This window comes from Cebus imitator, unplaced genomic scaffold (genome assembly GCF_001604975.1).
Source record: "Cebus imitator isolate Cc_AM_T3 unplaced genomic scaffold, Cebus_imitator-1.0 Scaffold313, whole genome shotgun sequence".
NCBI lineage: Eukaryota > Metazoa > Chordata > Mammalia > Primates > Cebidae > Cebus > Cebus imitator.
This window is the reverse complement of record NW_016107628.1, coordinates 2,035,014-2,107,102: the sequence shown is the minus strand read 5'-3', so window position 1 is coordinate 2,107,102 and position 72,089 is coordinate 2,035,014. Positions and strand designations below refer to the sequence as shown.

The following is a 72,089-nucleotide window of genomic DNA, read 5'->3' as shown; positions in this document are numbered from 1 at the left end:
GGTAATTGGATCATGGGGGCAGGGCTTTCCCATGCTATTCTCCTCATAGTCAATAAGTCTCATGAGATCCGATGAATTTACAAAGAGGAGTTCCCCTGCACAAGTCCTCCCTTGCCAGCCACCATGTAAGGAGTCCTTTTGCTTTTCCTTTATATTCCACCATGATTATGAGGCCTTCCCAGTCATGTGGAACTGTGAGTCCATTAAATCTCTTTTTCTTTATAAATTACCCAGTGTCAAGTGTGTCTTTATCAGCAGCATGAAAATAGACTAACACACAATCTAATCAAATGGCTGCCTGATCTACCATGACATCCACCATGTCAAACACCAAGCTCAGTGTTTCCCAACATGCATTGCAGTATCCTCTTTCCCCTGCAATGGAGTGCAATGTTTAGTGTCCATACTGTCCTAGCCAGATGTGGGTACCATGCCACTAGCAAGCCTTATTTGTTGTCCTATTTTTAGTCATTAGAGTCTACTGTTTCATTGTTTGATGTTTCCATTAACTTGCAAGTAAGAGTGCACATAATAAGCCCATTGCATTTTATGAGAGTGCACCCACAGTTGTGCTTGGGCAGTGAAAGATGTTTCTTGGTCAGAGTAAAGCCTCATATATTATCTATAAACATGACACAGTTTTTTTTTTCCCTCCAAAGGAGGCTATGGTATTTCTAACATCCACATTTTGGGCTGTAATAGTGATACCATAACCTGAATAGGTGTCAACAGTGGCGAGCCACCACTAGTGCTTGTGGCTAGCTAGGGGCCATGGATTTGATGTGGTCTATCTGTCAAATTCAGGCAGGTCCTAGTCTTTGGTTAATTTGTCCTTATTTTCCTCTTTGGATGATGTGGTTCAATTAGCAAGAGCCACCAAATTATATGGTGTCCTTATTTTCCAGAATCATCTCTTGAGTCTTATCCCATTTTTATATCTAAGATGGACTTCTATTTTCAGTCCATATAGGTAGTAGGCTGCCTATTGGCTGCAAGCTTCATCAGAAAGAGAATTAATTTATATTTTGTTTTAAAAGATCATTTGTTATATGAGTATACATATAAGTATCATATCATTTTTTTTCTCACAGGCAGAAAGATGCTGCCATAGTTCTTGTCCACACATAGGCATCTTTTAATAGCTCAGTCATTTGGTTGACTTTCTCCTGATCAGGTAGCTAAGTAGTTCTCTGCCTGGGATTCAAGACCCTTTGGAGCATCCTTTGAAATATAGCTGGAGGTAGCTATGTCCCCACAACTCTTGTATTCTGTGCAACTGAAAAATTAGCACCATTGGATGCTGCCAAGATTTATCACTTGTGCACTTTGGAGTAGTTGTCTGAGCCATACCTCCACACCTGGGCCCACTTGAGCCACACTGGATTGCCAAGGAACTCTGCTCAGGAGTGTAGAGAGCCTTGAAATTTTCTGCCCCCAAGGTCCTGGCATTCTGGGCCTGTAATGGCTGGACTAAAACACAATCTAATCAAATGGCTGCCTGACCTACCATGACAGAAAAAGCCCTGAAAAGCTCAGAAATGTCTTTGGGATCATTCTTCCATTGTCTTAATATCACCAGGCTTTTGCCCATTCATACTAGTCTCCTTATTATAAGGTTTCCTGGCCACACCCTTGGTGTCCTCTCCTGAACTCTTTTTTTCATTTTTGTAACATAGTCAGGCTAAGAATTTTTCTAATCTTTAATGTCTCCTTCTCTTTTGATTATACATTCTATCATTTTCCCCTTCTTTTTTCACATTTTACTGTAAGCAGCCAAGAGAAGCCCGAACACACCCCAACACCTTGCTTAGAGATTTATTCCACCAAATATCTTTTTTCATTGTTTATGAGTGCCTCCTTTCACATAACACTAGGGCATAAATAGACTTTAGCAAAGTTCTTTACCATTTTATAACAGGGATGGCTTTTTCTCCTGTTTCTAATCATATTTTCCTAATTTTGGTCTGAGATCTTATCAGAATAGCCTTTACTGTCCATATTTCTGCCAATATTCTTCTGATCACAATCACTTAGGTAATCTCTAAGAAGACTGAGGCTTTTTCTACACCTCTCCTATTCTGAGCTCTCACTGGAATCACCCTAATGCTCTGTTCATAGCAGTACAGGATTTTTCTAGCAATAACATCCAAACTCTTCCATTTTCTACTTACTACTTTGTTCCAAAGCTGTTTCCACAATTTTATGATGAGGAGATATCACCACCCATTCCACAGAAATACAAGCTACTATCAGAGATTACTACAAACAACTCTATGCACATAAACCAGTAAATCTTGAAGAAATGGATAAATTCCTGGACACTTACACCCTCCTACGACTAAACCAGGAAGAAGTTGAATTTCTGAATAAAGCAGTAACAAGGTCTGAAGCAGAGGCAGCAATTAATAGCCTACCAACCAAAAAAAGGCCCAGGTTCAGATGGGCTCACCACCAAATTCTACCAGATGTACAAAGAGGAACTGGTACCATTCCTTCTGAAATTATTTCAAACAATACAGAAAGAGGGAATCCTCCCTAACTTATTTTATGAGACCAACATCATTCTGATACCAAAACCTGGTAGAGATACAATTAAAAAAGAAAATTTCAGGCCAATATCCATAATGAACATCGATGCAAAAATCTTAAATAAAATACTGGGAAAATAAAATAAATAACATATTATTTATTTATTTATTTAAGATTTTATTTTAAATCTTAAATAAAATACTGGCAAACCAAATGCAACAGCACATCAAAAACATTTGTGTAAGTTTAACCAGCCTTATATCCCGGGGATGAAGCCTACATCATGATCCAGTAGGCTTCATCCCTGGGATACAAGGCTGGTTCAACGTATGCAAATCTATAAATGTAATCCAACACATAAACAAAACCAAAGACAAAAACCACATGATTATCTCAATAGATGCAAAGAAGGCCTTCAACAAAATTCAACAGCGCTTTATGCAAAATACTGTCAATAAACTAGGTATCAATGAACGTACCTCAAAATAATAAAAGCTATTTATAACAAACCTACAGCCAATATCATACTGAATGGGCAAAAAATGGAAGCATTCACTTTGAAATCTGGCACTAGACAAGGATGCCTTCCCTCACCATTCCTATTCAACATAGTGTTAGAAGTTCTAGCCAGAACAATCAGGCAAGAAAAAGAAACAAAGGTATTCAATTAGGAAAAGAGGAAGTCAAATTGTCTATATTTGCAGACAACATGCTTGTGTATTTAGAAGACCCCATTGTCTCAGCCCAAAATCTCCTTAAGGTGATAAGCAACATCAGAAAGCTTTATTTTCAGGATACAAAATCAATGTGCAAAAATCACAAGCATTCTTATACACCAATAACAGACAAACAGAGAGCCAAATCATGAGTGAACTCCCATTCACAATTGATACAAAGAGAATAAAATACGTAGGAATACAACTAACAAAGGACATGAAGGACCTCTTCAAGAAAAACTACAAACCACTGCTGAAAGAACTAAGAGAGCACACCAAACAAATGGAAAAACATTTCATTCTCATGGTTAGAAATACTGAGGAAAATGTGTTAATGCTCGACATGCCCTATAAGAAATGCTCCAGGGATTAAAGGCTATAATAAGTTGACAGAAAAAAAAATGCTCAAGGAAGTACTAAACCTGGAAGTGAAATGATGGCATTTATAATCATAAAAACACACAAAAGTATAAAACTCGCTGGTGAAGCAATCACACAAAAGAGGAAGAGAAAGGACTCAATGGTACCAGTATAGAAATTTACCAAACCACAATGACAAGATAAAAATAAAGAAATGAAGAATATACGAAACTCCAGTAAACAATTAATAATGTGATAGGAATGAAGCCTCACTGGTAACTTTGGATGTAAATAGATTAAATTCTCCACTTATGAAATATAGAATGGCTAAATGGATAAAATTACATAATCGAATTATATGCTGCTTACAAAAAACTCACCAGTAAATACACATAAAGATAGAAAATAAAAGAATGTAAAAAGATAATCCACACAAATGGAAACCAAATACTAGTAGGAGAAGGTAAACTTATATCCAATAAAACAAACTTTCAGTCAAGAGTGATTGAAAAAGACAAATAATATAATGATAAAGGATCAATCCAGCAAGAGGATAGAACAATTTTGAAAATATATGTACCCAACATTGAAGCAATATATTTTATATTTATTTATATAAAAATAAATATCATTTTTTATTGTATATATTAGATTCTTCTTTTTTATTAGTCTGGCTAGTGCTCTATCTGTTTTGTTTCTTTCCAAAAAACCAGCTCCTGTATTTATTGATTTTTTGAAAGTTTTTTTTTGTGTCTCTATCTCCTTCAGTTCTGCTCTGATCTTACTTATTTCTTGTCTTCTGCTAGCTTTTGAATTTGTTTGATCTTGCTTCTCTAGTTCTTCTAATTGTGACATTAGGGTGTCAATTTTAGATCTTTCCTCACTTCTCTGGTGGGCATTTAGTGCTATGAATTTCCCTCTAGACACTGCTTTAAATGTGTCCCAGAGATTCTGGTACATTGTGTCTTCATTCTCATTGGTTTTGAAGAACATCTTTATTTCTGCCTTCATTTCATTATTTATCCAGTACTCATTCAAGTGCAGGTTGTTCAGTTTCCATATAGTTGTGCAGCCTGTATTTTAATCCTAACTTTAAATATGTAGCCTGTATTTTAATCTTAACCTTAAATATTTTCAATATTTATTCTCTGATAAAGAGTATAGGAAATAAAAAATGGGGATTGTGCTTCATAACAGTCAATTTTGCCACCATTTGGTGATAGAAAAAATCATTTACCCAGATCCGTTACTAGTCAGCCCACTCAGAGGACAGCTTCAAAAAGTAGGCAAATGCTACTCAGGAGGCTGAGGCATGAGCACTGCTTGAACCTGGGAGTCAGAGATTGTAGTGAGCCAAGATTGCGCCACTGCACCCCATCCTGGATGGCAGAGTGAAACCCTGTCTCAAAAGAAAAAAAATGTAGACAAATATAAGCAGGTGCATATAATATTGCTTCAGGCTTTGGGACTGTGTATCTCACAGCTTAGATATTACTGTGAACCTTTAGCATTTGCTCTTGAATATCACACTAAGTTAAAGAGCTCCCTGATTTATTTCCCTGGAACATCTGTAGTATCTAGAGTGGAGCTGGGCAAGAGTGAATCACACATTTTGCAGTGACAGTCATCGTGTTAGGAGGAAACCAAGCATGACTGAGTTGCTAAGTGGAACACTGTCCCATGTAGGCAATCTGTTGACATGTAGTTGACATGTGGCAAAATAAGCACAACAAAAAGCTTGAACTTAATTTTATGTGCACTTGTGCCTTGTGTGATGCTTAGTACCTTACATGCATCATTGTATTTAATTCTTTCAGTGATCATCTCAGATTGGTACTTTGTCCCGTTATAGAACTGAGGAAATGAAGGTTCTGAAAGGATAAAAGAGATTACAATGAAAAAAAAATGGCAGAGTTAGGATAAGAATCCTGCCTGTCTAACTGAATAATTTGTTTGCTTAATAATCTAAGTATACAAATTATTTCATTCACTTTACATTTGGTAGAAAATGGTGACTCTAAGTCCAAAATTATCAGCTGAGGTGTTATTGTCTGGGGAAATCCCTGAAATTTCTTGTCTTCAAGGCATAATTACTCTATGTAGAGATTTTTAAAAGTCTAGACAAATCTTAACCAAAAACAACAAAAGGGATTTTCTTTATAACATACAGTTGGTTCTCTGTATCCATGATTTCTGCATTTTTGGATTCAACCAACTGCAAATAAAAAATGTTTGAAAAAATTGCATCTGTAATAAATAGGTACAGGTGTTTTTCTTATCATTATTCTTTAAACAGTTAGGTATAACCACTATTGATGTAGTATTAGATATTATAAGTAATCCAGGGATAATTTAAAGTATACAGGAGTATATACATAGGTTTTATGCAACTACTGTGCCATTTTTTATTAGGTACTTGAGAATCCATGAATTTTGGTATCTGTAAGAGGTTCTGGAACCAATCCCTGTGGATACCGAGGGATCTCTGTAATAGAAAAATATGTCATAAAGGATGTCAAATTCCCTTAGTTTCAAGGTACCGAATTAACTGTTGGGAGATAATTGTCTATGTGTCTCACTTTTCTGCTCACTGTGGGAGAACTCTGGCACCTTTGTTTCAGAATAGATTTTCCTTAGTGTTTCTGTGGTGACAGCCATAGAAGAGGCAGATATTAGATATTGCCTTTTTTTCTGAGGTATGCTTATTGTCCTTATAAAAGTTTCAACTCCCCTATGTCAAAGCTAATTTGTGCTAGACAATGTTAAATCATCAAGCAAAATTCTATTTAAGTGCATTTCAATAGAGAAGCAAGACCAAAACTTAGTATGAACTAAGCAACTACATCAAAACCAGAAGCAAGAAGGTTTTTAAAGGTTGAGGTAAGCTAGTAGAGAAGTACTGGAGGACAGTAGACCATCTATGATTACTAATCGGCTTCATCAAAAGGAAAAATACGCCTCTTATATCTTTATGACAGGAGGTAGTAGTTTTGTGACTTTAGTAAGGCACTCACTGAAGTTAGGCTGCTACTCTGCTACAGAAACTGTGAGATAAGGGGACTGTATTTTTTGATGATTACATTTCAAAGAGATGGCTCTCGGGTACTTAAGAAAAATATTCCTGGATTCTAAAATTCATAAAAGACTTTTAAAAAGATTTATATCACACAGGGGCAGATAAATAATTTACAAGTTTTCTAAAGTAAACATTTTAAGGAAAAGGAGGGCAGGTGCCCGCAGTCAGGAAAAAGCCTGTCTAAAGTTCAGTCAAGCCGAAGGGAACATTAAGGCTATCTTCGTCACTAAGCTCTGGGGTCCTCTCCTGTAATATACATCACTATATGTGCAGATGTTCCAGCCAGCTTCACATTTCTTTGTGGGAACTGATGCTCACCACAGATTTTGATAGTCTGGCTACTACTATTACTGTGAGTAATAAGCTGTCCTTTGTCTTGGACCTAGGAGTCTTCTGCTGGCATTCATGAAATTGAATTGACTAACTTTGTAGCTTGCAACAAGTGCAAAATCTCAGACTCTTTACAGTTCTGGAAATTCTGCTATGTAAGTAAAAGTGATAATTTTTGGAAGGCTTGTAGACAGTTCATGTATGTGAAGAAAGAACTCAGCAGCCACGCCTTGAGAAGGAAATGAACAACACCAGAATATCTTAGCTGTAGGATCTTGTTAGTCATCTATTTAGGGAATTATCATTGGATAATTTCCAGCCCTCTCTGTCTCTACTCAAGATTTTAAATCCTGGGTAAAAGAAAAGAGTTTGCTCTGCCGGGGTCATGAGCCCAAACTTGTGGTCAAAATTATAATTTCCTGTAATTTGTTTCCCCAGTTGGTTAACATGGAGTCAGGAAAAGAAAGTTCCCTGAAAGAGGGATGCTGACAAACGGAAAATAGTAATCTCCATTAGATTCCACTGCTGGGCTTTACAGCATGTGCACGTGTTTGAATACACAGACATATCCCTTCCTTTACATAGTTCCCAAAATGTCCATTTTTAATCTAATAAAATAGTATTAAATAACCACCTACTGTGTGTTAGCCACTTTTCTAGTAAAAAAAACACATTAGTGAACAAAACAAAGAATCCTCCCTTTAAGGAGTTTAAATTCTAGTACACAGAAAAAAAAACGGAATAAATTAGTAAATTATATATTAGAGGTAATATGTACTGTAGAAAAAAGTGGAGTGAGGTAAAAGAGTAGAGGTGTTAGGAATGATGATTTTATATAAGGTATTCAGGAAAGCTTCATGAACAATGGGACATTTAAGCCAAGACATGAAAGAGGTGAGCAAGTTAGCAGTTGTACACATAACTGGGAAGGAATAATCAGTTCAAAGGCTTCAAGCCTAGAGCATTCCTGGGGTTCTAGGGAGTCCAAGGAGACTGTGGCTCTAATGGAGAGATGGAGGGAGAGAGGAGGAGCAGATGGATTCAGAGGATTATCAGTGGGGATAAAGGTGGCAGCAGAGTGACCAGTTAGGAGGCAGTTGTGGTAATCTTGTTTACTTGTAGGTTAGGAAAATGATGGGAATAGAGAATGACTCTTGGATTAAGCATCATAAAGTAAAATGAAATGTATGTACTGATCCTAAAAGGAGAACACCTAAAGTCACAAATTAGTCATAGGAAGGACCTCTGGACGGTGATGTTAATGCACTTCAGTCCTGTCATAGTACCATCTCGGAATTATACAGTCTTTGGGCTAGGTGGTAAATTTAAGTACCACCATCACACTGTTAAATAAGATGAATTTTAGAAGAAAGTTTTAAAAGTTGGAAATACCATTAGGAGTTATAATCCTCAGTTCTTCCATGGATGATGGTGATATAATTGCTGTTTGTTTACTTATGCTTCATCCACTCATTTGCTCGAGCCATGTTTTTTTTTTTTTCTTCATTTAACTTAGTAATTGATTGGCATTTGATGCAAATCTTTACTCCAGACAAGTCAGACTCCTTGGAGAATTAATGAGATTGTGCGTGTCTTCTTTTATCTCTATGCAGGGTAGTACAGTAAGACCTGCATAAAGACTTTCAACATTCTGTCTCTTCTTCACATCTTTATAATATAATTGTAACCAAATTTCTCTCTGATGCTTAGATAAGCCACCCTAAGTGACACCATGCTCCTTTGTTTTCTTGGTCGTTCAATAGCTTGGGAAACCTGAAATGACCAATGGTCTCATTAATCCAATGACTATTTTTGAGGAAGTGCTCTTTCTTTAGGTTCCAAATTCTGTAGGCCAATAAGCAATTGGGTTAGCACAGACAGCAATGGTTGGGAAGAAAATATTTTGAGTAAAATTTGATGCTAACGGTTGAGAGTTGAACCGTCTACTTCGTTCCTAGGGTTCCCACAAGCCCACCATATATCAATTACTGTTTCATATTAAATGTTTCTTCCACAAGATGGCATACTTCTGTTTCAAGATATCTTACCGAAGCTAATATCATACTGAATTCTCAATAGGTTATTTCAGCAAATGTAAGACAGAGTTGCAACAAACTGAAAAAAAAAAAAACCCCACAAAATATCAGGGTTAATAAGTATTGTTGTCATCTAGCAATAAGCAGTAGCCCGGTGAGCTTTTATGCAGCTAAATCAATTTTGCTGAGTGTATAGATAGCTTTCCCCACTGCCAGCATAGTCCCTTTGTCCATCGTCCCATTTAATACACACTAGGTAGGTTGGGAAGAATGATGACTAATGATCTCAAAGTAGGTTACCACATCTACTGGATTGTTAAGATCATTTGTATTTTGGGGTTTTACTGATGAACATTTATGCAGATACAATTATATATTCAAGGATTGTCCTTAGAGGTTTTTCTATCTACTTATTCCCCCAAATATCCTTATTAGCAATGGTCTGACTTTTGTCCTAGGTCTGTCATAAAATGGCAAGACCAAAGCAACTTCCCAGGATTTGTTGTAAATTTCACCTCTGGATGTCTCTTCACCCAAATAAAGTGAGAAAACCTATGTTCTGCCTGGAGGGCTGCCTGATGATGGTTCAGGTCCATCTGAGTGATCACAGAGTCCACTTCTTCTTGGTATTGCTATATTGAGCAGAACTAGCGGGAAACCATGCTTGGAAGTGTTCATGCTGAGTCATATATTCATGGGAAACTCCCTTAAATGCCCATAGTTGCAGACTGAAAGAAGAGTAGGAGTATGGTTTTTTAAAAATATGCCTTCTGGGATTGTAAACTATACACACATATACTTGTGTATTTGAGCATTTCTAAAAAAGTCACATATATACTTCTTCCAATTCATGATTAAAAGTTGTTGATTATGCCCAGTTTTGTCGTTATACATGTCCAATATCTGATAGTGTTGCCTGGTCACTTAGCTTCTATCAAAGACCTGTAAGTACTATGCCAGAAACTTTTTAAAAAACATGCTTAAAATTTTTATTTCAGTCGTTTTTGGGAAACATGTGGTGCTTGGTTACATGACTAAGTTCTTTACTGGTGATTTCTAAACTTTTGATGCACCCATCACAGGGGTGGTGTACACTGTACCCAGTGTACAGTCTTTTATACCTCACCCTCCTCCCAACCTCTCCCTCGAATCTCCAGAGTCCACTGTATCATTATGCCTTTGTATCCTCATAGCTTAGCTCCTGCTTGAAAGTGAGAACATACGATGTTTGGTTTTCCATTCCTGAGTTACCCTGCTTAGAATAATGGTCTCCAACTCCATCCAGGTTACAGCAAATGCCATTATTTTGTTTCTTTTTATGGCTGAGTAGTATCAGGAGCTTTTTATTAAATAAATACTTTCTAAAAGGGCCAGTCTTAATCTGACATCAGGGTTGTAATATGAAAACTTTCTTCTTTATTATTGTTTTTTGTAGTTTCTTGATTAGTCACAAAATTAATTAGCTATCTCTACAATATGAAAGGGAATAATATTTTAAAAATAATAAGTAAATTTAGTTTTGAGATAATAAAAACTCAAAAGAACTATTTATATTTTAAATGTTTGTTAAAACAAACATACATTTATGATAAAATATTAATTATTTAACATTTATATTAATGTATGATTTTGGAAAAACAATTGACAAAAAAATAAAAAACCTTACAATCTCTTTTCTCGAGAAAGCTTTTTTTTCCTCCACGATAAAAATCTAATATTCACACATCATTACAAAGAGAAAGAAAACTACGACTTTCTCTTTTGAGACATGTAATAGGTATTTTCCTAGGTCACTTAATGGAGACAGTAAATAGAAGTTGTTCTCCTTAAAATTCATGCTCTAGTTAAATGTAACATTTTAGGGAACACTTCAAGTAATTTTCCTTTTCAAGCTTCTATTTTAATTGTATATTTTAATTCAGTAGAAAAGATAACAGCTGGTAGGGAATACACTGCTAGAGGAAGTATACTTCTGGTTCTGATCTCAAATATTTTTTCTCTAATTTTCCTATTTTTCCAGTGAGAAAATCACCTTCAAATCACCAGAATCAATTTTCATAGGCAGCTAGGTAGACACACTTGAAAAGGTATATAGAGGAGACCCTGAAGTTGCAAGAGTATATTTGCCTTAAGCGATTTGTCTCATTGTTTTAGAGAAAAAAGGGTACCTAGATCTTTCAGCGTTTTTCTTGTACACGTTTACTGGATACAGTGTGATGTTTTGATAAACGTACACATAACGTTATGATCAGATTGTTTTCTGAGTGTTTGAAAGGAGCAGCTCCTGTGTAGTAGACACGTATCCTCATAAAGCAAAGACTGACGGCAACTTAGGGTCTGAAATGCTTACACAACAGAACAAATTCTGACTCAGTTTACCTGAGGAAAGCTGGTGGTTCATACAGAATTGTGAATGGGAATTAAAGGGGGGCACAGTTAAAACCTGGAAAGTACAAGTGTGAGAGAGTTTTAATTTACCTGGGAGAAACAGATTAATATCCCTCAAAGAACCATGCCTGTTGGGAAGTCCATTGCGATGAGTGAACCAGCACTGCCTGTCAGTCATGTAGGAACAATCCTACTCCTGATATTGTGGCTGGCGGGAAGGACAGCAGCACATAGTGAACCAGCTGTCTCTTGTTTTCGGTATGGAAACCACTCTGATTCCCCTTTTAAATGTGTAAATCCCCAGGGTTTCTGAAAAATTCAGGATAGAATGCCTCAAGAAGGAAATAGTGAATTTCTTCCTAACAAGGCATGTCAGGGGTTGAGTGGTAACTTGGACAAACAAGAGTTGTCACTGCATCTGCCTCTTTCTTCAGTTGTAAAGCAGTTTATACAATCATATGGACTTAGTTTTAAAGGAAAAATAATAAACCATACACCCACAGCATGAGCACATTTCCCTTTGCTTGCGTGTTACATTTCTATTTTCATCTATAGAAAAATACTTTCTTACATAGTTAAAAAAAAAAAAAACAACAGAACCCTCACATCTGCCCAAAAGGGCCAGGTAATTGGTTGATTAATCCAAAGTCTGACAAAGTTGAAAATAAAAAAGATGACTCTTATATACTAAAATGTTTTAAGTCAAACCACTTAAAATACACATATTTATGAGTATATTCATGTAAGGATAAAACTTTTACTTTGAGTGTTGGACTACTTGACTAGAGTTCTTCAGAGTACCTCTAGCATAAGCCCACTCGCAATGCATTACCTTCATTTTGGTGAATTTAAATATGAGCAGCAACTTAGAGACACTTGCAAATCCAAATGAACAGGACTTCTAGAGTTTTGATTTTATATTCTTTCTCATATTTAGTCCTTCCAAAACACTCACCTGGCTGTATTAGAAACAAATGATTTTTTGCAATTATACTTTATTAGGTTACATAGTACAAAATTATATTTTATAAATAGAGTAAATAGAATGATAAATACAACTGTTAGAAGTGGTTTTGAACACAACCCCCAATCCCCACTACAATTTGTAAGGGCAGAAATGTGCAGGCACAATAGAAAGTGATCTGTTAAAGATGAGTGTTCCTTGTGCCATGGAAATCAGTCAGGGTGCTTTACAGAGGGACTAGAGCATGCTGGTTAATTTGTTATGTAAAAATATTTTTGGCCAGGGGCAGTGGCTCTTGCCTGTAATCCCAGCACTTTGGGAGGCTGAGGTGGGCAGATCTCTTGAGGTCAGGAGTTTGAAAACAGCCTGGCCAAACATGGTGAAAACCCATCTCTACAAAAAATACAATTAGCTGGGCATAGTGTCGGGTGCCTGTAATCCCAGCTACTCAGGAGGTTGAAACTCTAGAATAGCTTGAATCCTGGAGGCAGAGGCTGCAGTGAGCCAAGATTGCATCACTGCACTCCAGCCTGGGTGACGACAGTGAAACCTTGTCTCAAAAAAAAATTTATATGTAATTTTCATAGTCATACAAATAATGATATTTAAGCTTTTCATTTGTGAGATGTAACATAATTTTAACAAATGAGAAGGTTTTAATTCTAGCATGGATTTGGTCTCTGGGCAGAAAAAGAATCTAATTAACAGTAATTGACTCCGTCAGGTAGAAGACAAGCACTGTGAGAACGAGATAGTTCACATATTTACTCAAAAGGAAATCTTAGTTGTCCAGAAGAAAAAATTCAAAGCTTATCTGTTTCAATAGTTTTAAATAACATTTCTTAAATTATGTAGCTTGAAAATGATAGAGTTTAGATTTAAAATCAATTCTGATCAGTGTTTGTAATTCAAATTATATTATTATAATCAATAAAATGTTAGGTTCATATAAGTGTTACGCTATGATCATCACAGAGATTATGGCCATTTTTACCTCTTCAGAGCACTGTGTTCTATTTGATCAGCAAGCATGAGGATGTCATTATCGTGTATTTTTAGTCTATTACTAAATAAAATTACATCATCTGAAAGACTTAAACGTATCGCTATGTGAAAACAAAACAAAATCTATAAACAAAAATAAGGTTTAATTTACAATAAACAATAAAAATCTAGAATTATCAACAATTCTGACCATATTGACTAACATTTTTGTCACTGTAAAACCCAGTTTCTTCGTATTAATATCTTGTTCTTCATTTAAGGCCCAGTTCAAATTTTCTCTCCCTTCTTTTCATCCCACTTATTCTAAATGTTTTTCCCTTTCAGATGCAATAAATATTTATTTCTTTGATTCTCATAACCCTTTATTTATATTCTTTTAACTGATCTGATTATCTTGCATTATCATATTTTTTCAGTGTTCATCTTTCCAACCACCCAGTCCCAACCTCCATAAACTATATATTTGTTCATTTTAATTTTTACTCTTTGAATGGGACTTGGCACACAGATGAACGTATTATTAGATGAATGCCTGAGTCCTGGATAAAATGCTCCCAGTCACTCCAGACCCTGCTCTGTCTCTCCAACCGGAAAAGCAATTCTTGTCCTTATATTTGTTTTGGGTTGTGCCTTTCCTTGAAAACCTCTCATGCTTTTCTCTCTTTGTGAAGTGCAAATTCTTTTTTTTTTTTTAACCAGACATTGGACAATACAGTTTGTAGACTGACTTGCGTCTTTTTTTTGGAATAGGAGTAAATAAAAAGGCAACAAATAGTCTTAATCCTTGGAAGCACTGTCTGAGACATGCTTCAAAGGTCATAACATTTTATGCCTTTGATTTCTTCTGTGACTGTCCTAGTTAATTTTTCTTCTTCTTCTTATTTTTGTTAGCTTGTCTTGGTTATCACAGGCGTTCCAAGAACTCTTTTCAATGCAGCTTTTACCTCCTTGTTCCTCAGACTATAGACAAGAGGATTAAGTAAGGGAGTTACCACTGTGTAGGTCACTGCCACCAACTGATCCTCGTCTGAGGCAGACTTGGACTTGGGCCGCAGATAGACAATAGAGGCACAGCCATAGTGGACAAAGACCACAGTGAGGTGTGAGGCACAGGTGGCAAACGCCTTCCTCTTACCCTCAGCTGAGGGGATCTTCAGGATGGTATTAACTATGAAGCCATAGGATATGAGGATTAACAGAAAAGGCACCATAATCACCAGGATGCTGAGGCTAAATAAAGCCAGCTCTTTCACAAGGGTGTCGGTGCAGGCTAACTTGATAACAGGTGCCATGTCACAGAAGTAGTGATTAACCCTGTTGGGGCCACAAAAAGGCATGTCACAAATGAGGTTAGTGGCCACCAAAGCAATAGAGAATCCTGTGGCTCCTGAGAGAGAAATCAACCCCAACCCCAGCCTTTTGTTCATGATGAGTGTGTACCTCAGAGGATGACAAATTGCTACATAGCGATCGTACCCCATCATAGCAATGAGGAAGCAGTTGGTGCACGCAAAGCCAAGGAAGAAGAAGAGTTGGGTGGCACAGGCCACGAAGGAGATGGTCTTGGTGTCTGAGAGCAGGTGGACCAGCAGCTGAGGGATGATGACAAAGGTGTAGCAGGACTCAGAAAATGAAAGGATGAACAGAAAACCATACATGGGAGTGTGGAGAGTCCAGCTGAAGCGAATAACGGCCATGATGGTCACGTTGGCCACCAGGATTGTCACGTATAGGAGAAGGAAGATGATAAAAAGCAGCAGCTGGAGCTCCCCTAGGCTGGAGAAGCCCACCAGGATGAACCGTGTAACCACAGTGGTTTTGTTGAAACCTCGCATCTTAAGAACTTTCTTTGAAAATGTTTGAAAGAGGCAAAATGATAACTGTCATTGTAATAAGAACATTTTTGCAACGCCTCCACTTTAAGTATATTGTCAGATTCATAATATTAACATCTCTTTCTCTCAGTCTATCTATAGACAGCCCCTTTAATGATTTTTCCAATAAATCATTAATTTGAAATAACAGAGAAATGATTACCTACAGTATATAAATACCTAAAAGTTAAAAGGATCTAACTATTTGACAAAGTTGAGAAAACTGAGAAAATTTGAAAATATTTGACAAACTGAGAAAATTCTCTCAGTTTTAGAGGAACATTACCTTTAACACGGAATAGAAAATTTAACTTACTTTTCTTGTATTGTATGTATTTGGTCCTTGCATGTATAGTCTATCCTAGTATGTTGGTTTCTTTCCCTAATATCACTATCCATTTAATTAGCATTACTGTCAAGGCATTAAAGCACTTTGCCTCAGATCATGAACTCAGGAACTAGAATGCTAGAGTCTGAATCTTACCTTTGCCACTTAGAGATATGAATTTCAGTGTGAGACATAAATAATAATAGAACATATTATATAGGGTTGTTATAAGAATTAACTTAGATTGTGTAAGTAAGGTACTTGAAACAGCACTTAACACATAGTAACTCCAGTCTATGTGTCAGCTGCTTTTGCAGCTAAGGAGTTGAGAGGCAAATGTCTTGGTTTGATACTCAAACACTGGAAGAGCCTGGACCCTTAAATCAGGATAGGGTTTTCCTGCATTTGACTCATGTGTTCTTATCTTGAGATTCTTTTTTTTTAATTGAGCAAAAAATTTAAATATGCAGTTAAAGAACTGTCATTTTTACATTAAAATTATTTTCTTTTAAAATTTCACTTTTTGTTAGCAACTAATAATTGTTTCTATTTATGGGGCATGATGTGATGTTTGCATACGTGTATACATTGTGGAATGATCAAAGCGGGGTTCTTTAATAAATCTACCTTTTTAAATCTAAGGAGTCTATAGCCTTTGAATTCTCTTTCATGATTCTACGACACTTGTTCTATACGTTTATGGATTCCTGTGAAGGGACGCAAGTGTAAAACCTAGGTCACAAGGTTATGGTGTATCTGTCTATGAAACAAAATAGATTGATGATCGCCTGGGATAAGGGTGGAGCAGGAAGATTTAGGTTAAGATACAAGAAGAAAGAAGAGGAAATAACATGAATGCACCTTGGATCTCTTGCAAATAAAATAGCCAGAAAGTGATAAAGGCAAAAAGAAGAAATTATCTCAGGAACTTCCCATTATCTTATAGTCTAGGTTATTCCTTCTCCCAGAGCCCTAATCATGTTTCCTTTCAGAATCAGCTTCAGAGATTCAGGAGAACCAGATATAATATTTGCTGGTTCTTGACATCTCCCAACTTGTTGGTTACTTTAATGGCTATAAAATGTTAGGAGTTGTTTGAAATGACACACTTGGGTTTGTTCGTTATTCATCATCTCTGTTGTGGTTTATTTGCTTAGATAGTTCCACACACCTGTTACCATAGCTTTTTCCTTTGTATCATACCTTGCAGAAAATACGATGCTTTCATGTAAGCTACCTCATTTGACTCTAACAACCTGGTAGATAGCAAAAGTGTCTGTCTCTCTCTCACAGGTAAGGCAAGTGTACTAAGTGCCCTCTCCTGGGCAGAGTAACCTGTGAACATCCTCATCCTTGCATTTAACATGTTGCATTGAACATACCTCCTTATATATTTGGCACACTTTCTAGATTACACGCTTATTATGTGCAGGAATAACTTTTTAAATCAAAAAATGAGTCACTAGAATATAACATAGCTTGTGATTTACCATGTGCTCAAGATTTCAACCTGATTAGAATGTCAAAAAATTAAATATCATACTCAAGTGGTCGATCCAATACCAGAATTCAAGTCTTCTAACTTCAAATCCACTTTGTCCTTACCACATTTTATGGCACACATTCTTTACCTTGTGAGAAGATGATCTGCCTACATACTTTTTCCAAGAAACTAAAGCATAGTTCCACACTGCTTGTTCAAGTAAAACTTGTCTTAGCATTTCTGACTTCTCTGGAATAATCCAATTTTAATTATCCAAGTTTTTGAATTATCAAATTTTATAATAAGAGTTTTATTCTTTTTAATCCTGAGATTAGGGAGATAAGAAAAAGGAAAAAGGGGTAGGAAAACAGGCAAATCAAGGATACAATTGATGAAAACACAAAGGCAAGGAAGGTCAAGAGGATGTTGCTTAATTTCAATCACAGTTTTATGAATCAATTTTCAATGTCTCCCCAAATCATCAGCTTCTTTTTTTGTGACTTACATGAGAATTTGGTCATATACAAAATATCCTCTAATCTTGGCCACAACACTAGTACTGTTTTTATATATTTTTTTCAGGTTGCTTCATATGTTTGTTTTGCCTGTTTTTCATACTTAAATCCTTCCATGTCCCATGTTCTCCAATAAACCTTCCCTGCCTACTAGAGTCCTTACAGATGCTCATTCTCTTTATATCCCTTAAGGACTTTAAAATCATGCAAGTACGGGAACAGGATAGTATTATCTTGTATTATTTTATAATCAGTTTGCCTATGTAGATGCCTCATAACCCTATTTACATTGTTTATTTGAAGCAGGAGGAATAGCAATGTATTCTAAAGAATCTGCAGCAGCTTTAAAAAATACTAGGCACATAACAGACACTTATTAAATACTTAATGAATTATGGCATGGTTTAATTCTTATTGTGTTTATGAGTTTTATCATTTTTTTTAAAAGAATGTATTCTTTATTCTACTATAATCCATATCATTCTTAAATTTTTGTTTTTCTGAAAATTATTATTTAAAAAAGAGAAATCCCACTGATGAGTTTTTCTGCCTTTCCAGTTACTTCTGTTGCTTGGCCCCTCAGCATTTAAATTTGATATATTAAGATGAGGTGGGCATATATGTGTGTGTATGTGTCTGTATTTGTGTGTGTATATGCACTCTATCAGAGCGGAAGCTTTTTCATTTCAAGAAAAGAGCAAATAAAGTTTTACTTTGACTCAGAATCCTTTTTATAACAATAAAAACTATGCAAATGAATTCACATCTGAATTTTTGGAAGAAAATCTTTCTTTCTTTAGGTAGTAACTGACAAAGAAAATAGACTTACCTACTTATGTCCAAAAGATCAAGGAAGCTGCCATGTGACTTTGTTGACTTATAGTCTGGTAGATCTTTTAAATATTGAAAGAGGCAGCAGAAAGTCAGTTGTAAAATTAATGGCATTTGTCCTGAAAGATTAAATAATTGGAATAAAATGCACCAAAGCATTTCATAAAGGGCTAAATGGAGACTTAGTTGCCCAAACCTTTTTGAGTCTTAAATAAGAACTGAAAATAACTTGGTCTATATTCATATGTCAATTCAGATTCTATATAATTATATTTGAGAGTATTTATAGCCCTCTGGGATTCTAAGAAGTAGAGCCTTCTGAGACTTAGTAAGTGCTAAAGCAAGAAAGAAAATAAATGACTAACTTTGAACAGGACATATTATTTAATACCAAAAGAAAAAATTCAAATTGCAATAAAACATTCCATCTCTGCAAAGCACTACAAATGTAGATAAGTGTTCTAGTGATTTCCTGACATCAAGCATACAAAACATTGAAATTCCAGGAGAAACCAAATTCTCCAACCAGGAGATATACAATAAAACTGCCTTGATAAGGTATAAGAGATGAAGGCAGGAGTTGGTAAGTGCAGGTACGTTTGGCACTTTTGGGAATTATATAAGCAGGCTCTGTTCTCCTAAATCAAAGCCTGGAAAAAAATCAAATAACTAAATTTCTTAATTCTGTCCAAGGAATTATTGTAAGAAAATGCCTTTCATCCAGCAACCATTTATTGAGTGTCATCATTTGGACAGCAGTATACGAGGCATTACAGTGATACAAAGATAAAATATGTGAATTGATTTGATCTAGTAGAGAAGACAGATGCAAGCAGAGCTGGCTATAATAAGAGGTATAACGATGCTCAATGTTATTGCGACATTAACAACAGGGCAGCTACAAGGATGAGCACCCCCAGCAGAGATTGCCTTGACCACAACCAGGGCTGAGATTCAGCAAATGACTTGATGAACAAAAATATTCTGGAATAATAAGCCAAGTGGAAACATAAGAATTAGGGCTAAAAAGTCAATGCTGAATGTTTTGAGCCTCGGACACTCAAAGGAAAAAGGAATGATGAGGAAGGCTGAGAACTCCTGTTTCTGGCAGTGGCTCAGCTGGTCACATGAGAAAACTTTCCTTCTGAAAACAAAATTGTTGGGAAAATATTTTTAAAAATCTTTAGAAATCTACTGACGAGCTGAAGGTATAGTAGAAATTTTTACGTCAAAATCTAAAGAAAGCAAATCCATCAAGAAACACTGGAAATTGCTTCTGTTCCAAGGAGATCTGTTTCTCTGGATGACATTACAAACCCAAGCTGTTGATGTGAGAGAATCACAGGCATGATGAGGCTGACAGAAAATAAAGACAGAATCTAATAAGTCAGGGAGTTAAAAATTAGATATTAAACATGTTTCCTAGTTTCCAAATTTGATGCTTTGACATCTGAGGCCTTCTTTCCTGATCAGAAAAAAACCAGCCCTCTTGGGGTTAGCAGATTCACAGGGAGTTTAATTTCATGTGCAATCAAATAAATCCAGAAGTCATACGTACAATTGCCTATTTTTTCATACTCTTGGACTGAGGGACACTATTTTCTTAACCTAATCACCCCACCAGGCATCGGGCAACTAAGGATAGTCCTGGAACCCAGTGAAATTGTTTAAACTTGCCAATTCTAAACCTGCTCAAAACCACTTACCCTGCTTTGTCTCAAAAACCATTATGAAGGCTCTCCAAAACTTCCCCTTGCTCTCTGTCTACAAGTGAACTTTGTGCTCTGGTATTCTCCCCATGGCACTTCATGTGTGGTGTGATATGTCCCTACCCACTCAGGCACTCAGGAACTCTAAGTAATCAACTATCTTTCAATGGCAGTCATCTCTTGATCTGCAGACCTCACCATATCTGAATAAAAATAAAATCAACATTTTAAAACATGTTGAAGGAGAGGACCAAAGTTGAAGAACTGACAGTATCTGACTTCAACTTACTGTAAAGCTACAGTAATCAAGACAGTGTGGTATTCGTGAAAGAACAGTTAAATAGAAAAATAAATAGGTTCTCAAGCTATGAAAAGTCATTGAGGAACCTTAAATGCATATTGCTAAGTGAAAAAAAAAGCCATCAGAAAAGCCTATATAGTATGTGATCCCAACTACCTGACATTCTAGAAAAAGCAAGAGTATTGAGATAGTAAAATGACCAGTGGTTTCCAGGGATTCAAAGAAGGCAGGGAGGGAAAAATCAGTGGGGCCCAAGGCATTCCTAGGACAGTGAAACTATTCTGTATAATACCATAATTGTGATACATGACATTATGCATTTCTGAAAAATGTAGCATGAACCCAAATGTAAAATATATGGGCTTAGGTTAATAAGAATGTGTCAACATTGCTTTAATAAAAATATACTATAATAATTCAAGATGTTAATAATAGGAAAAACTGTGCAGGCGAGAGAAGCCGTAAGGGAATTTGGTATTTTCTGTGCAATTTTCTATAAACCTAAATATGCTCTAAAAATAAAGTCTACTAAAAAAACAAAAAGAAAATAAGATTCTCATAGACGTGATATATGTAGAGATATAGGCCAAACACCGTATGATTCCTTTCATATAATGATCAAGGAAAGGTCAAAATTATAGTGCTAGAAGTAAGGATAGAAGTTATATTTAGAAATGTAACACCTGAGAAGCAGTACAATGGAGACCTACACAGTTCTCATAATATTTATTAGTTACGTTCAATTTGTAACAATTTTATCAAGCTAAACTCTTATGATTTATGTGCCATTTAGGGTACATATTATGTTTTAAGATATTTACTTTACTTAAAATATACAAATTAGAGTTCTTTTGAGAATAGTGAGTTAGAAATTTTCAGTCAACCCAGAGAGTAGGAATAACAAGAACAACTACAAAAACTATTGGAAAAAAAATAAGATTGAAGGCATCAGACTTTAACAAAGGATTAGGATTTAGGAAAAGCAAGAAACCTGTGTTGTCCTGGCATTTGGGAGTAATTACCTCTCAAGGGGAATCTGACAATTCGGAAAGATATTACCAAAAAATCAAGAGGCTGAGACACATGGAGATAAAGGGCAAATATATAGATCATAGACCACTGAAGAGTAATGGGGCTGGTGAACTTCCCAAGCTTTGAACTGACATTTAAAAAGGGAATATAAATAGGAACAAAATTAAACAAGAAATAGATCAACTTTCACAGAAGCCTAAGCTTAGTTTCAAGCAGACTTAAACCCTGGTAAACTTGAGCCAAGACTCAATTTAATACCCTACCTCTATAAGTCACTCTGAACAGTAGATCATAGTGGCATTTGGGGTCTCTTAGGATCTGTATAGGTTAATAGACAGCATATCTTATAATCCCTAGAAGGCCTGGATATTTTTCTTTATCCAGTACACAGATACCTTAGTAGATGGCAAAGTTCTCTAGGGAAATATTGGAACAAGATTCCCAGGACATAATTGTGGCCATGCTGTAGTGTCTTTTCTCAAAACTCCCATCTGCTCTCACAATCATGGGGTTTTGGGTTTGGGAATTGTTGTTGAATTGGCAATTGTGTAGGAGGACGTGAATTAAAACACCAGTAACTTACTTTTATCTGTTCGTAAGACATGAAATAAATGTCAAACATCACTTTAGTTGTCTGCTCATCTGCTTCATTGCTAGAAATCCCTTATCCATTAGCCATTTCTACAGATCCCTGCAGGACAAAACTCCTCTCATTACTCTGAACTTCAGATTTATATTGGTCATTTTCTGTATCCTCTCCCTGACAGTTTCCTGTAGACTTCTGCCTTCCATCCCCTGGAATACTATTATTCTTATTGATAGCAGTGAACTCAATTTCTCTGTAGCATCATCACCATTGTCTCTAGGTTACGAATGACAACTTCCACAGAACTCTTCAAAGATGTTCATATTCTCATCACCAATGCACTTCTTGATGCATTTATTGATGCATTGGTGAGTGATTATTTTCCAGGTCCCCTGTGTAATGCTGGTTAGGGATTGGCCAAGGAGGCTGTCCAAATTAATTCATTCCAATACATCTATTTCTCTGAACCTTTGACTGAATTCCTTTACAGTGAGTGAAAAGATGTGGCATTTCCAACTTATTAACCATAAATCAATGTTTAGTTTAGGTTTTGTTTAGTCTATTAGCTAGCAAAATATTAATGTCACTTTTGGCTGCATGAGCCAATATATTAAATTCTGAAGCCCAAGAGAGTGCTCCCATAGCAATGAGTTTGACTGAATTCCAATTTACGTTTCCTCCCCCTTGGCTAAAATCTTTACAGTTCTTTCCTACATACGCTCTCCTAACTCCCACAGATACAAAGTGGAAGGCATTTAATTATTATTATTATTATGGCAGTTTATCTGTTCACAGAACCAACCGTGTACCTCTCTATCCAATTACACTGTGAGCTAGTTCCTGTAGTATGCCTAGAAACAATTTAAGTGATGGGGCAATTATTTCAGGTGCAACCCTGAGACTTTTATGTAGAGGACGGTTGATTACCTTAGATGTGGTGTGTGTGCCTCTGTGTGTGTGTGTGTGTGTGTGTGTGTGTGTGTGTGTGTGTGTGTGTGTTGGGGGTGTGGTATTTACCTCAACAGACAAGGGTAATTTAAAGGAAATGGGTCATCAAGATCTCAGCCTCACTCGGATCTGCTAAAAAATGCCCATTTCATGTCTCAAAGTCTTATTTCTTATTGAACAGAAGAGCACAGGTCAGGCTGATATTTGAAAGCTAAATGTACAATTAGTTTGTGTGCTTCATCCTTACCCATGGCTGCCCTGAAACCCCAGATGATCCTTCAAATGTGTCACAACAACATTTTGATTCTTTCATATATCTTTTAAAATGCTTATTACTTATAATTTCCCTTTTGTCTTTGCTTACTCTCTAATTTAAAAAAAAAAAGCCAGAAGCTTAAGAAATCTCTGAAATCCCTGTTATTGCCATGCCATCTATGTGACAGCCACATGATCACCCAATGTCTTGCCCTCCCTTTCTAATTCATCCTATGCTATTACTGGTGCTTATCTGATAATTAAATGGCATTAGGTCAAGAGTTCAAGACCAGCCTGACCAACATAAGGAAACCCCATCTCTACTAAAAATACAAAAAAATTAGCCAGGCATGGTGGTGTGCTACTGTAGTCCCAGCCCCTTGGGAGACTGAGGCAGGAGAATTGCTTGAACCTGGTAGACGGAGGTTGCAGTGAGCCGAAGTCATGCCACTGCACTCCAGCCTAGATGATGGAGTGAGACTCCATCTCAAAAAAAAAAAAAAAAAAAAGGTATTAAATGCTGCAATGAACTCATTCTTTTTTATCCCAACAAGGAAGTTATCTGTATACTCATTAGATATACAAGTAACCCAATCCAAGAATCCCATTTTCAGGATTTTTTTTCTTAAGTCACTCTTGCTCCTAATCACTGTTTCACCCAAGGTCCACTAGAAAATAAATAGCACATCAAAAGAAAGGAAATTAAGAGACAGGAAAATACCATAGACAATGAAATAATCTGGGATTAGCAGCATCCCAGTTTTTATATCTTCTATATTTGCACCCTGTTATTGTAATCCATATAGGTCAGACTTCTGAGGACGAAAGCTGAGTGAGGAATGGCAGACAGCAGATCTGGAGTGAATATGTACATATCAAATAACAGCATAATATTGGCTAAAAATCTGACAGAGATAGTACAATAAAAGAAAATTTCAAGCCAATCTCTTGATCATGGGTGCTGTGAAAATTAAGCAGAAGCTTTAAGAGCTATGGCACAGCTCTATTATCTTGCTTCTTCCCCCTTAGTAACAACAGCATGCTATTCTCTTAAAGGCTGTTTCTTCCATCTTAATCACAGAATAAAGGAAGAAGAATCTTTTTCTTTTTTTTTTTTTTTTTTGAGACGGAGTTTCACTCTTGTTACCCAGGCTGGAGTGCAATGGCGATCTCGGCTCACCGCAACCTCCGCCTCCTGGGTTCAGGCAATTCTCCTGCCTCAGCCTCCTGAGTAGCTGGGATTACAGGCACGCGCCACCATGCCCAGCTAATGTTTTGTATTTTTAGTAGAGACGGGGTTTCACCATGTTGACCAGGATGGTCTCGATCTCTTGATCTCGTGATCCACCCGCCTCGGCCTCCCAAAGTGCTGGGATTACAGGCTTGAGCCACCGCGCCTGGCAGGAAGAAGAATCTTTTGAGAGATGATACCCACACACAACTTGTTTAAGAAACAGAACTTTGTGGTTCTCAGCGATTTAGAATTTAGCATTATCTTCTATTGGAGAATAACCTAACAAAGCCTGACTAATAGAGATATAACAATGAAATAATTAGACTTATAAAACCCAAAGGAATGTAGTGTAGATGTGTTAACATGTGATATATTAGGTTTTATAACAAAATTACCAATGATAGAGGGGTTTGGTTTATAATGCATGCATTTTTATTCATTAGGAAGCCACCAGTATATATATATACACAGACATTCAGAATTAAAGAAAGAAATGCAAAAATCTAACATCATTTGGGAGGTCTAATGTATCTTTTACAATAATACCATTACCTATATATAAATAATATGTTTATGGCTGTATATTTCCTTCTATGTACTATTTTAGTTAACTATCACAAGTTTTCATGTACAGTATTTAAAAATATTTTCTTACTAAAATATGATTTCTTTTTAAACTATTATTTACAAGTGTGCTTTCTAAGTTTCAAACAGGGATTTTCTGGTAATGTATTCTATTCATTTTTTATGCAATAAATATTTATCGCTTGTTATATACCATGCACCCTTCCAGCTCTAGACTAGACATGCATCAGTTAGCAAAATGAATAAATATCTCCATAAATATATTTATGGCTACATATTTCTAAGACTTCCTTTTCAACATGGAAAAGAAGACAGGCTGAAAGCTGCATGTAGAGCCCGAAAGTCATATGTTAGAGGAAAAAAAGGCTACAGTAAAGATAGGACTTGAAATAGTTAAATTAGAAAACAAACTTACCATACAGATACCAACAAAATCAAAAGTTTGTTCTTTGAAAAAAACTGATAAAATTGACAAATCTCTAGTGAGACTGATAGTGAAAGAAAAGCCCAATATACGTTATAAGAAATGATGAAAGAGATATAAACACCGATGCTGCAGAGAATAACAGTTAATAAAAGACATACTGTAAAGAACATTATGTATAGCTATGTATAATTTAGATAAAAATAAATGAATTATTAATAAAATAAGCCATAATATGATTCATTCTGGAAGAAACTGGGAACTTATACAAACATTTAACAACTGAATTATTTGTAAACCTTTCAATAAAGTAATATCCAGTCCCCAATGGTTTCAGCAAAGATAATAAAATTTCAATGATTCACCAATTCTTCAGAGAATATAAAAGAAAAATCCCCAAGTCATTTTATGAGGCCAGCAAAATCTTGATTTAAAAACTTCATGAGAACTGTTAAGAGAAATAAAAATTTCATACTAATATTCATTCATAAGCACATACAACATACACACACAAATAAATACGGCATATCTAAATTGTCTCAGTCTGAGTAAGTGTGGTGTGTGTGTGAGTGAACCCTGCGATGGAATGGCGTTCTGGTCAGGCTTGGCTCCTGCCTTGTGCTTCAGCCATCCAGAATCCTGAACTGAAATAAATGGGTTGGAAAATGAATGAATGAATACAAATTATTTCCAGACAAAAATTTGTAAAGTATGCAATAATGATACAAATGCATGACAATAAACAATGTGATATGAAAGTGTTCAATGAGCCTGCCATATTTGCAATTGTTTTGAACTACCTGGTGGTAGGAGGTGTCCTTACAATGTTCTCTTTGCAAGAATTTATTCCTTAATGTAACCTCCACTACTATGATCACCATTACTTACTGATTCACCCAAAATTGGGTACATAATTATCATCATTTATTAATCTTTGCAAACATATGGATAGCTCAGATTTATTATAATATTTACTGTAATATTACTATTACAGTAAGTGAGGACTTACTTTACAAAGGTGATTTGGGAGGGTTCATTAATTTCACCATTTCTCTGTCCTTTTTTACTCCCTCTTCCACTTTAGCTATCTCTATTTTGTTCTTACTAGCAAACCCCCCTCGGACACTCTAGGGTTGGGGAGGCCTTGTGAATAACATTGGCCATTGCTTGTTGACCTAATATGCATAAGGAAATTACTTAAAACTTTACACAAGTTGTCTTATTCAATCTTCATGATCAGAAAATAAAAGAAGGATATATGTCAATTGTGAGGTAATAAATGGTACATGTGAAAATCAGGATAGAAGTCCTGGGTTCCCCATCACAGTGTTAATGGGAGCAATGGAATTCTTGATCTAGAAAGCCCTCACATCAGGACCTACAAGACTTCCTCTTGGGCTGGGTTTGCAATGCTTGCCCAGATCATGGGTTGAGTGAAATATCAGGGGTGTTTACAAGTTTTGTTTGGGCATAGAACCAAGTGGCCTAAGTACTAATCTTGACTGCCACAAAACAGCTGAGTGGGACATTAGACAAGCTATATTACCTCTCTAGCCTTGACTTCCTTCTCTGTGAAACAGAGATTACATAGAAAATTTGATATCTTTGAGATTCTAAAACATGGATAAGATACCTGACTAATAGTCTATGCTTGGGAAGAAATAGAAGAAAGGGTTGAATCCAAGGAATGGCTGCAGAGAAAGATCAAGTGGATTCACCTAGCTAGGGAGTTTTGAGATGACACAAAATTATCCTGACTCTGGCATACTTTGCCTGGATCTGGGCCCTAACATACAACCAATTTCCATATGACAGATTCCAAGACCCTCAGGGCTGTAAAAAGCCTTATAACCATCTGATACTACTTTTGCTAGCCTTTAGAGGTTTGTTTATCAGAATCCGCCAATTTCTGCAGAGAAGAACACAGGAAAAATAGATACACAGTGTCTAACTGGTTATGTGAAACTAGTGTCCTGTATTTGATCTGCACTAATATTATTGGCTTTTCAATTATTTTATATGTGGGTATATTCTTAAGTGTTTGGAATAGCTGAGATAGTGAAGACTGCTGAGAAAGCAATGTTTTTGATTTTTCTCTTTCAGTTCCTTCAAGTTCAATGCACCATAGCAATTAGGAAGTATTAGCATTGGTTTCTAGTAAGGGGTTAGGATACATTTCTTCAGGTTACAGATGTTCTGTAAGCAAAACACCCTGAGCCAATGGGGAGAATTAACCCAAGGTCAGCATGAAACAGGGACAGAGAAGGGTTTAGCAACCTGGGCCAAGGTCCAAACAAGTAAATAGAAATGCACTAAATCCTGACACAGACATCAAAACAAAGGAACAGGCAAGCCAGAGGCAAAGGCATTATTTTGTTATGCAGAATGAAGTGAAATGGATGAGTAAGAATATGACTTTAACATTTGTGTTATGCTTAATATAAAAACCAAATAAATGAGGCCAGAAAATGTCCTTTGCTGTAGGTAAAGGGTATTGACATTCATTCACTGAAGATTTAGCTTCAGAAACTATAAAATGGGAGACCGAAGATCAAGCCCTCTCCATCTGCAGAACCACAGGGGAGGAGGAGTCAGTGCCCAGTCAGTGCCAAGTAAAGTGTGCCCGGGAACAACATGGCCACAAACAACACCAGGCAGTGTAAACAGTGTGATCAAGAAACCCACCAGGTTTCCCAGCTGGTGACAGACTCTGAAGTCCATTCATTTTACTATTAGGGTGCGTAATGTAGTATCCACTAGTGAATACAAAAATAAGACATTTAAAATAAATAAATATATAAAGAAGACAATAAACTTTATCTGTACTCTCACCACCCAGGTATCAATCACTTCTATTAATATGTTCACATGTTTCTGACTTTTCTATGTGCATGCTATGGAGAAAAGAGTTTTATGGCAGGCCTGAGCTGCTATTCTGAGGAAAGCCTGCTTGCAAGATTGGCCATTGGCTAGCATCTGAAAACTTGGCTGGCAAAGTGTTCCTTATATAAAACTTTCCCTAATTGATAAGGTGGCTCATTGCCCCTCCTTGTTTGTACAAAGAATGCAGAATTTTGGTACATGCTAAGCAGAGATTGCCAATGTGACCAATTCTGAATGAAGTCCCCCGACACTGCATTTCTAATGGGATTTCCCGGGTAGAAACATAACCCAGATGTTGCTGCATTTTTGTTGCTGGGGAAGGGTGCACTGTATGACTCTTATGGGAAGAGATAGCATAAGAAGTCTGCACATGGATTCCTGCAGACACCGCCTGTGTCTTATGATTTGGCTTTGTGGTGAATTCTCATTAAACTCCTGTAATCAGTACTACCTGTGAAGACAACTCTATCTGAGTCTTGAGTCCCTGTAGTAAAGCTTTGAATGTGTGGTTGGTCTTGGGACCTTCCCCACAAAACCAACACATGTAATATTTTTAAAAGAAGAGATCATATTATCTACACCATTTTCCACTTTTTATATAGAACACATAGTAAATATGTTTCTACATCAATATAGACCTATAATAATATCATAAATTATTGAATATTATAGTTAGCATTGGACTTTTAAGTTTTGCACATTTTATCACACCTGATTTCCCCAACCATTCCACCCTACTTTTAACTTTCCATCATGGAAACCTTTTGGAATTTGATTCTTTTTGCTTCTTCACTTTCATGTCTTAGGAAAGTTGCTCATTTCCCTTGATGCATCTTTATTAGCAAAGTAGAAAGAATTGGTGTCAAAACATAATGCAGTAATCATTCCCAAAGAATATGATAGCAGTGCTACAGAGCAGATGTTGTATCTGTGGTTGGAAAGAGATGGAAGGGGACATCACTAGTCATCAGTGGGGAAACAGAAGGACCCTGTGGCCCAGCCACAGACACAACTTAATCATAAGAGATTATAAGAAGAGGCTAGCTCTACACATTTTTTTTCCCCATTTATTTATTTTATTGTATTTTAGGTTTTGGGGTACATGTGAAGAACATGCAAAATTGTTGCATAGGAACACACATGGCAGTGTGATTTGCTGCCTTCCTCCCCATCACCTACATCTGGCATTTCTCCCCCTGCTATCCCCCCCCAGCTCCCCACCCCCCACCGTCCCTCCCCTATTTCCCCCCAACTGACCCCAGTGTGTAGTGCTCCCCTCCCTTTGTCCATGTGCTCTCATCGTTCAACACCCGCCTATGAGTGAGAACATGCGGTGTTTGATCTTCTGCTCCTCTGTCAGTTTGCTGAGAATGATGGTTTCCAGGTTCATCCATGTCCCCACAAAGGACCCAAACTCATCATTTTTGATGGCTGCATAATATTCCATGGTGTATATGTGCCACATTTTCCCTATCCAGTCTATCGTCGATGGGCAGAAACTGGACCCCTTCCCGACACCTTACACTAAAATTAACTCCAGATGGATTAAAGACTTAAACATAAGACCTAACACCATAAAAACCCTAGAAGAAAATCTAGGCAAAACCATTCAGGACGTAGGTGTAGGCAAGGACTTCATGACCAAAACACCAAAAGCATTGACAACAAAAGCCAAAATAGACAAATGGGACCTAATCAAACTCCACAGCTTCTGCACAGCAAAAGAAACAATCATTAGAGTGAATCGGCAACCAACAGATTGGGAAAAAATTTTTGCAGTTTACCCATCTGACAAAGGGCTGATATCCAAAATTTACAAAGAACTAAAGCAGATTTACAAGAAAAAAACTAACAAGCCCATTCAAAAGTGGGCAAAGGATATGAACAGACACTTTACAAAAGAAGACATACGTGAGGCCAACAAACATATGAAAAAATGTTCATCATCACTGGTCATAAGAGAAATGCAAATCAAAACTACATTGAGATACCATCTCACGCCGGTAAGAATGGCGAACATTAAAAAATCTGGAGACAGCAGATGCTGGAGAGGATGTGGAGAAGTAGGAACACTTTTACACTGTTGGTGGGAGTGTAAATTAGTTCAACCATTGTGGAAGACAGTGTGGCGATTCCTCAAGGATCTAGAAATAGAAATTCCATTTGACCCAGCAATCCCATTACTGGGTATATATCCAAAGGATTACAAATCGTTCTACTATAAGGACACGTGTACACGAATGTTCATTGCAGCACTGTTTACAATAGCAAGGACCTGGAGCTCTACACATTTTTAAATGTGCATGGGCACTCTTGTGAGGAATTGCCTTTTCAGATGAAAGCAGCCTACTGTCCTAGAAAGGTTTTCAGGACTCAGCTAGCCTATGTAAAACTAAACATTTTATTTTCCAACGACTGACTTTCTAAAAAGGTGTGAAATTATTAATATCTCACTAAAACCAGCAGGAAAGAAACTGATTTAGAATAATTATGAGTTGGATGTTTTCTTTGAGCCTATCTACCCAATCAAACTGATTAACTCTTGCTCTTTGTGATCGTTAAGACTGTTGTATATTAATAAATAGAAAAACAAGCTGTATTTTTAAATAATTTCTCACTAACGTGTGTGGAAGACATATCCTTGATGTGGAAGATTCTTTATTGCCAACACAAACCTGCTCATCTTCCTCAGTGTACATGCCTCTATGGCAATTATTTATTGGTTGTCCCTCAGTGCTACCCCAATCTTCTATATTTTGCAAATTACATTTTCTTTAACTCTCTTGCCTTCTGGCTTTCGATACTTGTTAAGCACTGAAAAAAAGGATGTAAGAGAAGGTGCTTCTCTTCTGCTTCTAGCTTCTGTTGGCATTTCCCGGCAGCAGTGGACAGCTGTGGCTCCAGCCTTCAGTTTCCTTTAACACTTTTAGTACCAATTTTGCTGTGTTCCCTTAGAGGTACCAGCCACATCCACGCCAATCCTCTGGGTAGTCCTGGTACTACCTGTGGCATGCTCCCACACTCACTGGTTATATGCAGTGTATCACCGAATCAAGTCTCAGGCTATTCCCACTTCTGGAAGGTTCTAGCACTGGACCTCCAGAGTTTCTTCCCTGAACTCCTGGTTTCTATTAACACCACATTTTCTCCATCCATTGCAGGTCTAAGCAGAGTAGCCATTCTCTTTAATTATACATATGTGTTTCCCTGGCATCCCTTCTTTGCTTTTTCAAATTTTCAATCATGGAAGCAATTCCCTATATTAAATCAGTTCTGTTTAAAATAACTGCCATTACTTTTGTTTTATTGGCTTATCCTTGAGAGTTAGAACCTCTGAAATACAGAAGATAACATTGAATATTGACTTCCATGATCTGTGGGAGACACAGAATGCTCAGCATAAGATGGAGTGAGTAACGGAAGTGGTACTCTGGTAGAGATTCAGGATTGACACGTTCTCACTTACAAGTAGGAGCTAAATAGTGGGTACACATGGACATAAAGATGGAAATGAGAGACACCGAGGACTCCAAATGAGGGAGGGTGAGAAGGAGGTTAGCGTTACAACTGATTTATTAGGTACAGTGTTCACTGCTTGCATGATGAGTGTACTAGAAGCCCAAACCTCACCACCACGCAGTATATCTACATAACAAACCTGAACATGTACCTGTTGAATCTATTTTTTAAAAAAGCTTTTGGTTTGAGAAACAGAAAGCAGAATCAATAGAAGGAGTATGAGGCTGGCAGTCTAGGAGAGAGATTTGGGAAGAGATATTGAAAGGTGATAGTTGGGGTGGAACATGATTCTTTGCTAAATGCTTTTTCAAAAATAAAGATTTATCTGAGGGTTGGCTATTGGTTTATATGGGGAAGAGAAAACAGCTACTATATGGGTTGCCTTCTGTTAGTATAAATTTGTGCTTGTCTTGGCACTCAGTGAGGGCTGTCTTATGACTTCAATTGTCATTGACCTGTTCAATGTTAAAGGATGTCTTAGAAAATTGGTCCTAATTTACGAAGACAGCCTCATAGGCTACAAATCTGGTTTTAGTGCTATTATATTTTTTTGTGGCTGAGGAAACAGAAATTCCATAACGCTGACTTGGTATAGCTTTTTCTCTTTCCTATGATGTATTCAAAAGGCACATATACATAATAGACAAAGATAAATGGGAATTCAGAATATCAATTTATTATTATTGGCTGAGGTTACACCTAAAACTCAAGTGCAGATTTCTCTGTAAGCTAAGTAGCATTCATGGCCTAGTTAGAAGGCCTAAGGGACTCTACCCTCTTGCTAAAGCCAACTACATATCTAAAAATCTTACCACTCTCCTGCAAATTACATATGACTGGACAATAGCGATATGTGTGTATGCACATGTGTGAAAAGAGGAACAGAGAGAGCAAGATGTTCAGTTTTAACATGTGGGAGTTCAGGACCAACGTCAACTTAAATCGTCATTCACATGGAAAAAATAAGAGGAACGATAAAATGACAGGAGAGACATTTTTTGTGTTCATGACCTCTTAACACAAAGTGATCCTGCCCACTTGTCAGTGTTGTGGCGTCAGATCCCAAAATAATAGGATTCATAGCTTTTGGAAAGGATCAAGATTTAAAAGACTATTTATTTAACATCAAGAGTGTATCTTCCCACAGATGACACATAGTTTAGTCTTCTATTGTTAAAGGTGAATACTTACACATTCTACCCTATTAATTAAAAAAGTCACAGTCTTTTCAAGGGCCGTGTAGAAGCACTGTAAAAGCATTAATAAAGAAAATAGATCATGTGGACTCAGTATTAATTCTTTTAATCATTAGTAGGCAAGTCATTTTATTTGTCTGACTGTTATTTCTCTCATCTACAAAATGTAGATCATAATATATACTTTCCAGGGGTGCTCTAAAGTTTAGAGGAAGTAACATTTTTAAACAGTAGCACACAGTGCAGATATAAATAATTAACACATTAAACTCAGCTCATTTACTTTTCATGAATCAACTTGACAGGCTGGAGGCCTGGAGTGAGTAATATGGCCAAGGAAATGACAACTTGGTGGCCACTGACATTAATTTTGCATCAGTCTGTGATTTTCAAGCCCTATCATCAGCGTTTCAAGCTTCAAAGAAATAGAAGAAATGCAGTTGATTTACATTCTTGGCAAATGTCCTGTAATAAAGAGGGCCTGTGAACAAAGCATTCTACTTCCTTCCCTCCTGCTTCAACCCCTAGAAGCAGGACATGAGCCCCTAGAAGGTATAGGTCACTGATGAAGAGACTGGTAGAAGAAAGGAAAAAAACTTAGAAGCAAAATAAATCAATCGAGAGAGTTTTATTGACAAATGGATCTTGAAAAGAGATACAACGTGAGAAAGCATGACCATTGTGCAACTTCCTGTTTGCTATCTCTCCCGCAGAAAGGAGAGAGAATGAAAACATCAGATTCAAGCTCTGGTCTCAAACGTACATGCAAACTCTTGAGTTGCATGGAGAACAGACTATGCAAAGGTTTCCAGTTGGTGAATAGTTAGTGAAATTGACTTATGCTTTAACTTGCCTTTCCTGGTCATTCTGGGTGATTTTTAGGTCTTCCCTTTATCCAATTCCCCTGTGAATATCTTCAAGGTATGCTCACCAAATTTAGATGTGTGCCACTGCATTAAAAATGAGAAATAATCATATTTCATTAATACACCCAAAGCATGGAAATGGATACCTTTTCATAATTTTCTAACTTGAACATTATTTGGGTGTATCTTACGCATCAAACATTGTTAATAGCACTTTACAAGTATCTCATTTAACAATTGTGATCTGACTATGTTGGAAGACTGAGATTCAGAAAACATCTGGAAAAATCCTAAAGATAGAAGCTTTCTGAATTCCTACAATAGAGTTAGGCTTGTGCCACATTTTGCAGGCTTAGTTTTCAGCCTGGCTGAGATTGGGTGACAGTATTTACAAGAGCCTAAAATTCTGAACATACATATGCTTTCCTATAATAGCCATGTTATTTTTCACTCAATTGAAGAAAAAAACACTTCAATAGGCAGAAATTCATGTGAATGTGGCAAACAGTTGTGTTTTTCTAAATTTTATATTTGGGGATGAAGGGAAATGATTTCTGTTCCTGTACATGATGCTCAATTGCTTGATCACTTATGTTCTGGGAGTTTTTCCCTGTATAACTTGTGTTTTACTGTTTGGAAAGAGCAGAAGCAAGATTTTTTTTTTTTTTTTTTTTTTAGATGGGGCCTCGCTCTGTTGCCCAGGCTGGAGGTGGCACAATCTCACTGCAACCTTCTGCCTCCCAGGTTCCAGCAATTCTCCTTCCTCAGCTTCCTGAGTAGCTGAGATGACAGGAGTGCATCACAGCACTAACTAATTTGTGTATTTTTAGTAGAGATGGGATTTCACCATGTTGGCCAGGCTGGTCTTGAACTCCTGACCTCAGGTGATCTGCTCACCTCAGCGCCTAAAATGCTGGGATTACAGGTATGAGACACTGTGCCTGGCCAGAATCAAGATTAATGTTCTGACAGGGAAATTGTTCTTCTCACAATTCTACAAAGGGCTGATCTGAACTCTTTATTTCTCAAGCTATAAATTATTGGGTTGAACAATGGAGTTACAATAGTGTAGGATACTGATATTAGAGCATCCTGGCTTGAGAAGTAGTTGGACTGAGGCCTTAAGTAGATAAAGGAGGCACAGCCATAGTGGACAGTGACAATAATGAGGTGAGATGCACAGGTGGAAAAAGCTTTGCACCTACCCAATGTGGAAGGAAACTGAAGTATGGCAGAGACAATGTAAACGTAGGATACCAAGATCAACAATAAGGGGATAGCCAGGACCAGCGTACAAAGCATAAAGATGACAATCTGACTAAAGTGGTTATGGTAAGATGCCAGCTTAAGGACAGGAGAGATGTCACAGAAAAAGTGATGTAGTTGATTGGAGGAATGAAAGGGCAGGTGAAATACCAAGGATGTGATGATCTGTGCAACAGTGAAGCCACAGGCACAGGCAGCCACCACTAGTCCCATACACACCCCATGTCCCATGAGCACTGAGTAGCGCAGTGGGTTACAAATGGCCACATAACGATCATAGCCCATGGCTGCCAGCAGGAAGGAGTGAGAGCAGCCAAGGAAGAGGAAGGAAAACATTTGGATGGCACAGCCCACAAAAGAAATGGTCTTCTTCTGGGCCAGCAGGTCAACCAGCATCTTGGGTACAATGACGAAGGTGTAGCAAGTCTCAGAGCAGGAAAGGATGGCAAGGAAGAAGTACATGGGGATGTGAAGGGCTCTGTACAGCACAATGGTGGAAAGGATGATTGCATTGGTGCCCAGAGTGAACAGGTAGAGGAGCAGGAAGACAACAAAGAGCAACTGCTGCAGCCTGGCCAGGGATGAGAAGCCGAGGAAGACGAACTCTCTCACCACAGTCTCATTGACCCGCTCCATGGAGCATACATTATCAAGAGATAATTCGGGAGAGAAGAGGAGTTAGCACCAAAGGAAATCCCTGAAAATTAGTAGATTCACAAAAAATTGATCATTAGCATATGTTCTTAGATTTTGAGTTATAAACTCATCTTTTCTCCTCCCTCCTGTATTTCCAAGACATGATGTTGCTAAAATCAGGCAAGCATTCATCAAACTTTGAGACTCCACAGTATTTCTAAAACCATAGCCAAAAAGTTCTTGTTGCTTTTCAGATTCAAACAACCCTTCCATTCCCATGGTGAGGCTGTTACTCAGATTCTTAGCCTCTCACTCTTAGATTATCTTATAGTACCTGTCCTTTTTGCTTTCTTGTATCCATATTCTCTAAGAAAAAAAAAAAACAAAAAAAACAAAACAAAAAACTTTCCTGCAGTTGCAAAGTAAACCATCTGAATATACCACACTTATCTATAACTCACTAATCCTCAATGGTTCTTAATTGTCATTCTCCTTACATCTAAACTCCCACTGTTAGTTTTAATCTCTCCATAACTTAGACTCAAATTCTCTTCAATGCTGTTTTCCTTACCTCCTGGTAGGAATCGTCAGTATACTTCCATTATGCTGGCTCTTGATTCTGTAGCTTTATTCTGCTTCCAAAGTGGAAAAAATTTCTCTTCTTCTTTCTATTCATTAATTTCAAGATGGATACGTCTATACCTTCTCCAATACCTATATCAGAGTCTTTCCTCTGGCAGGGAGGACCACAGTCTTTGTTCAGGATTCTGTCCATTTTCATCACTTCCCTTAACTCCTTCTGAAGTCATATTATGGCTACTTTCCCATGACCACACTTACATCTCTGCAACCCGTCTTTCCCCTGATGACAGATGAAGCTTTTAAAATATAAATTGTATTATATTGCTTCACTCTTAACTATTGCCCAGCTGTGTTCTGTACTTCCTTGTCTCTACTCCCTGCTCATATTAGCTTGTCATTCACTTTTACTTACAGATATTTTATTGTTCTTCTGAAGCCTCCATTAAATCTACCTTTTTGAAAGCTTACTTGCTACCTCCTGGTGAAAGGAGCTGTTTCTTCCTCAGAACTCACATAAGACATTAATAGCCAAATTTATGTGGTGCTTATCTAATTTTGAAATATTGTAATGAATTATTCTTATATCTATTTTCTCCACTAGATTTTGTACCTTTGAGGAAAAGATAAGAATTGTATGTATCTTTGCCTGAGTTCTCCTCAGCATCTAGAACCATATTAAGTACTTAATACCTCCTATATAAATAATTTTTATATAAATAAGTGAATTAACTTGCCACATTATCTATTTTATCCATGGTCAACACAGACTTCTTAGAATCACAGAGTAAGAGAATTCTCAGTGTTACCTCATTCTAGGCATAAGGATTGCTCAGTATCAAGAATACTAACAATGTCTGTACCACATAAAACTAAGTCTGGTCCATTGAAACCGGAAAGAGAAATCTCAGTTTACAATAGAAAACTGTCACTGAAGAGAGCACCTGATCATCAGAATTCTGTGTACTTAGGATGATTCCCAATTCCTAGTACATTTGCTGCTCATTAGAGCATACTAGAATGCAAAAAAGTGAGAGAAAAATCATAAAGATAACTTTACAATTATCTCGTTTAAAAATATATTATTAAAATAATTACCTTAACTAATAATAATAAAATTAATAACAATGCATCTTTATGTTATCTGAGAACCGCCAAATCAAGAATATCAGATGATACACAAATATCAAGCGTGTGATTATAACAATGTGTCAGCCACTAGGTCTGCAATGAAGATACACATTTAAATAAGACCCAGTCCCAAGCCTCAAGTTCTTTATGTTTCAAGAGTGAGACACATTTAGAGGAAGACGTTATTAAAAAATGTGGTGATTGAGATGATAGATATGTATTAGAAATTATAGGAGCACTCAGGAGACAAATCTTGTATACATCCTTGAAAAATAGTATGTATTTATTACTTATTTCTGCATTTCTTTACTTATGAAGAGGCTGAACTAAAGTGTACTTGGCAAAATATCATAACATGGGCACTATTTAGTTTCTAAAACTTTTAATCTAAATGTATAAATAGGGCAAGTAACTACATTTGCTTCTCCTTGCTTCTAGAAGAGTGCAAGGATGTTTTCTGCTTGCATATTCTACTTTATATCACACTCTCCCCCAACCCCATGGAAGGGACAAATACCTTCCTCTTCCTCTATTTTATTCCTCTGGTTCTTTGCCCAATATCTAGCACAAGGTTTTTTTTTTATTGCCTAGGCAGTTGGCATATTTATTACTAATATACAGTTAACTTTCAAATTCTATATTCTCTAGTTTTTAGTACTATTAATAAATTTCTACATATATAATTTGAAATTTTACTCTCACAAGCACATGTAAAGTTGAGTAATGCAGGAATAAAATAGGCTTTAAATTTAGACAGATGTAGGCTCTAATCCTGACTCTGGAAAGTTCTAGTGGTAAAACCTTAATAAAATCCCTGAGGCCTATTTTCTCATTTGTATGGTAAGAATAATTCCTGCCTCCTGGGCTATCATGAGAATTAATTCAGGTAATATATATGTAAGAGATTTGTTCCACAAATAAGGAGTGTTTAATAAGTACTTTTATTGCTTTATTGTTGTTTTATAGGTATTGGTGTCAGCAGTATTTTCATCAATGACATAATAAGCATTTAACTCATGGCAAGTTATTGAATCGGATTTTTTCTGTATTTTCTCAGGAAGAGAAGATTTAAGAGAAATTATTCTTCCCTTGAGGCTCTGCAAACCTGAATGAAAGTAACTTGGCTTTTGAGGGAGTTCTGTTTTGCTCTTGGAGGGAGGCCATAAATATTTAGGCATCAATCTCAACAATTTATTGAGTTGCTAAAGACTGGTGCAGATTGTCCAACAATTCTCATATTATTTCATTATTTCTATTACTATCTAAGCACTATACATATAAATATGAATAAAATCATTGCCCCTTTCTCAGAGAAGAATCAAACACCTGCCCATATTACAAAACAGCCTACAAACATTATAAAATAAGTATAAATAAGATGTCCTGAAAATCTTGAGGGAAAACTTAGGAAAGGCTTTGAAGAACAAGTAGTATTTGAATTTCACCTGTAAGAATTTTAATAAAAATACTGGCTGAGTCTAAATGACATTATTTATTCTGGATATTTTGATTCGACTAATAAAGCTTTTCTTTAATGTTTATTGGCCTTTAGGACTTAAAAAAATCCTACCGTTTTACTTTTTTATGCAGACACACAGAAACATCCCATTTATAAAGCAAAAATGTAAGTTTACAAAGGCTCTTGAAACAAGAGACATTAATTATCCTCCCTTTTCTCTTCTGTTTTCTTACAATAAACTTCATGTTGAGTTCACAAACTCAAAAAGCAAACAAGTAGACAAAAGAAACAAGTAGCACATAAGTAGACAAAAACAAACTACTAGCAAACAAGTAGGCAAAAACAAAGAAAAATAGACTCAATATTTTTTGGAGCATTATTCCACTGTATCAGTCTATCATTACTGCTTTTGGTGTTTCCAGGAAGAAAAAATAGAATACAATTTTGATACCAGTTTATTAACCAAAATTTAGAATTATATTGCAGAAATGTAAGGCAAGTTGGCGTTTATTTAAACATGCTCTATGTTCTATATTTCGTGAAATACTGTTATATATACATTCTCTCATTTAGCCCTCACAACATCCTTATGAAGTAGTTATTACTTTTAATGTCTCCATTATAAAGATAAGATATTTGAGAATAAGAGTTTGGGGACTCCCTTTAAGTTCACACAGCTGGTGGAACCAACACTAGACTACAGTATAATCTGTGTGTGTGTGTGTGTGTGTGTGTGTGTGTGTGTGTGTGTGTGTGGTGAGAAAGGGAAAGCAGTATTCAGACACTCTCCTTCCAAATAAAGCCATTTAAAGGAAAAGACTTTGCTATCATTTTGTCATGGGCTCAGTTTTCAACTTTGCTTTGTATTAGCTACAGGACTTTGACGTGTCTGAATCAATTTTCTCATCTTTGCAATGGGGTTCATTCTGATTTCAGCTAACCTAACTTTCAAGATTTTTTTAATGTGGATGAGATAATGCTTTTGCAATGGTTGAGTGGTTTTACAGATATTATTTATATAAGTTTAACTTGGAATTGAAAAGGGGCAGAGAGGGTGGCCAGTTTTAAGAACATACCTTTCACACTGCCTTCTGTAGCTTTGGTTTCAGGATGGATTTAATGAAATAAAAATAATTTCACTTCTCAGGACTGGGAAAGGTAGGTTGCAGTAGTTCTTGTCTCTTACTCAAGAGATTTCCAGAAAGCCAGAGTCATAGTTACAGCTGTATATGGTCTTAAAGAACTAGCTTAGCAGTTTCATTGGACAGATAAGGAAATTGAGCTTCAGAGAGTGCCATGAAGTTTCCAAGACTAGAAAGGAACCGAGTAAATGTGTTAACAACAGAACAGAGGTCTTTCCTCTTTCAGAAGAATGTGATTTCCACACTATTATCCTGCCTTCTGAAGACACTTATTTCATTGATAATTTCTTTCTCTTTTTCACCAGCAGTTACTCACGATGTTCTTTTCCTGAGTCTATGTTTCTGCTAGTGTTTCTACCCGTTTCTGTTTTTGGGTTCCCAGAGGGCAGGGTTTCTTAGTCTTTGTCAACTATAACTATTTTCAGAGCATGTATTAAGTTCTCAGCCATATGTTTGGTATTATATCTTTGTGTAGATCCTATCTGATACAGCCCTTTCTACAAAAAGGCCATTATTTAAAATTTTATAATTAAAATATTGTTGAGTGCCCTATCAAATTACATCAGAACCAAGAGAGTGCATATATAAATTTAGAAAGAAAAATAAATCCGTTAATTAAAAAATATATAAATTTATATCCACGGTTTTGGAGAAATGCACTTGAAAACCCAAATAATCATGCTTAACATCATTTGATGTCCTTTTAATTGTGGGTCTCTCTGTTACTGGCAGTGCACTTGAATGGGCTCATCACCCTTCTTCTGTTACCTGGGATGTAAAAACAGGAGTCCTGCTGGAAGATAGATGTTTACTTTCATTTCCTGTCCAATGCCAAATTTTTCAATATTGTAGATGCTGAGTCCAAGCAAGATGGGTGTCTATTATTCACAGAGTGCTTCCATTTTCCTTTCCCTCTCCCTAAGATGAGCCAGGGACATGAAGGCTACAAGAGACAGAATTCAAGTTGATGTGTAGAATGGAAAAGGTCAAAGTGGGTCACAGGCTACTGATCTTTACTCAGAGGTAGAGAAGTACTTATGGTCTGGGGTCTTAGACCCAGACCACAGTCGAATGTAACCAGTCTCCTGCCATTTTACAGCAATTGACTAAAGACCACAAGCCACAGCTATTAGTGACCATAAAGCAGCTGGAATTTTCATTTTATTAGTTGGCAGCAGGTGGTTTTTCTGTGAGTCTCCTGATGCCAGAGCCATTGCCATGGAGACATTGTACTGGGTTTAATTAAATGCTGAGTTGATTGTGGAAAATAGAGGCAAGTTACCAAGTGCCAAATTGCTTAAAACTGGGCCAAGACATTAGGGCTTAGGGAGCAGAAGGCTCTAAGCCACCCTCAGATGCAGCAATTTTAGAAAATTTGACTAATTTTAAGCTCATTTCTCAATTTGTTATGTTACTGAAGAGATGAAAGAGGATTTTTGTGCAGATATTTTATAGTAATAGGTGCATTGTAAAACATGTTGCTTTAACTTAAAATCTGTTTTTGTACTCATAATTTAGGCTGAGAAGGTACATTTGGCATGGCTTTTTAGAGTTAAGTTTGTATTCAGAATAAGCCGGAAGAGGACCCATTTCATCAACTTAACCCCTGAGTTGATTGTTTTCTACCTCTGTACTCCACCACTCATAAATGAATATAGTGTGCTGTTATATGTATGAGACACTAAATAAACATGTGCTGAATGTTGGGTGAATAAATGGTCGTATACAGCAATACCTCAACTAAATAAATACCTCAGCTAAATGAAAATACCATCACTTATTTCTCCAGTATTTCTGGTTTCCACTTTCCTCATGGCTCAACTGGCAATTATATAATTCTTTTTTTTTTTAAATTATACTTTAAGTTCTGGAATACATGTGCAGAATGTGCAGGTTTGTTAAATAGGTATACATGTGCCATGGTGGTTTGCTGCATCCATCGATGCATAATCTACATTAGGTATTTCTCCTAATGCTATCCCTATCCTGGCTCCCCACCCTGTGACAAGCCCCAGTGTGTGATGTTCCCCTTCCTGTGTCCATGTGTTCTCATTGTTCCACTCCCAATTATGAGTGAGAACATGCGGTGTCTGGTTTCTGTTCCTGTGTTAGTTTGCTGAGAATAATGATTTACAGCTTCATCCAGGTCCCTGCAAAGGACATGAACTCATCTTTTAAAAATTATTATTATTATACTTTAAGTTCTGAGGTGCATGTGCAGATTGTGCAGGTTTGTTACATAGGTATACATGTACAATGGTGGTGGTTTGCTGCATCCACCGCCCCGTTATCTACATTAGGTATTTCTCCTAATGCTATCCCTCCCCAATCCCCCCAGCCCCTGCTATTCCTCCCCTAGGCCCCCACCCCTCAGGCCCCAGTGTGTGATGTTCCCCTCCCTGTGTCCATGTCTTCTCATTGTTCAACACCCACTTATGAGTGAGAACATGTGGTGTTTGGTTTTCTGTTCTTGTGTCAGTTTGCTGAGAATGATGATTTCCGGTTTCATCCATGTCCCTGCAAAGGACATGAACTCATCCTTTTTTATGGCTGCATAGTATTCCATGGTGTATATTGCCACGTTTTCTTTATCCAGTCTGTTGTTGATGGGCATTTGGGTTGGTTCCAAGTCTTTGCTATTGTGAATACTGCCGTAATAAACATATGCATGTGTGTGTCTTTATAATAGAATAAGTTATAATCCTTTGGGTATATACCCAGTAATGGGATTGCTGGGTCAAATGGTATTTCTATTTCTAGGTCCTTGAGAAATCACCACACTATCTTCCAAAATGGTTGAACTAATTTATACTCCTATCAACAATGTAAAAGTGTTCTTATTTCTACACATCCTTTCCAGCATCTGTTGTCTCCTGACCATTTTCACAATTTTGATTCTTTCTAACCATGAGCATGGACTGTTTTTCCATCTGTTTGTGTCCTCTCTTATTTCCTTGAGCAGTGGTTTGTAGTTCTCTTTGAAACGGTTCTTCACATCCCTAGTTAGTTGTATTCCTAGGTATTTTATTCTCTTTGTAGCAATTGTGAATGGGAGTTCACTCATGATTTGGCTCTCAGTTTGTCTGTTATTGGTGTATAGGTGCATATTGATTTTGTATCCTGAGGCTTTGCTGAAGTTATTTAACAACTTAAGGAGATTCTGAGCTGAGGCAATGGGGTTTTCTAAATATAAAATCAGGTCATCTGCAAACAGAGACAATTTGACTTCCTCTTTTTCTATTTAAATACCACCATTTATTTCTTTCTCTTGATTCCCGTGGCCAGAACCTCCAGTGCTATGTCGAATAGGAGTGGTGCAAGAGGGCATCCTTGTCTTGTGGCAGTTTTCAAAGGGAATGCTTCCAGCTTTTGCCCATTCAGTATGATATTGGCTGTCAGTTTGTCATAAACAGCTCTTACTATTTTAAGATATGTTTCATTAGTATCTAGTTTATTGAGAGTTTTTAGCATGAAGGGTTGTGGAATTTTACTGAAGGCCCTTTTCTGCATCTATTGAGACAATCATGTGGTTTTTGTCGTTGGTTCTGTTTATGTGATGGGTTACGTTTATTGATTTGCCTATGTTAAACCAGCCTTGCGTCTCAGAGATGAAGCTGATTTGATTTTGGGGGATAAGCCTTTGGATGTGCTGCTGGATTCAGTTTGCCAGTATTTTATTGAAGATTTTCACATTGATGTTCATCAGGGATATTGGCCTGAAATCTTCTTTTCTTATGTCTCTGCCAGGTTTGGTATCAGGATGATGCCTCATTATATGAGTTAGGGAGGAATCCCTCTTTTTCTGTTGTTTGGAATAGTTTCAGAAGCAATGATTTCAGCTTCTCTTTGTACCTCTGATAGAATTGGGCTGTGAATTTGTCTGGTCCTGGGCTTTGGTTGGTTGGTAGGCTATTAATTACTGCCTCAATTTCAGAACTTGCTATTGGTCTATTCAGGGATTCAACTTCTTCCCGGTTTAGTCTTTGGGGGTGTATGGGTCCAGGAATTTATCCATTTCTTCTAGATTTTCTAGTTTATTTGCTTACAGGTGTTTATAGTATTCTCTGATGCTACTGTGTATTTCTGTGGGATCAGTGGTGATCTCCCCTTTATCATGTTTTATTGTGTCTATTTGATTCTTCTCTCTTTTGTTACTAGTGTGGCTACTTGACTATCTCTTTTGTTAATCTTTTCTAAAACCAGCTCCTTTATTCACTGATTTTTTGGAAGGATTTTTTTGTCCCTATCTCCTTCAGTTCTGCTCTGATCTTAGTTATTTTTTTGTCTTCTGCTAGTTTTGAATTTGTTTTCTCCTTCTGGTTGAGTTCTTTTAATTGTGATGTTAGGGTGTCAATTTTGGATCTTTCCTGCTTTCTCCTGTGGGCATTTAGTGCTATAAATTTCCCTCTAAACACTGTTTTACCTTTGTCCCAGAGATTCTGGTTGTTGTGTCTTTCTTTGTTCTTACTGGTTTCAAAGAACCTTTTTATTTCTGCCTTAATTTCATTATTTGCCCAGTAGTCATTCAGGAGCAGGTTGTTCAATTTTCTTGTAGTTGTGTGGTTTTGAGCGAGTTTCTTAATCCTGAGTTCTTTTGATTGCACTGTGGTCTGAGAGACTGTTATGATTTTCATTCTTTTGCATTTGCTGAGGAGTGTTTTACTTCCAATTATGGGATCAATTTTAGGATAAGTGTGATGTGGTGTTGAGAAGATTGTATATTCTGTTGATTTGGGGTGGAGAGATCTGTAGACGTCTATTAGGTCCACTTGGTCCAGAGCTGAGTTCAAGTCCTGAATATTCTTGTTTCTGTCTCATTGATCTGTCTAATATTGACAGTGGTGTTAAAGTCTCCCCCTATTATTGTGTGGGACTCTAAGTCTCTTTGTAGGTCTCTAATAACTTGCTTTATGAATCTGGGTGCTTCTGTATTAGGTGCATATGTATTTAGGATAGTTAGCTCTTGTAGTTGCATTGATCCCTTTACCATTATGCAACGTCCTTCTTTGTCTTTTTTTATCTTTGTTGGTTTAAGTCTGTTTTATCAGAAACTAGGATTGCAACCCCTGCTTTTTTTGCTTTCCATTTGCTTGGTAAATCTTCCTCCATCTCTTTATTTTGAGCATATGTGTGTCTCTGAATGTTAGATGGGTCTCCTGAATACAGCAAGGGATGGATCTTGACTCTTTATTCCATTTGCTGGTCTATGTCTTTTAATTGGGGTACTTAGCCTGTTTACATGTAATGTTAATATTGTTATGTGTGAATTTGATCCTGTCATTATGATGCTAACATTATTTTGCCCATTAGTTGATGTAGTTTCTTCACAGTGTTGATGGTTCTTACAATTTGGTATGTTTTTGCCATGCCTGGCACTGGTTTTTCCTTTCCATATTTAATGCTTTTTCCTGGAGCTCTTGTAAGGCGGGCCTGGTGGTGACAAAATCGCTCAGCATTTGCTTGCCTGTAAAGGATTTTATTTCCCCTTTGCTCATATAACTTAGTTTGGCTGGACATGAAATTCTAGGTTGAAAGGTCTTTTCTTTATGGATGTTAAATATTGGCCCCCACTCTCTTCTGGCTTGTATGGTTTCTGCAGAGAGATCTGCTGTTAGTCTTATGGGCTTCCCTTTGTGGGTAACCCTACCTTTCTCTCTGGCTGCCCTTAACATTTTTTCTTCATTTCAACCTTGGTGAATCTGTTATGGGTCTAGGGGTGGTTCTTCAAGAGCAGTATTGAATTTGAATGTTGGCCTTTCTTGCTAGGTTGGGGAAGTTCTCCTGGATGATATCCTGAAAGTGTTTTCCAACTTGGTTCCACTCTCCCTGTCACTTTCAAGTACACCAATCAAATGTAGGTTTGGTCTTTTCACATAGTCCCATATTTCTTGGAGGCTTTCTTTGTTCCTTTTTATTCTTTTTTTTTCTAATCTTGTCTTCATGCTTTATTTCATGAAGTTGATCTTCTATTTCTGATATCCTGTCTTCCACTTGATCGATTTGGCTATTGATACTTGTGTATGGTTTACAAAGTTTTCATGCTGTGTTTTCAGCTCCATCAGGTCATTTATGTTCTTCCTTAAACTTGTTATTCTAATTAGCAATTCTTGTAACTTGTTTTCAAGCTTCTTAGCTTCCTTGCATTGGGTTAGAACATGCTCCTTTAGCTCAGAGAGGTTTGTTAGTACTCACCTTCTGAAGCCTACTTCTGTCAATTCGTCAAACTCATTCTCCATCTAGTTTTGTTCCCTTGCTGGTGAAGAGCTGTGATCCTTTGGAGGGGAAGAGGCATTCTGGTTTTTGGAATTTTCAGCCTTTTTGGTAGTGTTTTTTTCTCATTTTCCTTTGGCCTTAGATCTTGGTGACCTCCAGATAGGGTTTTTGTGTGGATGTCCTTTTTGTTGACATTGGTGCTATTCCTTTCTGTTTGTTAGTTCTCCTTCTAATGGTCAGGCTCCTCCGCTTCAGGTCAGCTGGAATTTGCTGGAGGTTCACTCCAGACCCTGTTTGCTTGGGTATCACCAGTGGAGGCTGCAGAACAGCAAAGATTGTTTGTTGCCTTTTTCTCTCTCTGGAAGCTTCGTCCCAGCGGGGCACCTGCCAGATGCCAGGCGGAGCTCTCCTATATGAGGTGTCTGTCAACCCCTGCTGGTAGGTCTTCCAGTCAGGAGGCAAAGGGGTCAGGGACCCACTTGAGGGGGCATTCTGTCCCTTAGCAGAGCTCAAGCACTGTTCTGGGAGATCTGCTGCTTTCTTCAGAGCAGGCAGACAGGAATGTTTAAGTCACCTGAAGCTGTGCCCACAGCCACCCTTTCATCCTGGTGCTCTGTCCCAGGGAAATGGCAGTTTTATCTATAAGCCCCTGACTGGGGCTGCTGCCTTTCTTTCAGAGATGCCCTGCTCAGAGAGGATAAATATAGAGAGGCAGTCTGGCTACAGCAGCTTTGCTGAGATGCAGTGGGGTCCACCCAGTTTGAACTTCCTGCGGCTTTATATACACTGTGAGGGGAAGACCACCTACTCAATCTTCAGTAATGGTGGATGCTCCTCCCCGAATCCAAGCTCAAGTGTCCCAGGTCAATTTCAGACTGCTGTGCTGACAGCGAGAATTTCAAGCCAGTGGAAATTGGCTTGCTGGGCTCCATGTGGGTGGGATCTGCTGAGCTAGATCACTTGGCTCCCTGGCTTCAGCTCCCTTTCCAGGGGAGTGAACAGTTCTGTCTCACTGGCATTCCATGTGCCACTGGGTTATGAAAAAAACTTCTGAAGCTAGCTTCATGTCTGCCCAACCACCAAGTTTTGTGCTTGAAACCTAGGGCCCTCATGGTGTAGGTGCCTGAGGGAATCTCCTGGTCTGCGTGTTGTTAAGATCGTGGGAAAAGCATGGTATCTGGGCTGGAATGCACCCTCCCTCACAGCACACTTCCTCATGACTTCCCTTGGCTAGGGGAGGGAGTTTCCTGACCCCTTGAACGTTCCAGTTGAGGCATCACACCACCCTACTTCAGCTCACCCTCTGTGGCTGCACCCACTGTCTAACCAGTGCCAATGAGATAAGTCAGGTACCTCAGCTGGCAATGCGGAAATCACCTGCCCTCTGTGTTGATCTCGCTGGGAGCTGCGGACTGGAGCTGTTCCTATTTGGTCATCTTGCCAGCCACCTAATTAATTGAATATCAACATCGCTTTCTATCCCTATGTCAATGGATGTTGAGGATCTCTAACAATACATTGGTGCATAGTGAGAGCTCACCAATAATCTATAATGATACCAAGAGCAAAAAGGTTACTGAGAGAAAGAAATGATGCCCATAGAAGTTAGAAGCAAGAAGAGTGGCATTTAATATACTGAAATGCTGGACATTTGGTTTTTGTTATTTATTCCCTAATTTCACTCCCACTATTGTAATAGTGGCCCAATTTTATTTTGGTTTGTTTTGTCCCCAGTCTCATCTAATTTCTTTATCCTAAAGTTTCAGAGAGGAATAGGTGCCAGGCACTAATTCAGTTAGGTGGTCAGGACATTGGAGTTTCTTTACTGTAATATTAGGTTCAGAATGTGCGTATCCTACAACTGTGGACAATCAGGAACAAAAAAAAGTCCATCTCATGATGCTTGTTTTAACATCTGTAGAAACAAATTCTTTCTTCCTCTTGACTAGATTTTAGGAGCTGAAAGTGTCGAGACTACTGTGTTTAGGCTAAAAATAGAACCAAGTCACAAGAAGCAGAGCTATGAGATGCATCTAGATAATAGTTTGAACTTTGAATCAAGCTGAACTTGAAACCTTCATACCATTAGACTTCTCAGCTTATGTGGGCCAATAGATTTATTGTTTGCTAATGCCAGTTTGAATTGGANTAAAGAGTCCTAAGTAATACAAACATATCTCATTCCAGAAAGGATTTGGGATGATTTAAAATAGGTACTATTAAGGCAAGAATAAATATATTAGATAAATATATTAACAAATTAGAGCAAAGGTAAAGTATTAATATACTAATAAGGTTAATTTAGGAGGAATCATTACATAGAAACATATTCCTTGAGGCCCAATTTATTTAATCAATTTTTAGACCAAAAATTAAATAGCAAATTTCATACTAGTTAATTCAATAGACAATATAAATATGTAAAAGCCATGTTGTTCACAGATATAAAAATGCAAGGAATGTAATTTCTAATGGAGACGTGTTGGCCATATTAACGAAACCCTAAGTAATTATTGGATATCTGAGAATGGAAGAAGTACTATGAAACAATGTGGCTGTACTACACCTTAAAATATCAGATTTAAAGCCTAAATGAAAAGCATAGGTTGATTTATCTAGCCTCAGCCCACGCAGATCTCTGGTTTATGTGAATCATTACTCTGGATGAAGATTGTCCAGACTTTCCCCAGCAAATTCCCACTCTCCAACCTCTACAGGGCCTTGGGAGTTCAAGATGACACATGACAAGACATGAGGATTTACTGTAACATCTTTCCAAACATCCCAGCCCATTTACCCGTATTTCTTCTCCCTCTTGTCAAACAGGTGCAGGAGTGTGGATCTGCAGCCCTTGAACTGAATAACTTCAACTTCTGTTATTTTGCTTCAAAGACCATTTCAAAATCACCTGATGTTTTCACACCACCCACCTTATTTTTCTCTTCTCAATCTTCTTCTTTCTCTTCTTTCTTTTAAAATTCACATCTTTGCTTGTTCTTCCTTCTCACGGTCTGAATTTCAGAGTCTTGTCTCACTTCTTTGCTCTATGAGCATCTCTTCAAGAAGAGCGTAAAGGGTGAAAGCCAACTACCCCTGTTTTTCTCAGTTTTTCTCCAGCACATCCTCTATATTCTTTCTCCTATACAGTCAGGATAATAAGTCTCAGCCTGAAATGGAAATAGTTAAAAAGGAGAGGAGAGGAGGAAGTAATTCATTTTAAGGGTCAGACCTCTGAAGTTCAATTTTGTCTCTGGGCTATGGACAAGATGGCTCATAGCCAGGCCCCCAGCGTGTTTTAGGTTGAGAGCAGGTTGTGAAAAATAGTAGGGAGAAATGCCTAATGCCAGCATACAAATGAAAATCGGTGTAAGCTCATTTTTCAAAATAGAAAGTAACTGACACATGATAACCAATTATAAAAGTAATCAAAATCATTGTAGCAATGCATTTATTCATTTATTTATTAGATAATTTTGCTACAAACAGAATGTTAAAAATTTTATTAAATATGTATTTACTGAATAACTACTCTGTGGCTTAGATTATTCTGATCATTTCGAAGTTGTAAAGATAAATGAGATACAGTTCTTGTCCTCATGGAATTTAAATGTATTTATGGAGTATAAAATAATACGAAAAACAATTGTATTTTGTGTATTAAACTAAAAATTTATATCCATATACTAGAAATAGTCCATTATTCCTTTGCCTTTGTATTTTCAACTTAGCCTTTCAATCTGATTCTTTCCTAAATTTTAACAACCTTTTATTATTGTGCAACCTACATATACAAAAGTACACAAATTAAAGTCTATACCTGGATTCACAAAGTGACACACACAAAACCACAATGAGATTTAGAAGTAGAACATTAACCACTTTCTTGCCCGAGACACCATTGTTCTGAACTTCTATGATCATATATTGATTTTTTTCAGTTTTTGAAATTTATCAGTGGAATTACAGAATATATAAGGTTTTTGTTTAGTTTTCTTTCACTTAAATAATGTTTGTGAGATTTACCCGTTATTAAATGTAATAGCACATTTTCAGTGTTGTACAACACTAAATGATATGAATGTTCTTCAATTTATTTGTTCTAACTTTAATGGATACTTAGATTATTTCCAGATTTGGGCTACAGTGGAAAGCAGTGCTAAGAACATACTTGTACTCTTTAAAGTAGCATATGACTCAATTTATTTGGTATCCACTAGCAGTGAAACCGCTGAGTCACAGCATACTGCTATAGATTAAATTTTTAGCAACAGTTCTTTAATCTTTTCTATGTCCTATGCTATATGACTTTGCAGTTTCTCTTGTGGGAGGCAGAGTATAATTTCCTACCCCTGAACTTTGGGCTTTTTATTGAGATTTACATTAACCAATGAAATGTGGGCAGAAGTAATAGCCAGTTCCAACCCTTGGCCAAAAGACGCATTGCAAGTTTTCTGCCATCACCATGAAAAGAGCTTTTTTCCCAAGTAACTTGTGTTCTTTTAATTTGGGCTCTAGCATGAATGTAGCTGATGCAACTCTAACCCCAATCTACCAAAAGGGGTCAAACTCAAGAGACATGCAGCTTGAAGGAGAGCCACTATTCTAAGCCCACCTTGGATCCTTAAGTTGACTTGCAGACACAAAAGCAAATAAAAAGTTTTAAAAATGTTGTTAAAAATCAAACAATGTAAAATTTAACATCTCAACCATTTTAAGTGTAAATTTCAGTAGTGTCAAGTATATTCATATTATTGTAAAATAGATCTCCAGAACTTTTCATCTTGCAAATCAGAAACTCTGCACTCAATAAACAACTTCTCTTTTCCTAAGTGAAAAAGAGCAGTCACAAAAAGACAAGCAAGGACTTTTTAACCCATTGTGTTTGGATGTGGTTTGTTACACAGCAAAAAGTAAATGAAGGTCTACACATGTTCTAGTATACTAGACTCTGTCAAATAGTTTTTCAAAGTGGCTGTATAAATTTACACTCATGCCAGCATTGTATAGAAATTCCAGTTGCTCTTCATCTGTAACAACATTTGATATTGTAATTCATTTCTATTTGAGAAATTCTGATGAGTATGTATAATTAGATATGCCTTTTCATGATATTAATGACATTGAGCACATTTTCATGTTTACTAGCCACTTGAATTTCCTCTAACTTGAAAGTCTTGTTCAATATTTTGTGTACTAATAGGGATACATGTTTTTATTATTGATTCATAATGTTGTATATAACAAGAATATCAACACTTTATTGGTTACATGTACTTCAAATATCTTATGTGACTTTGCAAATTTCATTTTCACTCTATTAAAGATGTCTTTTGACTAACATGTTTGCCTATTTCTTAGCTCTCACTTACAAGTAAGTTTATGTGGTATTTAACTTACACTTGCTCTTCTTTAAGATAACTTTTGTTCTCTTTGACTTCTTGTATTTTCATATTTCATACCCCTAGGCATAGTAATTCTTTCTGTTGACATAGAGAAATAGAATTTATTTTTGTGTTACAACTTTGCATAGGGCAATTGTATAAATACATTTCATTTTAAATTATTATATTTACCTGCATATTCTCATAGAATTTCATTTTTGTGTCACTGTACTGTTTATCTATGTATTAAGGTATAATTGACAGAAATTATATATATATATTTTATATACAATGTGAAGTTTTGATATACAAATACGTTGTTCAGTAATTGGCACAATCAAGCTAATTAATATATCTGTCACCTCACACAGTTACCTTTTTTTCATGTGTGTGTGGTGAGAATACTTACTCTCTCAACAACTTTCAAGTATAAAATATGTTATTGACCATAGTCAACATTCTGTACACTAAGTACCTAAAACTTTTCATCTTATAACTGAAAGTTTGTACACTTTGACCAAAATGTTCTCATTTCCCCCACCTTCTTGCCTCTGGCAACCACTCTTCTACTCTCTGCTCTTATAAGTTTAAATATTTTAGATTCCACATATAAGTTAGATCATGAGGTATTTATCTTTCTGTGTCTGATTTATTGTACTTAGCAAAATGTCCTCTAGTTTCATCCATGTTGTGAATGGCAGCACTTCCTTCTTTTTAAAGGCTGAATAATATTCCACTGTAAAAAATATATATATACCACATTTACTTTAGTCCTTTGTCTGTTAAAGAACATTTGGTTGTTTCATATCTTAACTATTGTAAATAATGCTGAAATGAACATGGGAATTCATATCTCTCTTTGAGATAGTAATTTTATTTTCATCGGATACATACTCAGAAATGGAATTGCTAGATCATATGACGGTTTTATTTTTAATTTTTTGAGGACATTCTATACTGTTTTCTGCAATGGCTGTACCAATTTACTTTCCCACTAACTATGTATGAGGTTCCCTTTTTTTCCTTTGCATTCTTTCCAACACTAGCTATCTTTCAATTTTTTAACAAGAGCCATTCTCATAGGCACGAGGGAACATATGATTGTGGTCATCTGCATTTCCTTGATTAGTCAAGTTGAACACCTTTTCATACACCTTTTGGCCATTTGTTTGCCTTCTTTGGAAAAATATGTCTACTCAGATCTTTTAACCATTTTAAAATGTTATTTATTTCTATTTCTATTGAGCAATATGAGTTCCTTATGTATTTTGGATATTAACCCTTTATCAGCTGTATGGTTTACAAATATTTTTTCTCCTTCTGTAGGTTGTCTTTTCATCTTGTTGATTATTTCTTTTTCTGTGTCCTTAACAAATTAAGGATAGAAGAAATGTACCTTAGTATAATATAGGTCATATGTGGTAAGCTCACAGCTAACCTTATACTCCATAATAAAAATGCTTTTCTTATAAGCTCTGGAACAAGATAAGGATGTCTATGCTCATCAGTTCTACTTAACACAGTACTGAAAGTCTTCGCGAGAGCAATTAGGGAAAGAAAAGAAATAAATGTCATCCAAATCAGAAATAAAGAAGTAAAATTATTTCTGTTTGAAAATTACATAGCACTATATCTAAAAAATAAAAACTTCACCATTAAACTAATAATACTGCAAAATGAACTCAGTAAAGTTGCAAGGTACAAAATTAACATATACAAATAATTCTATCAAAAAGATTTATGCATTTGTATGGTCATTGCCATGCTATTCACAATAGCAAAGACATGGACTAAACCTAGAAGCCTATCAATATTGAATTGGATAAAGAAAATGTACATATACACCATAGAATACTAAGCAGCCATAAAAGAAACAATATCCTTTGCATGAGAGATAGCCTTTGCAGCAGCATAGATGCAGCTAGAGGCTAAAATCCTAAGCAAATTAATTCAGGAACAGAAAACCAAATACTGCATGTTTCCAGTTATAAGTGGTAGCTAAAATATTGAACACACATGGGCATAACGTAGGAACAATATTCACTGCAAACTGCTAGAGGGGGAAGTGAAAAAGGGTGTCATGGGTTGAAAAACTACCTATGCAGTACTATGCTCACTAGCTTGGTGATGTACTCCAAAGCTTGGCATTACATAGTATACTCATGTAACAAGACTGCACATATACTACCTTTATCTAAAATTAAGAAAAAAAGAAATTTAAAATATTGGTTGCATTTCTATATACTTACAGCAAACTATCTGAAAAAAAAACATTAAAAGTACCATAAAAATAATGCAATATTTAAAAATAAATTTAAGGAGATTAAAAATCTATAAACTGAAATCTACAAAACATTGATGGAAAAAATTGAGGAAGACAAAATAAATGGAAAGATATACTATACTCATGTACTGGATTAATTAATATTGTCAAAATGTCCATATAGCTCAAAGTGATCCACAGATTCAATGAAACTTGTATCAAAATTCCAGCAGCATTTTTCACAGAAATAGAAACAGAATTCTAAAATTCATATGGAACCAGAAAATGTTCTAAATAGTTAAAGAAATCTTCAGCCAAAAGAACAAACCTGGAAGAATCACTCTCTCTGATTTCCATTTATATTATAAAGCTACAGTAGTCAAAACTGTGTGGTTCTGCCATAAAAGCAGACACACTGATCACTGAAACACAATAGAGAGCCCAGAAATAAATTCATGCATCTATGATTAATTGATCTTTGTCAAGGGCACAAAGGATACACAATGGGGAAAGGACAGTTGCTTCAACAAATGGTGCTAGGAATATGGGATCTCCACATGCAGAAGAATGAAACTGGACTTTTATACCACACACAAAAAATCAACTCAAAATTGATTAAAGGCTTAAATGTCAGACTTAATTAAAGGCTTAAACTGTAAAATTTCTGGAAGAAAACACAACGGACAAGTTCTCTGACATTGGCTATGGCAGTGGTATTTTAGATATGATACCAAAAGTAAAGACAACAAATGCAAAAATAAGAAACTGGGACTACATCAAACTACATAGGTTCTGAACAGCAAAGAAAACAATCAGTGGCCGGGTGTAGTGGCTCATGCCTGTAATCCCAACATATTGGGAGGCCACTGCAGGTGGATCACCTGAGGTCAGGAGCTCGAGACCAGCCAGGCCAACATGGTGAAACCTCATCTCTACTAAAAATACAAAAATTAGCTGGGTGCGGTGGCAGTTGGCTGTAATCCCAGCTACTCAGGAGGCTGAGGCAGGATAACTGCTTGAATCCGGGAGGCAGAGGTTGCAGTGAGCTGAGAACATGTCATTGCACTGCACCCTAGGTAAAAGGAATGAAACTCCATCTCCAAAAAAAAAAAAGAAAGCAAGCAAGCAATCAGCAATATTATGATGTAATTTCTGTTACAAGCAGCAACTACTCTTTTGTGTGTTTTCCTTATATTAAGAAATATCTCTAATAAAAATATTCAGTAGAAGCAGAGATAGTGGGCACTGTTGTCTCATTAATGATATTAATGGAAACATTTCCTCTATTTTATCACTATTATAAATTTTCAAAGATACTCTCAAATTAATATAGTTTCTACTATTTTCAGTTTTATGTTTGAGAGTAAATAAAAATTAAAACCCAGGTCTTTGTGACTTCAAAGTCTGTGTTTTCTATTCTATCATCGACCTCTTAGAACTTTAATCACCACCCCCTCATTTTCCAGAAGTAAATATTTACTGCATATATTTCTTTATATCTATGTATGTATGTATGTATGTAGATCCGGGGATAGGGAAGGATCAGGAGATATGAATAGTGACCTATCCCAATTCAAAGATATCTGAAGTAATTTATCTTTATTTTTCTAAGTTATTTCTATTATTTATATTACTATGTATATAGAGGGTTTATACTGTAAAATCAAAATGTGATGTAAAGCTCATCTAATATTGTTGTTTTATGGAAGAAGAAAATGAGGCTCAAAAAGATTAAACCATTGCTTTAACCCATTTCCTGTTTGCCCTGAGAATACTGTATTGGCACAGAACTCCACTTTTTTTTTGTAAACAGGAAATGGGTTAAACTTTATACACACACACACACACACACACACACACACACACATATACTTTCTCGTATGTACACACACATATGTGTTTACGTGTATGTTTATATAAGTTTAATAAAAAATAACTGCAATAAATTATTTCTAGAAAATATTCATCATAAAAGGAGTATTAACAGTCCAGGAATTCTAAAAAAGATAATGCAGCATTTGTAGCGTTGATCTGACAAAACAAGTATTTGCAATGCATAAAAACAATGTAGCTTGTGCTCTTGAAAGTTTCAATATTCACATAATTTTCTGGAGACCAATTGGTATAACTTTTGCACTGGATATAGGCTAATTTGAAAAAGAAATTTTCAATACAAACAATCAAGGTCACCTAAAGTCCTTCTTTCTTCCTTTTTTTTTTTTTTTCTGTCAAGGAGTCTTAAGAAAAGGACAAATATGTTTATAGAACTGAAGTTCTAGCTAGGAAACTTTCATGAATATAATTTACTGCCATATCTGCCCACTCATACAGTTTTGGAATATGAGTATCTACTCAGAACCTTTCTCAGAGCCATCTTTACTTCTTTATTTCTCAGTGTGTAGACAAGAGGGTTGAGTAGTGGGGTAATCACAGTATAAGTCACTGCCACAAGCCGGTCCTTATCTGAAGAGTACAGGGATGTGGGCCTCAAATAGATAAAGGAAGCACAGCCATAGTGGACAATGACCACTGTGAGGTGCGAAGCACAGGTGGCGAAGGCTTTACGCTGCCCTTCCACCGAGGAGATCTTGAGGATGGTGGAAACTATGAAGACATAGGAGATGAATATCAACACAAGGGGAACCAGCAATACCAGAATGCTGAGGAAAAAGATGACCATCTCCTTCAGGTTGGTATCTGTGCAGCCCAGTTTTAAGACAGGGGAAATGTCACAGAAAAAGTGATTGATCCTATTGGAGGCACAGAAGGGCACACTGAACACCAGGATATTGACAATCACAGAGATCAGGAAGCCACAAAAGCTGGAGGCTAGAATCAACTGCATGCAGGTGGCTCGGCTGACAATGAGTGTGTAGTTAAGAGGGTTGCAGATGGCAACATAGCGATCATAGCCCATTACAGCAATGAGAAAACAGTTGGTACAAGCCAAGCCCACAAAGAAATAGAGCTGGACTGCACACCCAGAGAAAGAAATAGTTGGAATTGCGGATAGCAGGTTGGTTAGCATTTTGGGTACAATGACCAAAGTGTAGCACGTTTCAGAGCATGAAAGGACAAAGAGGAAGAAGTACATAGGAGTGTGCAAAGCCCTGTCCAGGCGAATGACTGTCATGATGGTGGCGTTGGCCATCAGAGTGGTCAAGTAGACTAAAAGAAAGATAAAGAAGAGAAGGAGCTGCAGATCTCCCAGGTTTGAGAAGCCTGTAAGGATGAACTCGGTAATCATGCTCTGGTTCTGTCTCTTCATTGGTCAGTGGAATTAGACTTAGGTAACCTGAAATTGAGAGGAGACAGAATTTGACAAAAGTGAAATGACCCTAGAGAAACTCAGTTTGCATTTTTTTTTAAAAAGCTGACAATACTGGTCCGAAAAAATATGTAACACATATTAAGTACATAGATCAGGGTATATGGAAGTATCAAGGAACATGAATTGTGACATACCCCAATTCAAAGATACCTGAAATTATTTATTTTTACTTTTGTAAGTTATTTCCATTCTCTGTATTCCTATTTGCCTAGAATGTTCATACTGTAAAATCAAAATGTGATTTAGACCTTATCTCATTAAATACTCTCATTTTAAGAAAGAAGAAAATGAAGCTCAAAAAGATTAAACTATTTGCTTACTCACATGACAGTGATAGTCCTTAAAAATCATTTATCTTTGCTAACACCTTATACAAATCTGATTCAGAAAAACAAAGCAAATAAAAAGTGATGTACCCAGTCTCTCATATACGTAACTCAAATAATGCTTGTTCAGGCATAGATAACTATTTTAATTTCCTTAAAAGTATTCAGATTCTATTTACCCATGATCAGTTGTGAAGACTTTGGGATGGCTCACATATTGGGGTTTCCCTTGTCATGAGTGCATGGGAATCTGAGATTAAGAATCGAATTAACCTCAGAGCATTATGAGGCTTGAGCATTATGAGACATGGGCTGAGATCTCCACCCTTTTGGCCCAGGCCTCAATCTCCGTTGCTTACATAATGCTCTAAGAACTTTCATCATTATCTGTGAGAAGATCTTTGGTCTGATTGGGAGATCAAATAAATGTTAAAACTTTTATATCAAATTATTTTTATGTTAGAAAAAAGATCAAAAATCTAACTCAACTTGCATACAATTCTGTGAGCCTCTTTATAGCAATGTAGGAAGTATTGTCCAACCTCCATAGTCAAGGACAAATTTTAAGGAGTCACTGACCAAAGAAGGCTGTTCCCTTGCTACATAGTTTACTTGGCTACTTCTAAGCTGAACTATGCCTCCTTGAAATAGTCACCCATTGTTTATGATTTGTCCTCTGCAGATACTTACAATAATGTTAACTTATTTCTATGAATGGCAGCTAGCCTTTAGTTATTGAAATAAAATGATCATATCTCTTTATGGGTCTTATTTTCCTTCGAATTATTTAATATATATTTTATGGCAATGTTTCTGGAATTTTCTCTGTCCTAATTACCATCTTAGGTGTGTTTGTTCTTAGCCTCAGGTCATACATCTGCCCCTCAGCTGTAGACGAGCTGGTTGGCTGCAGCCACCACACATAACTAACTTTGTCTCTCTGTCTCTACACACTTTTCTTTTCTACTTTTGTTATTCCTCACAATTAGTATTTATCTTGCCTACAAAACCTCAGCTTATTATTTATCCCCTGGGAGGCTTCCCTACCTAGCTGTCAATGACTGATTCCTGTTTGAATTTACTTCTCTGTCAGTTTGCCCTGGGATCATTGATTAGAATGGCAGCATAGTGAGGCTGGGAAGGACACAGGCTCTAGAGTCAGACTGCCTAGGTTGAGACCATGGCTTTGCCAATTTATAATGTTGGGGAAATCGCTTTGGGTCTCACGATTTAATCTCTAAAATGGCAACAATAATAGCATACACCAAAAGGTTTGTGTGAGCACCAAACGCCCACAGTGAAGTTCTGGATGTATAAGTGGTCAATATGTGTAGGCTGTTAAACATCTAGTCAAGTCCCCTCACATTACAAACAAAGAAACAGAGGCCCAAAGAAGTAAAATCTCAAGATGTAGGTTGCATAAGCTATGAGGCAGGAACTGTATCCAAAATACCTTAAGTCTCCCATTTAGGGTTTTGTCTTTTGAATTATCTGGGTTCTAGTTTTAATATTTCCTTTGTACTGTGAGTTTATACACCAGTGACTTAGGAAATAGATCGACGCCTTCTTTACTCTGTATGATCCCCATGGGCTTTCTGTTCCACTCTTCCATCCACTCCTACCTCTTACCCTTCCACCGTACTCCACCGTATATTTTTCCTGATGCCAAGGTACATATTAGGAATTTTCTCCCTATTTCCTAGTTTAGGTCTATTTTAGGAATATATTGCCGTTTACACTCTTAGTTATTCTCTGCATTTAGTCTCTCTCCCATGCTCACATGGTCAGGGTTTGTGTGCTGCATCTTTGTCCTCTCCATATAATCTTTGTCCTGTCTCTCATGCTGGATTCTGATGCTATGGCCCACTTTCACCAGTGCATGGTTTCCATGAATTCTTCTGCCTCAGAATCTTTCTTTGGTATTTAAAATATTTTTAGAGAAAATTGACAGATATTACTCATAAGAAAGAGGGTAGAGTCCTACATCTATAGTACAAAGGAGACACTTACATCTACAGGTAGTTTTAGTACAATCCCATGTTCCTCATATCCCATCAAAGTCTAAAGAGGAGAGAGAAATAGGCAAACATTTAAAAACTATCAGATAGCGTATTTCTCCTAGATCTTACTGGGGAAAGTCCAGGGGCCATTTGCTTTTAAAGATGAAAGACAGCTCTGCCTGGTCTGTGAGCTGGAAGTAATTGTACAGCCCCGATCTTAGCAGCTCTGTGCCGTTGACAGCACAGGCTCCAGCAAAATCCCTGGGTCTTATACAGTTGTGGTGCCTCAGGGGATTGAGACCTTGGGGGAAGGTTCTTCCTTGGACTCTAGGCATTGAAAATGTAATATTCAACCTTAAAGGAAGAAAGAAAAAAAAACTGAGTAGCTAAATTATGTGGTTTACTTGATCGGGTAAAAGATGAATAGCTTAAATATTGTAATTTTTTGCATTGGTCATTCATTTTGGAGCAAGATTACATTTGCTGAATGAAGTGATGATTGTGACTTTCTTAATCATTAGCTTTATAGATGCTAAATATAGATGAACTATTTTAAGGAATAAAATAAATGACATTCTTGACAATTTTTTCGTCCTTCTTAAAGTTGTTAGTTGAATTATGAGATTATTTTTTCTATAACTCTCTTGCTTTATGAATAAGGTGTACTGGAATCATAAGAGGGCATACACTCTAACATTTTCTACATTCCACTACATGCTTGATTTATCTCTTCAAATACATTAATCAACGTAGACGTTCATCAGGGCATTCATTAGTCCATTAATTTAATGAATATACATTGAGTACCTATAATACTTCAGGCACTCTGGTGAGGGTTTTGGTGGGGAAGGTGGCACAATGATGGCTTCATCTGTACCAATGGTGATTTATGAGCCCGTATACATCTGAGCCTCCTGAAGTGCACGTGAAGATGCATATTTTGGGGCTTTACCCTAGGATCTCCTAAATAAGAAATATTTTAGGTGGAGCTTGGAATATTTTGCAATCAGTTTATGTGATTTCTTTGATTTTCAGAAAGTTTAGAGCTACTGACTTCTTTCTGATAAAAGCTTGATGTTTAGAAGATGAGATAAATAAATAAATAATTAATTACAGAAAGCAAAGAGGGCTAAGCTAGGGACAAGCACAAGGCACTACAGCATTACTGAGAGGAAGTACAGTTCTCACATTTAGTACCAAAATGAGTGGGTCTCAAACTCCTTAAACTCCCCTTACACCTTTCCAATCCAATCCAACAATATTTATTTTCTTTTCTTTCTTTCTTCCTTTTTTTTTGAGACAGAATTTCGCTTTGTTGCCCAGGCTGGAGTGCAGTAGCACAATCTCGTCTCACTTCAACCTCTGCCTCCCACGTTCAAGTGATTCTCAGGTCTCAGCCTCCCAAGTAGCTGGACACAGGCACGCACCATTACACCTGGCTAATTTTTGGTATTTTTAGTAGAGATGGGGTTTTGCCGTGTTTCCCAGGCTGGTCTCAAACTCCTGAGCTCAGGCAATCTGCCCTTCAAAGTGTCAGTATTACAGGCATGAGCCACCACGCCCGGCCACCAATATTTCCTTTTGCGAAGGATTCAGAATTTTTTTTTGTGGTATTAAAAAAAAATCATATATTTACTGTGTTTCAATTTTTAATTCTGAGAAATATGAGATTTTCAATTAATATATGTGTAATATGGACTAATACAAGTAAATTTTCATGACATATGAGTCTCATTATTCCAATGTTAATGTGATTTCTGTAGAGAAAGAAACGTATATTTGGAACTAAGAATTATTTACATTGATGGGTCATTTTAGACATCAAAGGGCTGAAGGGCTATCACAGCAAACCTTTTTTTCTACCCGTTTTTCATATTAGTCATCATCCATTCATTAGCTCAGTATCATTTCTATTTTACAGAAGAAACTCAAGGATCTCACAGTAGTCCTGTTGGGCTGAGGAGAGGAAAACTGAAGTTTGAAGAGGCTGAAGCAACTATAATTAATGGAGCAAAATACTGGAGAGGAAGATCAATTTAGAGGAAGAGTTCCAGAAACATCCATATGGGTACCTTTGCATAATGAGCTGATTACTGACATGTGTAAGCATAAGGTGAAACTCTGTAAGACTGGGCAAAAGAGTACTAGGAGGCTCTTAGCTAAATAATTCCTAGAACTCACAGGAGGTTGGAAGATGTTTGAGTCTGAACAAGCCGAGGTGGATAAATGTCAGAGAACAACTGAGACCTCCAGTAAAGGTCTCAAAATCCCATGACTTAGTAATAAAGATAAGCTACGTCTCAGTAAAGCCCACTCTCAAACTGCCTTAACTATACTTAAATATAAGCTTCACCTGACATATTCTATGTGGTCCATTGATTTTCAACAGACGTGTAAGGCATTTTAGTTTGAACAACGAATGATGCCAGAGCAACTAAGAATCCTCATGTAAAAAAAACACTGTAAACATTAAACCTTCCTGAATGCCATAGATTAACTCAGGATAGATCATACACCTAAATATAAAAATTAAAACAGTAAACATTTTATGAGAAAATATTTGTTACATTAGGATGTTTTCTTTTTAAAGAGCACAAGAAACACAAACCAAAGGGAAAAAACTAGATACATTAAATATCAAAACATCAAACTTAAAAGCTTGTGCTTTAAAAAATATAACATTAAGAAAATTAAAATACAAGCTACAGATTGAGAAAAATATTTGTATGATGTGTATTGCATATGGCATTTTTTATATCCAGAATATATAAAGAATTCTGACAAATAAATAATTAGAAGTCCAATTACCCAATGAGGAAAAGCAATATACTGGATCAGATTTGTCTCACTCTCAAATACACATAGACACACACAGACAAATAGAAACATACACACACACACACACACACACACACACGCCAATAAACACACAAAAAAGATGAATGACGAACATCAACAGAACCATGATGGACACCGTTACATACATTTTAGAATTTCTATAATACAAAATACTGAAAATAGCAATTGTCAAGCAAAAATGTGGAACAACTGAATCTTTTTACCTACTTTTGGGAGTGCAAAATTACAACTACTTTGGAAAACATTTTGGTAGTTTCTTAAAAATTTAAACATTCAACCACAAAGTGACCTGGATTTCCACATATTTACCCAAGACAAGTGAAACACATGTCTGCAGAAATACTTATACACAGGTGTGTATAGTAGTTTTACATGTAGCAGCCAAAATTTTTAAACAGTAAAAAAACCCAAAGTGCAATACATCCATACAGTGGAATGCACTGAGCAATAAAAAGAAACAGCTACTGATATACAAATACATGAATAAAATTTAAAATCATTATGTTGAGCCAAAGAGGTTAGACAAAATGAATAGAAACTATATTATTTCATTTATATACAATCCTGGATGACCAAAAGTTAAATTATAGTGACAGAAAGTAGATCAGTGCTTTACTATAATTTAGGATGGGAGGAATAGATTGTGAAAGTGCATGGGGTAAAAATAAATGTTTGCTATTTTTATGGTAGTGCTAATTTCACTTGTACTACATTTATAAAAGTTCATCAAATTGTACATTTTAAACATATGCAGTTTACTCTAGGTAAAATATATCATTAGTTAAAAGAAAAATCTTTAAAGGAAGAGATTTATCTAGAAATTACAAATGTTATAAGTATATACAAAGAACATATAAAAGAGAACCAAATGAGACTTACTAATTATTGAAGTAAAATAGACATATAACATTCACCATCTTTATCATTTTAAGTGTACAGATCAGTGTTGATAAACACATTTATATTCTTTTATTTTTACCTTCATTTCCTCTTCATGTTTTCCTTCTCAGTTTCTTATAACCACCATCTTGTTCTCTACCTACCATAAGATCCACTATATTTGGAAGACCCCATCGTCTCAGCCCAAAACTTTTTTAAGCTGATAAGCAACTTCAGCAAATTCTCAGGATAAAAAATCAATGTGCAGAAATTACAAGCATTCCTATACACCAACGACAGAGAAACAGGGAGCCAAATCATGAGTGAACTCCCATCTATAATTGCCACAAAGAGAATAAAATACCTAGGAATACAACTAACAAAGGATGTAAAAGATCTCTTCAAGAAGAACTACAAACCACTGATCAAGGAAATAAGAGAGGACACAAACAGATGGAAAATATTCCATGCTCAGGCTTAGGAAGAATCAATATTGTGAAAATGGCCATACTGCCCAAAGAAATTTATAGACTCAATGCTATCCCCATCAAACTACCAATGACCTTCTTCACAGAACTGGAAATGTTTTCTAATAAAAATAAAAGACAAGGTGGAACACTTAATTTAAAGGTCAAACACAATTGTTGAACCAAGTAGTCTCTCAAATCTATAAAGAAAAAATGTAATAGGAAAATAAAATAGATAATTTTCAAAAGTTGAACAACAATTTTTTAAAACGTGTTTTACTGTCCAGTCTATCATCGATGGGCATTTGGGTTGGTTCCAGGTCTTTGCTATTGTAACCTGTGCTGCAATGAATATTCGTGTGCATGTGTCTTTATAATAGAATGATTTATAATCCTTTGGTTATATACCCAGTAATGGGATTGCTGGGTCAAATGGAATTTCTATTTCTAGGTCCTTGAGGAATCGCCACACTGTCTTCCACAATGGTTGAACTAATTTACACTCCCACCAACAGTGTAAAAGTGTTCCTATTTCTCCACATCCTCTCCAGCATCTGTTGTCTTCAGATTTTTTAATGATCACCATTCTAACTGGCATGAGATGGTATCTCAATGTAGTTTTAATTTGCATTTCTCTATTATGCAGCCATCAAAAATGATGAGTTCGTTTCCTTTGTAGGGACACAGATGAGCCTGGAAACCATCATCTTCAGCAAACTGACACAAGAACAGAAAATCAAACACTGCATGTTCTCACTCATAGCTGGGTGTTGAACAATGACAACACATGGACACGGGGAGGGGAGTATCACACACTGGGGTCTGTTGGGGGGAAATAGGGGAGGGACAGCGGAGGGTGGGGAGTGGGGGAGAGATAGCATGGGGAGAAATGCCAAATATAGGTGATGGGGAGGAAGGCAGCAAATCACACTGCCATGTGTGTACCTATGCTACAATCTTGCATGTTCTTCACATGTACCCCAAAACCTAAAATGCAATTAAAAAAAAATCTTACATACCATCATTCTCAGCAAACTGACAGAAGAGCAGAAGATCAAACACCGCATGTTCTCACTCATAGGTGGGTGTTGAACAATGAGAACACATGGACACAGGGAGGGGAGCACTACACACTGGGGTCAGTTGGGGGGAAATAGGGGAGGGACGGTGGGGGGTGGGAAGCTGGGGAGATATAGCAAGGGGAGAAATGCCAGATGTAGGTGATGGGGAGGAAGGCAGCAAATCACACTGCCACGTGTGTTCCTATGCAACCATTTTGCATGTTCTTCACATGTACCCCAAAACCTAAAATGCAATAAAATAAATAAATGGGAGAAAAAAAAATCTTACATACAACACCAAAAAAAAGTGTTTTACTTCTACTATTAATTAAATAAATGTAAATGGAATCAAGGTATCATTTTTATATTTCATCTTGGCTAGAATTTAAAAGATTAAAGGTAACATGATATACATTATGGAGGAACTGGCATCTTCACATATTGTTAATGAAAGTATAAGTTTTATAACCTTTGTAGAGATAGTGTGCTAACACAATGCATATTAAAATTTGAAATGAGAATAGATTTTGACTCAGCAATTTCATTTTGTGGGCAATGTGCAATTTCTCAAAAAACAATTTCATTTACCCAAACTCTGAGAAAGTTATTAAAATTAATAAAATGGCATTTATAAAGTTGTTGCAAATATAGACAAGAAAAATCAAAACTCTAGCATCTATTGCAAAGATCAAGGTAGGTTTACATATTGTTACTTTTTGAGAGTAAATAGAAAGCTGTCTAAGAATTTAAAACAGGTTTGGTAGAGAAAGTAGAGGCTTATATACATATTGGAAGACTAGGAGAATAGATGTCAGGAAATCTGCCCTTGATTTTCGGAATTGCATGGATCACAGGAAGCCCTCACAGATGGTCTTGGCTGCTGCAGTACTGATGGGTGATTCTCAGGAAATCTGAACTCCAAAGGCAAAAGTCCACATCTATCATCTGATAAGTGCTGGCATATCATGCTGCCCCAAACAACTGGCTTCCCTCTTCTCCCATCCACATGTTTCAAGAATGCTCCTTCTTTGTGAAACCCTTTTGGCCAGGTGACATGGAAAGTGGACATCAGGATGTCCAGGATTGTTATTCCTACATTGCGGTACAGAGAACTTGGAAGTTTAAGTATGATACTAAGTACCAGCAAAACAGAGTCAGCACGGGTTTCCCTTCTAGATATTCACCATCCACATACATCTTTCTGTTCATGTTTAAATTTCCAAACAATAATGAATTTAATGCAAATATGCCTCACACAAAGAGGTACCCATATTTATCTCCAAAAAGGAAACACAGAGTTCCACAAGTTAATAAATTATTTGATAGCCTTTTCTTTGTAGATGGAATTATAATGTTTTACACCATCAACATGCCTTGTATAAACTAGTAGGTTAAGGCAAGGTAAGAAAATGATCAACGTAGACATATATACATAATAAAGCAAGCAGTAAAATAAAACAGCTACTGCAATCCTTGTTTCTGTAAGTTAACATGACTATCACTGATGTTTATAATTTTTTAAAGTTTCACCTATTTATATTCTTTTGAACTCACTTCGTACCCCAACATTTTTGAAGGGCTTGAGCCATTAGTGACTTTGCCTAAATTAGGTTGTTTTAGTCTTCTATTAAATTTTGCTTTTGTACATGAAGTAATAAAAAATGTCCTAGAACATCTAGATTCTAGACATACTCTTTTCTGCCTTGGTAGTGTAGTGGCAATGCCCTATTTTTCTTTAAAATACTAAGATTCATTTTTGTCTGGAGATTACTGGAACAGAAAGACAAAGTAGACTGAGGTGGCTAAGGGGCCATCTCAATTTTCCATTTTTGTGTTTCTCGTCTGCATCAACAGAGCCTCCTCTATCCATCAGGACTCCCCAGTTCTCCAGATAAGTCACCATCTTTAGAAGTTCTGATGTTCTTAAAGATATTATTTCACAAAGCTCAAACTTTTGCATGTAAGTCATTAGGAGTAATACCAGAAGGAATCATTTCATCTCCCCTCACACTGGTTCTCAGACATATGTTTTTGTTATTAGAGAATGGACACAATCCTTTGGCTGCTGGTTCAGAGTCTATTCTGCTTTGGCAGACACATGGGGCTCTATTAGGTGTTGGCACAGAGCCAGTGCAGTAACTGGGCCTTAAGTAAACCATTTCATATTGTACCAGGTCACCTCCTTCTGAGTGGTGGAGTACACAGAGCTTTCCCAGTATTATTTAGTAAGTAATTATAATTATCTCACTGACTTGTAAGGTCATTTCCCCCAAAGACCAAGTTCTCAAATGCACATACATTAATTTCTGAGCTCTCCTTTCTGTTGCTATACTACTTATTTCTTCCTGCACCAATAGCATGCTCTTTGTTATTACTAAAGCACAGTTTTACTGGGAAGAGTCAGTGCCTATGTTACTTGCCATTTACAAAATTGTTTTATGTTTTCATGTAAATCTTGGAAATCTGATTGTCAGGGTAATTTCAAAATGCATGCAGGATTTGGGTTGGAATTATATTGGCTTTATAGATTAACTTGAATAAAACTTACAATTCTATATTATTTCGTCATTCTGGTAAAATACATTCATAACATAACACATCATTTGATGATAGAGCTTAGCTAGATTTGATATATTTACTAAAATTTTAGGTTTTCGCCAAACATCTTCATGTTCTTAATTAGGGTTTCTGGGGGCAGGGGCCTGGAAAATAAATTTGTAATTCAGCCCTCTTTTGATTCTTAGAAACTTCTAAAGTTGAGTGTCATTGGATAAATTCATCAATCTTCTGATTTAAAATTTAGTAAAAATTTTCCACTTGGTCTGCTGCATTACAGTCTTAATTGTGGTGGGCTCTCCTTCAGAATCCATCACAGATGGACTCAACTTTCAAAGCATACATGGGCTAATTATGGTCATGGCTTCAACTCCCCAGGCTCCTCAACTGAGGCCACCTTTGAGAAACTGATGACATTATTTTTTCCAAAATAAACTTGACTTCTAATTAACCTCAAGACAACGCCTCCAAAGCAGTAGATCCAGCCTCAGGAGGCAAGTGATTACAGTGCATGCTTCTAATAACCACAGCCCATGTTGGTCATCAGAACTTCTAAAGATGGAGATTTATCTGGAGAACTGGGGAATCCTGATGGATAGATGAGGCTCTGTTGATGCAGATGAGAGTTTCTATCTCAAGGCAGCTTCCCTCTCTTCTGCTGTTATTTCCTCAGGCTCTGCTCTGTGGCTCTGATGCTACTTGTCAGGAGACCCCAAAAACTGAATAGCTGTTTCTCTCTAAATTGGAAGGGAGAAAGCAATGTAAGTACTTACTGAGCAGTGGGAACATTGACCTAGTTTGGGGTTCTGTGGGGCCTGGACTTGAATGATGAGTAGTGTTTGAAAAAGCCTCTCTTTGTGTCCCCCATGGAGATCAGTGATGACATTACTGGTAAGCGGCAGAGTTAAAAAGGAGAATCAAAGGCTACCTTTCACTGTAGGTACTAAGAGTGACTGAGAATGACCTTTATAATTCTCAGAATTTGGCTGGGGTTATGGTGGCTCATGCCTGTAGTCCCAACACTTTGCCCAACACTTTGGGAGGCCGAGGCAGGTGAGTCACCTGAGGTCAGAAGTTTGAGACCAGCCTGGCCAACATGGTGAAATGTTGTCTCTACTAAAAATACAAAAATTAGACTGGCATGGTTATGGGCATCTGTAAACCCAGCTGCTCAAGAGGCTGAGGCAGGAGAATCACTTTAACCCCAGAGATGAAGGTTGCAGTGAGCCAAGACTGTGCCATTGCACTCTAGCCTGGGCAACAAGAGCGAAGCTCCATCTGAAAAAAAAATATCTGAATTGTTCTCGATGATCATATTGGGTTATTCTCACTCCTAGCTGGATTTCATTTTCTTCCTTCCTTCCCTCCCTCCCTGCCTCTCTCCCTCCCTCCCTCCCTTCCTTTTCTACTCTTTTTCATTCATTGGTGAACTCACGGATTAAATGAAACAGATACTCCACTCTCTTCTCTCACTTTTCGACTTCTCTTTCTGCTGTGTATTCCTGGATGTATGCTTTTAGCTATAATTGAATTCTAGTATTTAAACTCCATTTTAATATGGCAACCTGGAGAAATTAAAGATTTTTATTTGTATCTAAGAAGTTAAAAATTCTACTCCTTTACTATCTGAAGCTGCCTACATAATTTCTCCCAGTTAATTGATGGATGTTTTCCTTAAAATAAATATTTGTATTTCTTCTGGGGGGAACACAGCAACTTCAAATATTATGTCTCTATTTAAACCCAGATTACATAAAATCCCAGTGGAACATCTGAGGAATTAGAAAAATTAAATACTGAAGCACGATCTCCAAGGATCATAGCCTGAATTCTACTCATAGGTTCTAAAATATCACAATTAAGGGGATTTTGAGATCATCTAACTAGAATCTTTGATCCTCTGAGCAGGAAAGGTTCCTAGGGGTCATAGTACTTGCCTACTATCTTAGTCAAAATTCCTTTGTAAAATGTTCAGGGATCCTCTGCTTTAGTGCCTTCCATGTATCCCAGCAGTTTATTCCATTATTGTTTATGCTATCTAATTAAAAAAATCTAAATATTGAATTTAGGTACCTCATCTAAAGTCACACAAAACTAGACCTGAAACCTAAATCTTTTCACATCATACTGAAGATCTTTCATCTTCATTTTATAGCTTGAAGGTATTTGTCAGTATGAGAATTTTTATTTTCCTGGTCTTATGTCTTTCTATCAGTACAGATGACAACACACGGTGGTGGTCTCTAATGGCCTCCTAAGCAGATAGAAGCTGCCTTCTCAGATGCACCATGGAGCTGAATCCATAAATCATAAAAACACAATTATATCACTCACACGATTCATCTAGGCTGTGGATTTATATTAATACTATGTAAAAATCCACTGGACTAGAATCAGCTGGCCTCATGTGCCTGAGCAAAAAATAATCTAAACAATTCTCTTTGGTATTGGTTAGATACAGGTAGTCCTTCAGAATCAGATAATTCTAGCTTCCGTGGTCTACATTCTACATCATATTCAGTTGAGTGAGGGCCTAGTGGTAGTTAGAGGTTGATTAGTTGAAAGAAGATTCAAATCAAAGTCTTTTGGAAAAGTGATGAGGAAAGGCAAAACAATGACCATAAGTTTAGATTTCCTCACTGTTTTGAAAATACAGGAATTCATTTTCTGAGAAGGAGGTATTATATAGGGAAACTTTTACCCTTCTGTATATAAAAACATATAACTAATACACACACACACTCATACATACAAATATAAATGGAGGTATATATTGTATTTACTTTTTCTATGTTTATATATGATAGTGATATCTTTATAGTTATACTAACATTATTAAAATAAGTAATTATGTCAACTAAGTTTAGAAAGAGTTTCTAATAAGAAAGAAAAAACATCATTTCCAAATTCTGTGAATAGATATAATGAATTTCAGGAATGCCTGCTGAATTAACTTAGGGTTCAGAAAACAAAAAAAGTTGCTCTTGACTAGAAAAATGCAGAAGTAACAACAACAAAATTCTGGTAGTAGATGGCAATAATTTCCCAACACAAAATGATATAGTAGCTTCAGAAGTATATAAATGAAGGCTGGATACCAAAAATACATACTGGGTGATTTTCTATCCAGATAGCACTTCCTTTACTTATTTGGATGGGTTATTGAAAAATGTTCCCATGAAAAAATTAGGACTAAGATGACTTTAGAAATAATTTGTTATAGCAGTTTGCAAAGTATTTTTAGTGGCAGAATGTTCAAATGAAATCTTATTAACATAACAATATATAAAAGATACAAAGCCTAAGGTTTACAGCAGGGTAGGGAAAACTGGCCAAATTCCCAAGTGTGCCATTCTTGCCCACACCCTGTGGCAAGCTCTGTTATTTCTGCAAAACTCTTCTTTTTCTCTGAGTTTCTCCATGTATCTCAGCATGGAAAAGTGAAGCGTGTTGGCAAATGCCACAAAGTCAATCATCTCTCTTTAATACCCTAGTGATTGTTCTCTTCCTGAAAAAAGAATTTTTTTCTTTATGCTATTGTACTGTTATTTATTTATTTAGTTTTTGAGACAGATTGTCACTCTGTTACCCAGTCTGGAGCGCAGTGACGCAATCTTAGCTCACTGCAACCTCCGCCTCCCGGACACAAGTAATTCTAATGTCTCAGCCTCCCGAGTAGCTGGGATTATAGGCATGTGCTGCCGTACCTGGCTAATTTTTGCATTTTTAGTAAAGATGAGGTTTTGCCATGTTGCCCAGGCTGGTCTCAAACCCCTGGCCTCAAGCAATCCATCCACCTTGGCTTCCCAAAGTGCTGGGATTACAGCTGTGAGCCACCGCTTCCGGTTAATGTTATTTTTTGTTTCACTCTTGACTCAATGTTTCAACTTGTGGAACTTCCAATAGTATTTCTTTTCCTTTTCTTGGAGATATAAAAAAATTCCCAATAAATGCATGTGTCCTCACACCTTTACTTCAAGATCATCAAATACTTTCTCTCCTTTCTCATTTTATGGTTGGATAAACTGATGTCCACATGATTATGTCTTAACATTATTCATTCTTTCATTCTATATTCTGATCAGCTTCAGGTAGCTGAAGTTAACATTTTTCACTTTGGAAGGTGAGTTGCCTTGGGTTTACAGTGAACGAGAAAAACAATAATCTACATATTATATAAGAAAGAAAAGAAGGAAAACTATTAGCAAATTTCCTAACTCTTAGACAGAGAGGTAACCTGTTCTTCACATTAGAAAAGGTCTCCAAACTGGTTGTCAGTTATTCTTTTGCCTATTTCACCCAATTCTTCTTTTAGCAGGCATTTTAATGAGGGAATGAAGAATCCCACCAAATATCTGGAAATGCCTGCCACCTGCAAACTTGGTGTGAAATTTCCCGTACATTTTTGCTCTCCTTTCTGGATCCTGGCTTCTACCTCTGTCCCTGACTCTCTTATATAGAAGTACTTTCCATGGAGCAGGTCAATGAGACTGTGGTGAGAGAGTTCATCTTCCTCGGCTTCTCATCCCTGGCCAGGCTGCAGCAGTTGCTCTTTGTTACCTTCCTG

General features: G+C 36.7%; 4 protein-coding genes across 4 annotated transcripts in view; 1 reads left to right on the top strand and 3 right to left on the bottom strand.

The window, feature by feature from the left end:
• Positions 1-14,085: 14,085 nt before the first annotated feature.
• On the bottom strand, positions 14,086-15,239 carry LOC108286127 (olfactory receptor 10T2). The gene has a single exon (XM_017503749.2). It carries the CDS (start codon positions 15,237-15,239, stop codon positions 14,292-14,294), a length of 948 nt encoding a protein of 315 aa, XP_017359238.1. The 3' UTR covers positions 14,086-14,291.
• An 18,960-nt stretch (positions 15,240-34,199) lies between these two features.
• On the bottom strand, positions 34,200-35,875 carry LOC108286116 (olfactory receptor 10K2). Its single transcript, XM_017503741.2, is given in 2 exon segments — positions 34,200-34,288; positions 35,179-35,875. Coding segments are annotated over 2 exon segments (786 nt in total).
• A 20,412-nt stretch (positions 35,876-56,287) lies between these two features.
• On the bottom strand, positions 56,288-57,510 carry LOC108286087 (olfactory receptor 10T2-like). The gene has a single exon (XM_017503697.2). The coding sequence runs from the start codon at positions 57,309-57,311 to the stop codon at positions 56,367-56,369; it is 945 nt and encodes a 314-aa protein (XP_017359186.1). The 5' UTR covers positions 57,312-57,510; the 3' UTR covers positions 56,288-56,366.
• A 14,103-nt stretch (positions 57,511-71,613) lies between these two features.
• The window catches only part of LOC108286088 (olfactory receptor 10K1), a 3,021-nt gene continuing 2,545 nt past the window's right edge, over positions 71,614-72,089 (top strand). Inside the window, exon 1 of the mRNA XM_017503698.2 lies at positions 71,614-72,089. This exon is cut by the window's right edge and continues 2,545 nt beyond it. Within this exon, the coding sequence (XP_017359187.1) occupies positions 71,994-72,089 (96 nt within the window). The 5' untranslated portion in view covers positions 71,614-71,993.

Bases quoted from the DNA above. Each gene is read 5' to 3' on its own strand.
- LOC108286127 (XM_017503749.2), bottom strand. From the start codon at position 15,239: ATGCGAGGTTTCAACAAAACCACTGTGGTTACACGGTTCATCCTGGTG.
- LOC108286087 (XM_017503697.2), bottom strand. From the start codon at position 57,311: ATGAAGAGACAGAACCAGAGCATGATTACCGAGTTCATCCTTACAGGC.